General features: G+C 40.3%; 1 protein-coding gene across 1 annotated transcript; it reads left to right on the top strand.

The window, feature by feature from the left end:
• The first annotated feature begins 4,052 nt into the window (after positions 1–4,052).
• Positions 4,053–49,839, top strand: chrm4a (cholinergic receptor, muscarinic 4a). Its single transcript, XM_039792594.1, has 7 exons — positions 4,053–4,548; positions 35,029–35,627; positions 37,069–37,223; positions 40,253–40,454; positions 40,632–40,718; positions 42,947–43,216; positions 46,784–49,839. The coding sequence occupies exons 1-7, from the start codon at positions 4,494–4,496 to the stop codon at positions 47,027–47,029; spliced, it is 1,614 nt and encodes a 537-aa protein (XP_039648528.1). The 5' UTR covers positions 4,053–4,493; the 3' UTR covers positions 47,030–49,839.
• The last annotated feature ends 14,233 nt before the right edge of the window (positions 49,840–64,072 follow it).

Genomic DNA, 64,072 nt, shown 5'->3' with positions numbered 1-64,072 from the left:
TTGGCGAAAGCAAGGTAGAATCACTAGGTATTGCGTGGACTGGGGATGATTACCTAGCTTGGAGGTGGTGCTATAACAAAACGCCACTATAGTGCATAATGCCAGATGAGCTCCCTATTCATATGTCCCAGCCCAGGTAATGCTGGCAAAATTATTTTTATGTACATCTGGATGAATACAAACTGAATGACAATAACAAGAAAGGAATGCAGGCCACCCGAATCTTGATAAGCTTGACTCGCTTTCTGCAGTTGCTCCACTTGTCCCACGTATCATTTATTTAAATATCCATACTAGCAGGGTGCGATTTGTGGGGGAGTTATTTTTATTTTAATCATGCACAGCAAAACAAAACACATTATTTGCAAGAATGAAATCCCTCTTTCAATACCATGAATATAGTGCCACTCGGCCAGCCATGCCGGAACACAAAATCATCTCAGATTGAAATAGTAGAAAGTGGTTTCAACCTAAAATAATACACTTTTAAGACGGAGTGCGGAGTTCACTTTGCGACAAAAACAAAATACTTTCACCCAGGAAACACTCGTTCATTACTCTGTGGAGTGTTTTATTCCAGGCTAGTGTCTTTTTCCTAAACGTAACTAGTCGTTTTGGTGCCTAAACTTAAAGTGATGGTTCGGAGTAATTCACCCTAGGGTCCTTTGCACCATGATCTCGAGCCAAACACCCTCCCAGAAGCTTTTTTCACCTGGGTCTAACATTGGGAGAGTTAGCTAGAGTAGCGTTATCAGCTGAATAGCTTAGCGCAGGGGCTAATGGACCCACGTTTGTATCTTGTAAGTTACCCCACTAATAATGCCCGAAATGATACCAAACGTCTACAAGTAGTACAAATAGGTTATGCTCTCATAAAACGATGGATTGGAAAGTTTGTAAGTACACCAGAAGTTTATGAACACTTGCCTGCTCTCTTCAGCTCTCTGTTGCTGCTGCTGCTACCTGCAGTTAGACGAGTACTTAGGGCAGATAATACTACAAATACCAAAAGAGTTACAACAAAAATATTTATTAATTCAATGATTAAATAAGGTAATGTCTCCAAACTTACCTCAATTATTACTTGTCTCCTGCTAGTTATACTACAGCACAAAAAATTAAATTAATAAATATTTTTGTTGCATCTCTTTTCGGTGTTGTAATTTGTAGACGGCCCTAAGCACTCGTCTTACAGCAGCAACAACAACAGCAGAGAGCAGAAGCCAGCAGGCAAGTGTTATTTACATAACCTTCTGGTGTACTTACAAACTTTCCAATCCATCGTTTTATGAGAGCATAACCTATTTGTACTACTTGTAGACGTTTGGTATCATTTCGGGCATTATTAGTGGGGTAATTTACGAGATACAAACGTGGGTCCGTTAGCCCCTGCGCTAAGCTATTCAGCGGCTAACGCTACTCTACGCTAACTCTCCCAATGTTAGACCCAGGTGAAAAAAGCTTCTGGGGGGGTGTTTGGATCGAGGTCATGGTGCAAAGGACCCTAGGGTGAATTACTCCGAACCATCACTTTAACTGTCATCGCCGCATGACACTCACTTTTTTCTGGCTAAACTCAGCTACCACGGCCCCCGAAAGGACCGTCGTCTGGCGGTGCCTGTAGTCGGCTCACAGTCACCTATTGGCAGCTGAACAACTGCGGCTAATTACAACCAGCAACTGCCGTTTGGATTTATCGTTCTATGGCACTATAGACTGTTACTTTATACTTTACAGCAGCTATATACGCAAACACCGGTCTAAAAAGGGAATTAAAGGTGCCCTGCCACAGGTATTTCATTACTTTGTGGTAATGTCTGAAGTTCTACCATGGACTCTGTAACATTTTTGGTGGAAAAAATGCCTTGGTTACCTTGTTTCAAGCCATGGTAAAGAAAGCCTACAGGAAGACTCAGCTCAATTTCTGCCAGTTCTCGTTAATATTCAACGAGCTAAGCTGTTTGAATCTCATTGGCTAACAGTTAGCCAATGAGAGCCTGGCTGTCAGAATCCTTTACCCAGCCCAACTGGGCGAGCTAATGAATAGTAATGAGCTCCGGCAATATGATGTCAGACTGACCAGCTTTTGTAATTGGCCTGATTTCTCTGCTTATTTCTTTTCAGTGGCTAGAGCTGACAAAGGAGGTAGCAGCTCATTTTCACATTCACAACATAACACAAAGATATATTGACCTAACATATTTCAAAAAATGCAAGTAAAAAAACGTTTTGTATGGCAGCGCACCTTTAAGCTTGATTTATGGTTCTGCGGAAGCTCCACGCAGAACTTTCGCCGCAGCTTACGTAAGTGGCCTGATGTTTATACTTACGGTGTGCGTCGAGCCGGTATGTGTGTGTGTGGGGAGTGGGTGATAGAGCGAGGGAGAAACAACTTAAAACATGCAGATAAAAGCATGCCAAATAAAAAAAACGTAAAAAATGCAGATAAAAATATGCCAAATAAAACACATGATGTCGTCCAACACGTAATAAAACAAACGCCCTTTTGCCCTGTGACACAAACAAGAACAGGCACTCCAGGCTTCTTACCACGTTGCTCACCGTATCACAAAGGTCAAGAAACTCCATGCAATAGCAGAAGAGCTTATCTTATCTTCCGCCATGGACATGGTCGGAGGTTAGGGGAATGTAAAAAAGAACGTTAGGGGAACGTTCCATAAAGGTTACAACGTTAGGGGAAGGTTCTCTAAAGGTTGCAACCTTCAGGGAACGTTAGGGGAACGTTCCCTGAAGGTTGCAACGTTAGGGGAACGTTCCATAAAGGTTACAACGTTAGGGGAAGGTTCTCTAAAGGTTGCAACGTAAGGGGAACGTTAGGGGAACGTTCTCTAAGGGTTGCAACGTTCTGGGAACGTTCTGACAACGTTCGGAGAACGTTTGATGTAACCAAAAACGAACGTTCCCAGAACGTTCAACCAACTTTCCATAATAACGAAAGCACAACCAAAACATAACCAAACCTAACCTTCAGGGAACGTTCGCGCAACCAAAAACGAACGTTCCCAGAACGTTCTGGGAACCAAAAATTGTTAGCTGGGGGGGTGCTGGATCATAGAAAGACCAAACCACTGTTGAATGATAGCATAGACGGACGCATTAAAAAATGTCTGGAGACATAAAATAGGCGCTTACTGTGCCTTACAGATGGATGGATCTACAGTTATTGCCAACCTTGCAACTTTACTTGTTTATGTGAGACATTTGTCGGAGGGAGACTAGTCTCGCTTTGCCAGAAGAACCCTCCTCCAGAGCGCACTGGAATTCGTAACATTGCAAAGCAACGAAGAGAATCAACTGGTGGAGCTGTCATGTGATCTGACGCTGAGTATCCCTCCCTCGCCACTCGTGCGGTCAAAACGATCCTACCGTTCAGCACTACCTATTTGTGTGAAAGTGGCTTCTCTACTTTGGTTCAGCTCATAGCAGAGGAACAGGTTGGACACTGAGCATGATCTTTGAGTAGCTCTGTCTACCATCAACCCAGACGTTCAAACTCAGCCGTAAAGATCATCCCCAGCATTGTCTATTAATTGAAAGCAGCCCGTTTTGTAGGCCTTAGTTATTTTGCGTGTATACACAGTTATGCTGTTATGATGTCAATTTCATTCATAAGAATCTGCAGCACCACGTTTACACCATTTTACAATCCAACAGGTAAATATTAAACTTCCCACCACTCTTGAGGAGTGAATTCACGCAAGACATGGTATAAATTTAGAATACCAGCACTGTGAAAAAATGTTAAATGCCCTAAACAGCGATTCAGTCACTGAGGATTGGCTGAGGAAAATTACATCACAAGTCTCTCTCTCTCTCTCTCTCTCTCTCTCTCTCTCTCTCTCTCTCTCTCTCTCTCTCTCTCTCTCTTCTCTCTTTTTCTCTCTTTTTTTTTCTCTCTCTCTCTCTCTCTCTTCTCTCTCTCTCTCTCTCTCTCTTCTCTCGCTCTCTATCTCTCTCTCGCGCGCGCGTTCGCTTGCACGCTCTCGCTCTGCGTGAACGAAACGCTTTTTGGTGCGCAAGAAACCATGCGGGAGAAAGCTGAGCGGCCAGATTTTGATTTTCGGGAGAATCACTGAGTAATTTAGAAGTATAAGTGATTAGTTGGTGTTGATTTGTTATGTGTTATTAGTTTAGATCTCTATGACAACCCGGCTGATTGATACAGCATCTAACCCCAGAGAGGAAAACTGCCATATCCAAATTGGTTGATATCATACCAGAAAGACAAACCATAACAGAAGCAAAGGATACACAACACAGTGTAAACTAGTTATCCGGCGTAGGGCGGTAGAGTAGGAGAGGAGGATAAAATTAAGAAATAAAAGGATATTGATTTAAAGAAGGACTACGGAAGGAATTTCGGTGCGACAGCCGGTTGAAAACTTGAAGAGAGGAAAGTGGAGAAGACAGAAAGCGGAGAAATAAGGGAGAGAGGTCTCAGGTTGGCAGCTGTCGGTACTCCGCCATGCAACATGAGTGACGGCAGTAACGGAGTTGGGGGGCTTCCACCCCTCTGGAACTTCAATGGTAAGTGAATTAAGGCAACGCGCACAGTTGTTAAAGCTTTGGCCAAATAGCCGTTATAATGCAAGCAATGCTAAATAAAGGACGGCAGGTCAAATATAACCCCAGAGTATATAACAACCACATAAAGAAATTAAATAAGCGTAAAAAATATTTTTCTCATGCAACCCTGTCATGTAAAAATTATCTGTGATTGTCAAAGGGATTTATGGCATGGCATCCTAAAAAAAGGTGCTTAAAGTGAGTCCGACCCCTCACTAGGTGCTTACATTTGAAGCGTAATGATGCACTTTGGTAAAGTGAAGCACGATACGCAAAGACCCAACAATACATTTAATTTAATTTAATATACATAAGAAAATATGTAATAGTCAGTTTAAACGCAGATCGGTAATTAAGTAAATATTGATAAAGAAAAAGACATTTTTTTTCTGAATATATAACAACAACAAAAAAGGCAATTTCTTTCATTTCATAACACTGGGACGTTTTTTGTTACTTTATTAACGGAACATTTTAAACGAAAAAGAAAAAAACATAGTTTAACAGCCAATGGATATTGACAGGTTCAAGATAGTAGGGAGAGTAGACATGGTTTTGTGGCATTCTTTTGAGTTATAGTAAATCATTAAATGAGGGCTGCATTTCGACCATGAATATTCTTTATCATAATGACTTTGATATTTCCCTAACTTATTATTGACAAATATTAGTAGCTTGGATCAGCAGGTAAGGGATCATTTGATATTGACATCATCAATGATATCTCTCATGTTGAAAAGATCTGTCAGAACATATATATATATATATATATATATATATATATATATATATATATATATATATATATATATATATATATATATATATATAGAAGGGTGTATTGTTGTTTTTGGAGATCCATGTCCAAACAATGAGAGCAGCAGCTTATTATCAGGGCAGAGGAGGAAAAATGAAGATGATGAGAAAGGGGTGTAGGAAGACAGGAGGTGGTGAAGGAGGAGACAACAAAACAGGGACATGACGAATAGAATTAGGTTTCAGAGATTAAAAAGCCTGAATACACTCCTCCCCTCCTTCCTCTCTGCACTCTACTCCGCTCTTCTCTTTTACCATTTTCATCTCTTCTGCTTTTCCTCATCTTTGCCCTCCTCTTTTTATGTCATTACTGGAATATAAAACTGATAAGGCTTGAAAGGAGAGAATAATAAGAGAGGATTAGTCCAGAGTGTATAAATTGACTATACAACGTATACATATGACATTTCATGTGTATTGCATTCATGAGCACTGTGTGCGTGCGCTTGGCATGCGTGCATGTGTGTGTGTGTGTGTGTGTGTTGTGAGAGACACGCAGACCTAAAAAGGAAGGAGAGAAATGTTAAAAATGTAGTTAACCATTAGAAGACACTCAGTGACCAGACAGTGACACTTCTTGACATATCATTTTTTGCTGAGACCGCTATTTTAGTTGTATGGGGGATAACTCAGTTCTTTGTACAGGACTGAATGATACTAAAAGGTGTTTATACATTTTTATATGTTATACACTTCTAACTCATGTACATGTAGGTAACTGTATGGAGAAGCAAAATATCAGACACACCCTACAATATGTGCAGCTAAATGCAATAACACAAAAGCAACTAAAGAAAAACTCAGAGATACCTCACTGTCAAAAGTGATTCAAAGTTTAAGAGGTTACATTGATCGGCTAGTGTATTGATTGTATCACAGTGCACAGTGGTCCTGTCACTCAGTGTATATGATTTATAACATTAGAATAGCATTTAATTTGAAGGTCTTAATCATGTACATCCATTATGCTTATAAATTGCATGTACAAAAAAACAGGCTGAGAATGAATTAATACTTGGGTACGAAAATTGTTTCCCAGAAGGGAAAAGGCTGCAAGACTCTGTACGATAGAATGATTGACAGCGATGAGTTCCACATGAAACATCAGGGGGTTGATGGAACATTCCCCTTCTACTCCATTTTCTGTGATTCCTCCCCTGTCTCCTCCCCTTCATCAGCAGCTCTTCTGTTCTCCCCGTTTCCCTCCTCTCTTCTTTCTGCTCTCCTAATTCTATCCTATTTACATCCTTGCTCCCGCAGAGGATTGATCCCTTTGGTGTAAAGGCGTGTCTGTTAGTGTGTGTGTGTGCACATATATATATATATATATATATACGGTTATGTGTATGGATAAAGAATTTTGGATGTTGGTGTGTATACATGAGAACATGCATGGACTGTACTGGAAGGGAGAACATGTTTGTGTACTATAGCAAGCAGGAGTGTGTGGGAAGCATTCATTTCTTGTATGTATCTACTGTATTGTTTGGAATGTGTGATGTGTTTATGAAGTGAATGCATGTCTCTGTGTGTCTATTTGTCTTTGCAAAAAAATAAAAAATGTATAATGTACAAGTATTGTGGTTAAACCAACCAACTGACTAACTACTCTATGGGCAGTGATTATCATGGTGTTTCTTGATCATAATCTTATATAATATTATTTCAATCTTATTTAACGCTAATCTACTACTACTATATTTTTTTATATTTTGTTAAAAACTTAACTTGCTATTTACAGGAATTATATAACTTGCTATTTATATTATTTGCATGGAGATTTTTGGAGATTTTAATGTTAAATGAAATTATTTAATATTGTAAATCTGGATGCATCGATACAAAGATTTTTTATTTATTTATGGCTAATGTTGGTTTATTACATAAGATAATTTGCAGTCTTGCGACACAAATGATTTAATGGTTTGTAACAACCTGTAGCGCTGCCCCCACTACAGGGGCCTGTCATGTTCGTTTTCGTCAACACAGTTTAATCAATTTTGCTTTTTTTATAAAATTAAAAAACAAAGGATAGGTCTATTTGCGGTGACTGAGCTACGCTACACTGTATTTAGAACCAATAAAATAAAGTGTTGGCCAGCATTAAAGCTTGCATTAATACTATGTATTTGTTTCACATTTTTGATTTGGAATATGCTTTAGATTGTCTTATGGTGGTTCTAATTCGTATAGGCTTCGCCCTCTAAGAGCTGTTGCTATTGGGTTCGTCCCCCGCGCATGCGCAGTCGTGTAGATTTATTTCGCGCCCTTGTGCCCTGCATGAGCCTCTATTACGTCCGCAGCTACTGTATATCACAGCTGCGACACCAGAGATCTGCTCCAATTTTTTCTACAGCGACAAGCATTATGAAGACTTCAAAGTCCAGTGGTGTCCGCCCGTGTACCGGCTGCCAGACCGGCTACATCCTGCCGTCAGATCTCCACCCGAGCTGTGAGGTGTGCCCCGGCCTCGTCCATGCCGGGCTGGCCCTAACAGTCTGCCAGTTCTGCGCCCGCCTACCAAAGACTCCTTCTTGCCGCTTTCGGTTGAAGGTGACGGCGATGGCAGCTGGGCGGGCCGTCAGGATACCCAAATAAAATAAACCATTAGCAGCTCTTAGAGCACTATGCCTACACTGGATAATCTGGAGTTATTATGCGTAACTATCGTTACTTGTGGTGGTTTCTTAAAAAGCTTGATGAATCCTCTGAGTACACAGCGTTTGGCTGCTGGAAACAGTTGTTTGTCTTCTGTGGAATTTCTGTCACTGTAGCTGCTCGACACAAGATTTTAGGGTGTGGGCTACAATGTGGTATTTATTGCTGGTATGTGCAGGTAGCCTTCACGTGTCACCTACTTAACTTTGTCTACATGAGGTGTCAACCTGCGCGGAGCGCGAGGAGACGTATCCACTTTGTTTACTGCCCCCTGGCAGTCCTCCGGGAATTCACACAACCATAGCTTCATTCCTAACTTGGCGTTGTGGTTAGCTCCTTCACACAGAGTGGAGGCTGTGGTCATCTTGGAATTATGTTGGCTATTAGGGTTTTGGTTAGTGACAAGCAATTTTTCATGGTGTTGAAGAAGTAGCCAAACATTCAGAGTAACTTCTCTCTCTGCTTTTGATCCAGTAATAACATACTGTTTTTCACTGTAGTGGTAAGTTATTTTGATAAATTAAATCCAATAAAGAAAATGTTTTGTGTGAATATTATGCCCTATAGTATGTCTATTGGACAGCAACATACATGGAATTACTTCAGGAGCCAGATGTGTGAACAATGTGTACGCGCAAAAAACCTTTGCCTTGTCCTACACACAAACTGGTATTTACAAAAGACTAGAGAGTGTCCACCTCTCCTTCAGACCTTGCGTACACACGGTTTTAGCTGACATAGTGGCAGGTGATATGATAAGGACAAAATTGAATGTAAGTTAAGAGATGGGCAGCATTTTTTTTTTAGGTTGTTTGCCAATTTCACTGATTGTTAAACAGTATGGCATCAGATTTATGTGATATGTCACAAGCTCGATAAAACATGCGAACGAGCAAATTGTATTATTTCACGCGCGCAGATATTAACTGCCACTCGCACAATAGACGTCCTTGCGTACCAATTCAACAACCGAGAGCTGTACAGGCAGCTGCGAGCGAGAAACAAAACGTAGGGAGAGGCAAAGAATGGCACCTGCGTGTTTGAAACTAAGCAGCAAGTGCACAGAGCAGCGCTGGAGGGCACACATGCTCTCACAAGTAACTCTGCTCTCAAAGTTTATACGACACAGAATCAGGCATACAAGCTTTATAAGTCTGACGAAAAAAAAAAGCATATGCACATTGTGTCTCTGACACAATAAAAATGCAGTCATTAGATATACATACACATTGCAACAGTGGATTATACCTGAGACTAAAATCATATCCAGGCAGGGGTGCACATGTTTTCTTATTTCCAGGCTTTACCAGCTTTTGCTATAGGCTGCTCTGGGCAATGATGCCACTCTGGCTTTCTGCTTCTCATCAGACTTTCAGTCTAAATCCTCTCTGTTTCTGTCTGTGATCTGAGTCTGGTGTGCTTGCTCCCTTCTGACTGATTCTGCTGACAGCTGTCACATTCCAGAGGTCAGCACTGTTGAGTTGAATGTGTCTGTGGTCATCTCTGGCAGATGCATTCTGTTTGTCCTGTAGGTGTCTTCCCTGTTATGCAGTAGTGTTAACTAGCCAAGGGTTGCCAGGACTTTTCTCTTTTAATTCACAACGTTTCAGCTTCTTGCTGTAGTGTGAGGGAAGTCAGCAGCAAAATATTCCAACTAATAGGAATAGGAAGCGCTCGAAACACTGCTCTGCAGATGTGATTTGCATCACTGTCATCAGTAGGCAGGCTGCTGAATCACGGGCAGACGCCTCCATATTTAAACGGTATCTTGCTTACATGCAGCCTATTTGATACAGTGACACTTCTCCAGTTAGCTCTTTTTCTTAAAAAAAGAATAAAAACAATGGCACAAATCCATTGTATTTTGCAGTGTTTTGCTAACTATGTGACTATGTGATCAAAAGCTCAATCTTTAATGATATTATTGCATATTGCTGTTATCCTGTGTTGGAACATTACTTATGTGAAATAAAAACCTTTTTTTATTAATGTTTTTTACTAACAAAAACGTGACAGAAAACAAAAAAAATAAAAAATAAAGACAGAGCAAACATACACACAAAAAAAGACCAAAATACAAAATCAAACCTATACATCCTGATGAACACAGACACACAACATATGTCATCACACATATCAGCAGGCCTTACTACCTAAATAAGTAACAAAACACTAACTGATGTAAACAAGTAAAATCAATATCATTATTTTATAGGAAACTTGACAAGGTAATTACAAAAAAAAACCAAATATATCAAATTCTACAATGTTTTTTTAGTTCTTTACAAATGATTACCAGCCTTCAGCTTCCTTAACCCTTTCCCATCTCTACCATTGTTTTTTAACATGGTCATTTCTGTTATACTTTCAGAATAAAGTAACATTTAACAGCAGCTTTTAAAAGAAATCTTTTCCCTAACAAAATGATCAGATTAACTGTAACACCACCCAATATCACAGAAAATGGTTTCATGCACCATCCTTTACCTTCAGCTGGATACTTTTTACTTGATTCTGACCTTTTGATATATTTGCCTGATTGATTCTGATCCTTGCGTTTCTTTTGTCTTGGCTTTTACTTACAACTTTGTGAGCTTGTTCCAGATTCTGCAGTTGCCTGCTTCACTTTTCTTGGTTATGGTTTTTTAAACGTACAGTATGTGGTCTCCTGGCTCTGTTTACCCCCCATGAACACCTTGTAACATCTTTTTATTGATAAGGATGCAAATGTTATGTTTGTGTTACAGCTGGTGAATACAGACAACAAAGAAAGGAGCCAAACACAGACAAGGTTCAGCACAGGATCAGTTCAGTGGTTTAACGAATATTGTCTTACTGGCAGGTATTGGAATCATTAGGCGGGGTTTTGATGGAACATCCAGCTTATTAACTAACACTATCCTATAGCATCAACCCCACTAACCCAGGGAAATGTAGTGTTTGGTGGTTCTGATGGCCAGAGATAAGTTGCGCTGGAACAGTCACTGATTCTAGTCCAGAGCTCCCGTGGGTGTCCTCTGGCATTCTCGGGCCCGATCTGTCCCATGTAGCAATTCGTCTTCGTCTAAGCAATGGCTTTCTTGCTGCAACTCGACCTATCAAACCTGCAGCTCCAAGTCTTCTCTTTACAGTTGAAACTGAGACTTGCTTATTACGACCACTATTAAGCTGTGCTTGAAGCTGTTGTCCTGTGAGCTGCCTATCACGCAAGCTGTTGACTCTCAGAAACTTGTCTTCTGATACTGTTGTGGCTTTGGGTCTGCCAGACCTCTTCCTGTCAGAGTTTCCCCCAGTTTCTAAGTGCCTTTTGATGGTGAAGAATACTGTACTTACTGACACCTTGACTTTCTTCGCAATTTCTCTGTAGGAAAGACCACAATTCCTAAGTGTTATGATGGTCTGTCTCTCTTCCATTGTTAATTGCCTTTTTCCCGCCATTTTTATAGCAACACACTACTTTCTGCAGTACAATACTGTTCAAATAATGCTCACGAGGGTACGGTACCACAGTGTGTTCCAACAATACTTTTATACAAACAGAGGGGTTTGTAAGTAATCCAGACAAATTGGAACACCTGTGGGAATTGGTAGCACCAACTTTCAAGCTTGATCAACCTCCATTGCTGCAGAACAGCGTTACGTTGTAAACCCATTTCTTGTTCCCTGAAAAAGGCCTTTTTGTAAAATACTGAAATGTACATTCGGTTTTTTTATTAGTTTTGGGTAACCTTACTTTAACCTCAGGCAGTTCACCACTTACCTTTGTACCATTTCAAGCTATTCATTGGACTGAATTGCTAAAATTTCAATAAAAAACAAAAAAAATTGGGGTGTTCTAAAACTTTTGACTGGTAGTATACATATATATATATATATATATATATATATACATATATATATATATAACCCAATGAGCAGTTATTGTAGACAATAAACAAAGGGGCTGGAGACAGGGACAGAGCCACACAAAACAACCAATCGACTAGTTCTCATAATACATCTTACTTTTTAATAATGATTGATGTAACGGATGACATTTTGAAGGTGGAGGGTTTATATAAATTTTGTCTCAGTGCATTCAGTGGACAGTCTGGTCTGGGAAGTCATAGCTAGGTGCAGCCCAGGACGTGGAGGCTAGACTCAACAACAAAAGAGCAATGGCGGAGCCAGGAGATGGCCAGTGGTGGCCATTGGCATCCATAACCTAAAGTCCCTGGCAAGGGTGTCCACTGACCTGATTCATTTTCATCCAATTTCTTTCACTCAAATATATTAAAAAGAAATGCTAATTTTTTGAAAATGATTTGGTGATATGGTGGACGTGGACTGCGTGTTGAAAACTGTAGACCGAATCACTGTAGTTGCGCTAAAACAACAATCACTTCAGGGTAGACAAATGACATTTTATTGGAATTGCAGGGATATGTGAAACGGCAAACTTGTACTTGGCAACCATTTTCAGCCGCAATGGTATCGTTTAAAAATATTTAAACATGGAGGTCGGACCTGTATGACATGCCTGCTGTGCTTATTTGATGTAACGACTGTGTGGTTTTGCTAGTGTCTTTCATAACCAAATCTAGGGTTACGAACAGCAACATCTCGGACTGACTGCAGGTTTTGGGTGGTCTGTGGCCCAACAGATAATTTTGGTCTCCAATTCTAATGTTAAAGTGTTGAGATATGAAAGCACCAAACATGCATTTTAGATGAATGAGATGAGTTTATGCAGTTGTTCCTCGCCCCTGTTTGCCCAGCACCGTTAAATTGAGTTTTCTACCCGGAAATTATTAAAAAACAGATTTGATCATGCTAATGAAGCCTTTACAGTGCCACTAGCATCCTAGCATTCGCTGTCATCATCCACTCGGTTTCTACCCTGTGTGGCCTAGTTTTGGGGCATGCTGCAGTTGCCATGTTGCATTTACTGTGTTGCTGTGTGTTTGTATGTGAATGTGTGTCAGCCCCAGATGTTGTTACTGGCACATTCCCTGTGAGCTGGCATTAAAATGGGCACAGAGGGATGTAAAGTTGGAGAGCGAGGGTAGGATGCAGAGGGGCGATAGAGGAATTAGGGGGTAGGGGTTTGACAAGAGACAGATGAGGATTCATGCCAACTGTTCAATGCTAGAGAGGATAACTGGTAGGATTAGAACTGATTGTGCTAACATTGCTAACATTTCATTAATTAATTTACCCATTGTATATTTAAAAGTAATGTGGTTATAACTAGATAAAAAAAAAAAAAAAAATAAAAAAAAAAAAGACACCCCCCCACTGCCACTATTTAAACTTGGGCTTTATTTGACACAGGCTTTTATTAGAGACTAGCATTTATTTCTACTCTTTAATGTTTGATACACTGGAATGGAAACTTCTGATATGCTCCTGTTTTGATTTGCTGGATGGAAACTCTACACTTTCTCCATACCTGTTGTCTTGATTAATTCAGTGTACATTCCACAGCACTAGATCCATCAGTTCATCAAAATGTTGAGTATTGATGGTAATGTTACTGCAATGGAAATGAAAAGGGCTGGAAAACGGTATTTCTTTTCTTAGAGCAAAAGAGTGATAAGTATCACACAACTCTGTAATTGTAGTGCTGTAGAAATGCACATTGCATAACATGTTGTATTTGAATGCCATCTTAATTGAATAATTGAGAATGTATCCTATATACAATATGGTGCACTCTTCCTATATTGTAGAGATAATTTACATTATTTTATGATGTTGAATGATGTCTGAAACTTGATATAATACTGAATGTTATTGAGCTGCTGCGAAAGCTAACTCACTAGATTAAAAATGACTAATCTAAATGTAGGGGAACATTAGATGGTGCCTAATAACCTTTGCTGTACAATGCGCAGACAGAAATATGCACTAATGGAGACATAAAACTGAGTGTTTTTGAGGACACAGACATGTAATACCCAGGACTGTGCTGATGAAATCTAGATAAGTTGAGCTCCAGTGGAAGTGCAAATCTTAATGTGACATTGTGGTAATTTAGTGGAGGAGATAATGCAACAAAAGTTATCTAATTTTTTCCAATTAGAACTTATTTTGCTGGAATTGTTAGTACTGACATTAATCACAAAGCAACCCTTTATTAGCATTATGTGTATCCTGTTCCACATGGTTCTAGAGGATATAGGTATAAAACAGTGCGTGGTTAGTGGCTTTTTAAATATCGTAGTGCTTAATTACCCTAATTTAAAGTGACATTTCTTGTAAACAAGGTGTGGAAAGAGCTGGTGCGAAGGCGCAGGGTGTTGAGCCTGGGACTTCGTCTGCATTAAGCCAATTACATTTTAAAACCGTTTTGGAACAACTTGCGTCCACATTAGTGTTCCCATGTGTTTTTTGTAGAAACCCCTGTTCCCAGTGAAACACATGAACAACATAAACACAGCTAAATCTTTTATTTGGCCTCTTTTCATCCATCACCCAACATCTGGTAAGGAGTGGAACAGACAAATCATTATTTTCTCTTTCTGTTGTCAGAAAACTGAACGATGAATAAATAGTTTAGGTTATTATTATTTTAGTTATGTGTTTAGGCGTAGTTTATTTTGATAGATTTTGGTTCATGTACTCCTGTAATTCATTCAGATTAAGCTATTATTGTTCTTAGGTCAACAAGGGGTTTTGCCCTGTACATGATTTTTTTTCTAGCCTTGACATTAAGTGAATTTTGTTCAGACCAAAGAGAAAATCCTAATTATGAGAAAGTTGAAATAAAATTCATCACCTCCTGCCCTCAACTTCTAACGGTTTACCTTTAAACACAGGACTGATAGAAAGAGCATTAAGACCTGATTTATACTTAGACTGCTTTTCTCCTATAGGCCTTCACCAATTAACGCTAAAGATTTCTTCAGCTAAGCCATCGACCTGTCTCTTAGACTCCATCCCAACTAGGCTACTTAAAGAAGCGTTACCCTTGGTTAACACTTTGTTACTAGATCAATGATGATCAATATGTCTTTATTAACAGGTTATGTACCACAGTCATTTAAAGTAGATGTGATAAAACCTCTTTTTAAAAAACACACCCATATCCAGAGGTCTTAGCCAACTATAAACCTATATGTAATCTTCCCTTTCTCTCCAAGATCCTTGAGAAGGTAGTTGCTAATAATTGATGTGACTTTTTACATAACAACAGTTTATTTGAGGATTTTCAGTCAGGATTTAGAAAGTATTATAGCACAGAGACGGCACTGGTGAAAATTACAAATGACCTAACTGCTTCAGACAAAGGACTTGTCTCCTCCTGTATTAACTTCAATGCATTGACTTCTTGTAACATCCAGGATTGAATTTAAAATCCTTCTCCTGACCTACAAAGCTCTTAATGGTCAGGCACCATCATTTATTAATGAGCTCATAGTACCTTATTGTCCCACTAGAGCACTGCGCTCCCAGAATGCAGAGTTACATGTGGTTCCTAGAGTCTCTAAAAGTAGAATGGGAGCCAGAGCCTTTAGTGATCAGTTCGGGAGGCAGACACTGTCCCCACATTTAAGAGTAAACTTAAAACTCTCCTCTTATAAAACTTATAGTTAGGGAGTGAAGAGTTGCAGCATTCGCCTAGACAGGCGGTGAAGCTGCAGACACAGCACCCCTTCTCTTCTCTGCTTCTCTTCATAGTCGTCAAATTCATCTACCAACCCTTATAGAGCTGGCTCAGGTTTGCCTTGGAGCTCTTAGTTATGCTGTAATAGTTTTAGACTGGGGGACTTCCTTTGACACACTGAGCTCCTCTCTCTTTCCATCCGTGTGCACTCATGCCCCAGAAATGCTCTGAGGAGCTTATTCCCCGGAGTCCTTATGTTTTCTTGCCTCACAGTTTTCCTTGGATTAGTGTGGCACCCAAATCATGGTTGCAGCGTGGTCCTGCCGTGGTCCGGTTTACCAGGGCCATGCAGTGCCCTGCTAAACCCTGCTACACCCTGCAGTGCCCTGCTACGCCATGAACTACAGCAACCACTGTTTCTGGTCATAGTTCCATTATCTTTATTGTGACTATAATTACTACTGTTCATCGTACCCCCAACCGGCACCGTCAGACAACTGCCCACCAAAAGCCTGGGTCTTGCCTAAAAGGAAGGAAGGAAGGAAGTTTTTCCTCACCATTCGAGGTTTTTGCTCTTGTGGGAATTATTAGAATTGTTGGGTCTTTGTAAATTATAGAGTGTGGTCTAGACCTATTCTATCTGTGAAGTGTCTTGAGATAACTCTTGTTATGATTTTATACTATAAATAAAAATTGAATTGACTCGGTGAATGCAACAAATTCTATGAGATTCTATAGTCTGAATCTACTCCTAAATGAGTCGCTTAAGAACCAATCCGGTACGAGTGGTTCTTTCATGAGGCCCATTGTCTTGTGCTATGCAGGCCAGTGATGAAGTCCAGTGAGATGTGGGACCGTTGTCAATTAAAAACTGGGAAGGGTTGAAAGGGCTGGAGCATGAAGAAAAACCTTGTGCTTGGAACATACCTGGTATAGGCAGCCATGAAATTGAGTATCCGCCTCTGTTGTGGATCACCAGAATCACTGGAGAACTGAGGAGTGGAGGGCACAAGGCAGGTTGGTCCTGGTTAGCAGGACAGGCATCAGCAACATCAAACGTCATCAAACAAAGGCAAGCATTTGGCAAAGCTGCTGTAGAAGAAGAAAGCAGGAAAAGCCAAATGTGCTTCATAACCTTCACAGTGGCTGTATGTCGCTACAGCACATGATGACATTCCTGTGTTGAAACATGCTGGTTGCATGATGCACTGACTATTTCAATACGTCAGTAGGTGTTGCTGACATACTGGAAGTTGCAAAACATGCCATAGAAAAATAAAACAGACTTGGACTGTAAAAAAAATGGATTACATTGTGCGAGATGGACATCTAAAATACTCCAGAAACACTTTTGGTGATATGGATTGCCCTTTAGATTTGCTTTCAACTTGAAGTTGTGGTTATTAACTTCTTTACTCTACTATTTGCTATTAGATTAATGTTTAGCCACGCGTGTGTAGGTTGGTTGGTTGGTCCACCACTTTGGTGCAGACTGAAATATCTTAACAACTATTGGATGGTTTGCCATAGTGTGGCTGTAGATTGTTTGTTCTGTTTTCCAACAGAACCCAGTAGACGGAAGCCTATAAAAGATGTATTTTAGTCGGCAATTGGCCTATGAAATGAACTACATTCAAAACGTGTGTGTGTGTGTGTGTGTGTGTGTGTGTGTGTGTGTGTGTGTGTGTGTGTGTGTGTGTGTGTGTGTGTGTGTGTGTGTGTGTGTGTGTGTGTGGCAGTGATGGCTGTTTTCAAACTGAAGGTGGATAACATTTTGTCTCATGCCACCTTGTGGAACTAAGCCAAAATAAATCGGAAAGAAAGAAAAAAATGAAAATAAGGTATTATTAAGCAAGCTGTATAGAGCTGGAGATGCTAGAAAGGAAAATGCTAGAAAGGGAGAGAAGCTCCATTACAGAATGTGTCAAATAGAATAGCTAATGTTGCTAGCGCACACACACACACACACACACACACACACACACACACACACACACACATACAATATACAGTACACACACTTGCATGTACAACCATACTCATACAGAGCACTGTTGGCCTTGCACTGTGAAGTATGGATTGGCAACGCTATGATGTGCTTGGGGGGTATAAAACCCTCTCTCTCTCTCTCTCTCTCTCTCTCTCTCTTTCTCTCTCTCTCACACACATACACACACACACACACAGAGAACAAACAAGTGGAATGACCAAACACAAAAATGGGGGGGTGGCAAGAGAGAGGGAGATGTAGAGATGAAGGGGATTAAGGGAAAGGGAGGACAGAGTGTCTACAGACTGACAAAAAGAGAAAGAGAAATGGAGTGAGAGAGGGATATATAGAGATGGGCAAAGAAGGAGAAAGAGAAAGCAGATTCCTGATCACAGAATCACTTACCATATTTCCTCCGACCTCAATCTAATTTAATTAAATTTGATCGTTTTGTTTTATCGAATTATATATATAATTATTATATGAAATATATCATATTTGGTTTGCACAGTGCAATAAATCCTTTTGACAGAAAATGCTGTCAATAGGCCAATTTTAAGATGGAAAGGAGATAATCTTCTCATATCTTCCCCTGTCTTTAAAAAACAAATGTCCTAAGATAGAAGATTTAGTTTACCTTGTTGCCCGGAGCAACTATAAAGAGTTACAGAAACTAAAACTGTTTTTTTTTTTTATTTACATCATTGAATTGTTTCTTTAGTTATTGTATGTTTGCTTTTATTTATCTTTTAGTATTAGTCAATCCTTTTATTTTGGGCCTTGCTCGGGCTTGCGCTCCGGGTTGCGCATTAAATGAGCGGTCAGGTGAAGCGTTTCGATTAGTGCGAAAATGGATAGCCTACGTTAGTCATGAATAAATGATGTAAAAAAATTTATAAATGACTCATTTTTGACAAAAGGCAAAAGAGCTGTGTGCTTGTGCATATTTGAATATTATCGGGCTGTTTAAAAAGCTGTCAATCAAAATGTACTTGTCGGGCTCGGGATTAATTCTGTCGGGCTCGGGCCTTGTCGGGCCGTACTTTTAAGGCCCGATTACAGCTCTATCCCACGTTACCAAGTCTGCGTTGAACCCCGGTCTCCTGGGTGAAAGTCCTGGGTTGTATGACCCATCCACCACCCCAAAAAATTTTCGGTCTTTATTACTACTCGCTACCGTTGTCGCTCTTAATACTACGTCGTCTTACAGCGCCGCAGTCGAGCTGCTGCTATGCCCGGTGCGTCCCATACGGACGCTAAAAGGTGATTTGTTTGCCACTATCTGACGCTGAGAGTCACTGACCAAGCGTCAGTATTTAAAGAACTGGGAATGTGAACAGGTTGTCCATAACGTGCATGTAGAGGTACACAGTGGAGTTTTCTTGTAAACAAGCAAAAGTTGTGTTTACATTTGGTGTTACTTTAAATCCTGCATTGTTAACATCCTTGTTTAGCTTACTAGCTCTTCTTCTTTGTTGCCTTTGTTGGTGTGTTGCTGCATATCTTGGCACATTACCACCATATGTGTATAATAATAATAATAATAATAATAATAATAATAATAGCATAGGAGTAACAAACTCCCAAGATTGTAAGTTCAAACTCGGAACACTCCATATTGATAGACCTAGCCATTACAATGTAGAGAGCAACTTTCTGGCTAATCTTCGATTTACCTTACATGCACTAATTGCATGCACACAGTTTTCCTTATTACTGTTGTGTCATTATAGTATTCCAGTAAAATTTAGATAATCTGTTTGCTCGTGTTATTTGCGTCGGACTTTGTTGTTGCAATCCCAATTCTCAGCAGTTACTTTGGTACAATGAGTACAATATTATCTTAACCAATAAAGATCAAAGCTACATACACTACATAAAGCAAAGTTATAATAGGCTATGTGACTAAATACTTTCCATCTTGTTTCATTTATTTATTTATTTTTCCAACCATAGCAATGTACTTGGAATTAGTGGGAATGATTATATTAATTTTTTGTTTTCTGGTGCTCGCAGAAAAACAATTTGTTTGCGATCTTGGCATAACAAGCATAACTGGTCTTTAAGGCTTAGTGAGGCCTGCACATGAAAAAACCACAAAGCACCATTAATCAGGATGATGCTGTGGGCTGTGCAATGGGACCTGTGCGTCAGGGTTGGTTTGCTCTAGTCCACACTTACAACAAAACATCAAAAGTGGTCCAACCGGGGCTTATTTGCTGGATAACTGCTAGACCAGCTTTCTTCCCTAAGGACCATTTTGAATATCTCCCTTTTTTTCACTCTGCTCCAGCTTCAAAATTGAACATGTATATTTGGATTTCAGCATTGAGGTATGAGAAGAAGATCATCCCATTGCTCACCTCTTCCTTCTCTGGGTAGATCCTGGGGAGGAGATAAGGAAAAAGTGACAGGGAATAATTACAGAGCATAAGTATTCCCAACACCTCAAACCATATCCGAGCAAAGTCACACCAAGGCAATCTATAGTCTCAATCAATAATATATTGTACAGTTAAATCAACCTTGCTGTAACAGGATGTCAACAATCAAAAGGTTTACAGGATTCTTTAAATGCATCACAATGTTCATAGTTTTGCAATTTTAAACATTTTGAGAGCAGGTAGAATAGGTAAATGAGGAATGAAACAGGCGGACATCTATGGTTTTATAATTTAAAATTATTTTGATTTTAGATGAATATTTCAATGAAATGCTGTCTGCTAGTTGTCTGTTGACAATGCGGGTGTATGCCCATGTTAGAGAGATATAAATGTTGCAACAGCATGCTGACTAGAGCCTTGTTGCTGGAATGCTGTTCATGTATATATGAGTGTGTAAGACGATGGTGATGAAATCAATAGTAATGCCTCTCATCAGCCTGTGTTGTATATTTTATGGAGGATCTAAGACAAGTCTTCTGTGTATTTGAATTGAAATGCCTTTATAGAGCTCTTTTTTTGGCAAAAGGCCTTTTACACAGAAAAAAAGAAGATAAATATATATAAGAAAATGTAAGACATATTGCAGTCTATTAAGGAGATTTGTACTGGTTGGAAATTGGAATAACAAAAATGGCTTTTCATAGTTAAGGCACTATTGAAACTTAAGGAATTATTCTTTTTCCTTCGTCCGGCAAATTAATTGCCTTTTTGAGGGGTTTAACATACTCAAAAACTCACCGAAATTGATGGTCGCATCAATTCTGGTGAAAATATACGTATTTTAAGGGTTTCAGAAATAGGCGCCCAAAAATGGCCCCTACAAAATTAAAGAAATTGAGCCCCTACACTAAGTTTAACGTAGAGTCACGAAACTTGTGTTTCGTGAGTCTACGTTAAACATGTCAAGCATGTCAAGACGTACAAAAAACGTCATTGGAGCCGTACCCTAAACCCAACAGGAAGTCCGCCATTTTGAATTGAAAGTTCCAAATTAGTGCAATTTTGGCCATTTCCACGTCGTACTTTAACGAACTCCTCTTAGAGATTACATCCGATCACCTTCAAATTTGGTCTGTGCCATCTCAAGACCTTACAGATGAAAAGTTATTAAAAGAAAAACTTTTTGTCATAGGGCATGGCCGTGGCGGGGTGGCCATTTTGTGCGTTTCACCATCGAAACAGGAAGTGGGTGTAACTTGAGTGTACATTGTCCAGTTGGCTCGAAACTTTTCAGGATTCATAAGAGTCCAACCCTGAGGACATCTACAGGCCGATGTTGGCTCAAAGTCATAGGTAGTGGCAACAAGAAGTACACCTAAAACAAATTTAACAAACTCCTCCTAGAGATTTCATCTGATGGACTTCAAATTTTGTACCATCTCAACACTTTAAAGATGAAAAGTTCTTAAAAGAAAAACGTTTCGTCAAACGGTGGCATGGCGGTGTGGCATGGCGGCCATTTTGAGTGTTTAGCGATGAACGAGAAAGTGGCTGTAACTACAGTGTACATTGTCATATCTGCTTGAAATTTCCCACAATCAACAAGAGTCCAGGCCTGAGGACACCTACAGGCCAATATTTACTTTTGGTCATAGTGTCCCCCGCTGGCAACAGGAAATCAGCCTTATCATCTGATTTACATGAAACTTAGAATGTGTGGTCTACTTGTGATACTGAGCCGGCCCCTATACTTTAACCATGCCCATGTACTCAGGCCACGCCCCCTTCTATGGCTTTTGAGTCTTGTGTGAGTTATCATTGAACTCAGCAGAGTTTGTTTGTCATTGGTCATGGTTTGGCCACACCCCCTTTCATAACTGCTGACCCATTTAAGGTAGAGTATTGTGTGAGGTATCATTAAACTCAGCATAGAGTTCCCTTTTCATTGGTGATGATTTGCCCCATCCCATATGATTAAGCCACGCCCCCTTTAATAACTAATGACCCATTTCTTGTACACCATTGTGTGAGGTATCATTGAACTCAACAGAGAGTTCCTTATTAATTTGTGATGGATTGGCCCGCCCCCCTATGCTTAAGCCACGCCCCCTTTCATAACTGGTGACCAGTTTAAGGTAGAGTCTTATGTGAGGTATCTATCGATGAACTCAGCAGAGACTTCCTTTTTTATTGGTAAAGGTTTGCCCCGACCCTTATGCTTTGGCCATGCCCCCTTTCACAGCTAATTAACTGTATGATGTAGAGTCTTGTGTGAGGTATTATTGAACTCAGCAGAGAGATCCCTTTTCATTGGTGATGATTTGCAGTGTTTGAGAGCCGCGCAAATGCACGGTCGCAAGGAGCGGCGTCCGCCAGTAACCCCGACGTGCGCAGAGGCGCAAGGGCCCGTCCAACGCTGCTTGCAGCTTTAATTTTATTCTGTTTCTGTCGACTTTGAATGAAGTGTATTTTACGATGTTAAAATTACTGTATATTTACGTGGAGTCTGGTGGGTTTAGCGAACGCCATTTTGTGGATGATTTTATGTTTAAAAAAAGGATCTTACTCTTTATTAGAAAGGTCGTCCTCCTTAGAAATCCTTTCCATAATGTAATTATAATAATTGTCAGAATCTTAGAATATTAATCTGAGCCTGTCAGTGGCAAAACCAGCACTTTTGTTAAGGTAAATACAAGCTGGAAAATTGCCCTATAAATTTACATTATAGCTTGTTTCGCTGCTGCCGACTGGACCATTGTCAAAGATTGTTGTTCCCATTAGTCACTTAGACACAAAAACATGGGAAAATCGGGGTTGAAAAAGAACATAGTTACCCTTTAAGATCTCAGCTGGTACAACCTAAAGACAGGACCCCCCCCTGAGAGGAAGACTGTAGTAGTGTATGACTTGAGATTTGACCTTCAATCTAAACAAATACACATGAAAAAGTCATGGACAGCCATGACAGCCTGAGTCTTTGGTCTGTGTCCACAGACCAATTATAATCAAAGACAGGAGTTACCACCATCCCCTAACATGTTATCATGTGATCATATTCCTAACTACTAGGCCTCGTGATGACACCTGAGCAAACTCCATCTGCTGATGAAGACTGTAAGATGTGTTGAAAGCGAGTACGTTTGTTGTTTAATTGATTAAACAACAAACGTACTATCCATTTTGTTGTGTTTCTATGGTGACACTTTACAATAAGGTACACAAAAATGTAGGTAGTTACTGAGGAACAAGTTAATGAGAAGTTCTGTCTGTCGGTCATAAATGCTGAATCACAGTTACTCAGGAACTTCTCATTAACTTACTATTAGCTAACAATTAATAAAGTAACATTTAATACAGTAATGTACCATGAAATATGTAATTCATGGTACATGAATTATCAGGAATTCATGCATGAAAAAGCATTAATTCATTAATGTAGTAGCATACTTCATGAACTATCAGTAATATACAAGGATCAATAGTATCTTATACATGACTTAATGCAGGAACAATACGTTAATTCATGCATCAATTAAGGTATTTGAATCTTCATGATTTCTGATTTATTAATGATGTTCAGGTATTCTTCAAATCACAGCAGTGTACATATATTCGAAATAATTGTAGTGTTGTCACATAAGATATGATTAATGGTAGCATTAAATGTATTAAGAATTAAAGGAGTGGGTTGGCAAAATGATACTGACATTTACACAATACAGTATACTGCAGATGCATTTTTGTAGTTGCTTTATTCACAACAACATAAGGCACTTAAGCAGTAATGCCTTAAAAATTATGCTCACCCAAGTAGGATATTTATGAATTTTACTTTTTACTAACTTCTAAGTGTCTGAACAACAGAGATGTCTTGACTTTTTTATTATTAATTATTAATCACATGTTATTTATCAATGTTAAAGATGGACCAGGTCAGCACTTTATTTGAAGGGCCACAAACATGATGAAGTAATGAAGTCATTTAGTTAACAATAATTGCACATTAAAAACACTACAATTCAGTTTCTTTAGCCTCTCACTTTAACTACAGATTTACAGATGAAGAAGACATGAACATCATTAATATATCAGAACTCATGATGATTGAAATGCCTCAATTGATGCATTAATTAATGTATTATTCCTGCATTAATTCATGCAAGAGATACTATTAATCCTTGTACATTACTGATAGTTCATGAAGTACTACATGAGTGAATTCATGCCTTTTCATGCATAGTCAAGCATGATTTCATGATAATTAATAAAGTGTTACCAGTCTGTTTACCAGTAACTAATCAATAGTGCTTGAATCCCAGTCACGCAGGAACTTCTCATTAACTAACCAGTCATTCTTCATTCGTTACTTAGTAACTACCTACATTTTTGTGTACCTTATTGTTTTACTATTTCTATAAAATTAAAATCTTCCATAGATGATTTTACAGATTATTTATTGACTTTGTAAAAAACTCAAACTGAGTGTAGTGACTAGAGTATTACATAAACAAATGACACTGTATCCAAAATTAGCTCTACTTGGCCCACATGAATGATGCATAAAAACGGTAGATGGTTCCGAGTGGCTTTTAGAACATAACAGACCTAACGTTGCTCAATATCTTTCAAAGGCCACGTAATAACCCTAAAACATTTCTTAATTATTCTTTTTTTTTTACTTTTATTCTAGTAAAATGTAAAATAATGTCAGCAAAAATTAATATACATATAATGTATAACTATTTGATGTTTTACAGATTTTAATAAAATTGTATAAATGCAGGAAAAGTTATTTGCATCTCTCTAACACAAACAAAAATGTCCTCAATCCAGCAACACGTATATTTTTTTCAGGTTTAGCAAGTTAACATGTGAAGCTAAGATGGTAAACATTACTGTATGTCTGCTAAACATCAACATGTCAACATTGTCATTATGAGCATACTGATGTTAGCATTTTGCTCAAAGTACAATGGTGCCAAAGTACAGCCTCACAGAGCTGCTAGCATGGCTGTAGAGTCTTGTTTAAGTTATCATGATATCAAATCACTGTGGAATGACAGAAGAGTCCTAGTTATCTCTTAATTAAGCTTTTAATGAAATCCCTTTTGCAGCTTATTGTTTTGGTGAAACAGCTTGTTCATTTACTGTATGGTTCAGTTTCATGAACCTGGCACTTCCCATTCACCTGAATGCACTGTACCTTATTGAAGTAAGGCAAGGCAAGGCAAGGCAGCTTTATTTATATAGCACATTTCAGCAACAAGTTCATTGTGTGTTTACATAAAGAACTTTACAGTGTTTACATAAAAAAAACCATTAATGAGCAGTTAAAAACTATTTAAAACATTCATTTATTCAAGTCAAGAGTGTGAAGGACACATTACAAAAAAAAACATTTTCACACAAAAACGTACGTTTCACTTACATCCATGTAGTATTAACCCATGCAGACCAAACAGCAGACAGACAAAATCTCTCCCAGGACTTGGTGGAAACCAAACCAGATGGAGAGTGAACACTGGACTTCAAGGGCCCTATTTTAACGATCTAAGCGCACGGCATGAAGTGCATGGCCCAGGTGTATTAGTGTCTTCATTAATTCATAGGTTTGTTTTGGGCGTAACATGCAATAAACCAATCAGTGTCATCTCCCATTCCCTTTAAAAGCCAGGCGCACTTGTACCTTGGCTCATGCTATTATGATGGCGGATTTGCACCGCAATATTTTTATTTGTAATCTTTTGCATGTTTGTGTGCTGCTGCGCTTCCCTGTGTGTGTGTGTAACAAGCATAGTTTGCGCGCTGTGCATAAGCCAAAGCGCATTTTACTAATTTGCTGTTAAAATATCAATGAAATGTTGCGCTATTGACTTTAGACCAGGTTTTTGTTAGTCAATGGCGCGATCACTTCCCGCTGCCTCAAGATAGCAATTCGCCAAGAATTCACCTGAATGCACTTCCCTGTAAGACCAGCACGCCCATGGGCGCAAAGATGGGCACAGGTGTATTTGCTATTTAAATGGGAAATTGAGAACTGCGTCGGTCTTCAACTAGCAAAGACACAGTCGGGCTTTGCGCTGCGCCGCGCCGGGTGCAAGATGGCCCCAAATCTTAATCAGACACACAACACCATTGCAGTGTTAATATGTCAGGGCTCACAGTTCAGTTCTTCTATGACTGATGTTTTTATTACAATGTGTCTTGTCTGGATGTGATTTGATGTGTTTCAATGTACCCTTTTTAACAGCAGATTTTGCACAAATTCCTGCCTTTTGGCATGTGAAAATAATGTATTTTATATTAGTTATGATATTCTATAATTTCAGTTTTATTTGTCCAAGGTTTGAAATATCTGTTTCGGCCTCCACTCTAATACAATGGAGTTCAATGCAATTTTGTTTATGGTGCTCACAGGATTAGAAAATCACATTTACAATACACAGCAGCTTGTTTTTTGAGAAGCAAGTCCCAATTCATTTGGATATTCCACACAGCACACATATTCCACACACAACACATTTTTAGAATAAATAGAATATACTTTATTTAAAACATTTAAAAAAAACTATACTATATTTATAATTTCGAAACAAAGGAAGTTTGGTTTAGTTCAAATTTAATTTTAACTTTTTTGTGTCAAACCACAATTTTAATTTATTTCTGTCGTGACCACCGCCAAAATTTGCTGCAATCCCTAGAACAGAAACTTTTAGTGTCGTCCAACAAAACAAATTTCAGTATTGTTGATACTTTACATATGTCGTTTATATGTATGTAAAGGTTGCAATTACATTAACATATTGTGTGTATAAAGCGATTACAATCTGTTTAAAAATACCTCATTGTACCAGAGGCAATGCGAGGCAACAGAGCAACCTTTTGGGTATTTTTATATTTCACATAAAACTAAATCAATTAAAAATCAATGTGTATCCAAGATCCTATAGTTTAAAGGTGCAATATGTGATACTGGCAGCTGGTGTTTAAAATAGTTACTGCAGTACAAATTCAAAATACTGGAGAGAGTTGCCAGTGGAGGTTGCCAGGCTGAGACCGCAGCATCCACAACAATTTTACTAGCCGCTTGTCTAGTAGCTAGCGTTAGATGCTGGCTATATTGACAGTCATAAAAGTCAGGAGCTCTGTACCCAACTTTTCGTCTTAGAATTACGGTAGGAACCGCCGTCCTCGCCACCTGACGGACAAACACGCTTCCTCGGCTTAGAATTAGCTAACATTACTGTAGGAACCGCTAAAAATAAAATTAACGTTACCTTGCTGTCCTCTCCACCCGACTGAACGCACTTTATTTGCTTAGAATTACAGCAAAAATCACTAAACACTCTGTAAACTCACAGTCCTCCCGATTTACAGCCCCCCTCTCTTGGCTTAAAATAACTCACTGTTGTCGTCTCCGGCCGGTGAACAGGCTACACGTTGTAAACAGCCGTCGCCCGCTTGCCTGGTCCTCTGGTAACGTAAGCAGGGTTAGCATGGCGGCGTTAGCCAGGACCAGTTGAGATTACTTTACTGGCTGTGTCTCAATTGTTTTTGCAAGTAACCAACTCGGGTACTCTAGCTATATAATTCAATATGAGTACACGAATGTTGAAATTACATAAAATGCTTGTCCTTTGTAGCTGTGATAAATTAGCCTGAAGCTAATGTTTACCTGTTCAGGAGGAAATTAACCAACTCTGTGTGCCTTTGGGCCCTAAGCTGTCTCCATCCTTCAAATACATATCCAATATTTACCCGGGGTTTGGTCAACCCGTTTTTTTGTTTTTTTTTCGCACTGGTATCACATCGGTACTCCGTATCAGCCAATACGCAAGTTCAGGTATCAGAAAAGGAAAATATGGTATCTCTCATTTTTATTAAATATTCCATCTATTGAGAACATGGTGCATACAATTGAAAGCGGACCAAACCAATCAGCGTCCAGTAAGGAGCTGCTGGCAGCTACGAGCGAGGTTTAGGCATGTGTGACGGCCGCGACTGTCTGTTCAAAACAACAGTGGCGGATATGATAAAAAAAGATGGTTGATCCAATCACATGCTGCCCTTTTCCAAACAATTTCCAATGGCATCTTTTTAGATGGTTTTGTCTTAACAAACCATATGGCGCATCAGGTTACTACGAAAACATTTCTCTTTTCTGAAAATGTTCCTCCCTTTCACCATATAATCTTTTGTCTGTCTATTCTTGAATTTCTTTCCTTTATATTGTGAATAGTCTACTTGGATTGTCTCTGTTCTAAACAATAAACCTACCTACAGTACCTTCTTGGACATAAGCCAAGACATACAAGTAGATGTGGAAAAAATCTCCATGAAAACCCTTTGAGCATGTTGAGAAGCTGCTGGTGTACTCCATGGGTTCTGAAGTGTAGTCCGCAGCAACCTTTCTGGTAGGCAGGAACATGCACCTGTCAGCTGGTGAAGAGACTGTTGATTGGGCCTAGTTCAGAGGCTGGGGGCTTAAAGTAAACCCAACTGTCCAGTGTGAACATATTTGCTCTGTAAATGCACACAAATTCATTGATTTGTACCATAGCCTTTCAAATAGAGTGTGGCGGGGAGAGAAGGGACTCTAAATGATGACTTTAGAATCTCTAAGAAACAGCTTCTCTGCTGAAGCTCATTTTATAGCAAGTTAGCAAAGTTGAAATCATCTGCACAAACACATGACTCATGTCTAGGAACTTCAGTCAGGCTTATGCAGTGGTATAAACTGCAGCCATCGTCAGTGAACCACGTTCTCCCACATTATGTATTTTCTGAGTCATGTTACACTAAATCAAAAAATAATCTTTTTGGATTTCACTGTCTCATTTTTTAGCAGTTGCATTCAGTTTTTTCTCTGTGGCATGGTGCAGTACAGTTGTGCTGTATGCTACTTACTCACTTTTACCTCTTTCACACCAATTACCTGGGTATCTGACCCGTGTTCAACACTTTTTTGGTCCATTCCAAACAGGCCAGTCAACACAGGTTGATTCCTGGTCATTACAATTCAGATATGACCTGGAAGCGATGCATACCAATATCCTCACATGCTAGAAATGGGCGGGGGTTACACAACATATTTAGTGAACAGCTTTTTGTACCTGAATGCCTTATTGTACAGCAGGCTCGTTGCTGCGGGCTCGGCAAGAGAAGAGAGAGAGAGTGTTGCGGAGCTGTGAATGAGAGAAAAAATATATATTTTCTGATTGTTTTACAGCGATTATGTTCTAAAGCACAAATAAATAACCATCAAACAGATGATTTTGTGGAGACAGGCGCTCTTGTGTTTTCATTCTCCTCTGCATGTAATTCATTGCAAATCCAGCAATAAACAAGGAAGTAGTCTACTCTATTGATGGTGGAGGGCAGTGGTCTGTTATCATAGCAGATGAAGCTACACGAGCCAGTACACAATTTCAGATGTCCGCATGTTGAAGACCTTCGCACATTGTTTCCTGAAGATGAGGCTGCTGCGAAGTCAACAGAGGCCATTCTGCGAGCTGTGAGTGATTTACTTGACAAGACGTCGAAGTCCTCAAGTGAGCGTGGAATCAATCGCTGCCTACGAACTTTCTCTGGGTTCCAGCTGGAGAAGAGCAGTTCAACCATTGACTGGGTCAAGCATGGCTCATGGTGGAAGAGAGTGACTGCTCTCGCAAAGAGAAGAGGCGGAGACTGATGGAAAGTCTTAGAGCATATTCCTGATAGGTTAGTTGGGTGCCGCTAAAGGTTAATGGACAACCTGCACTTCTTTATTAGATAGTGGCTCTCAGGTGATGATCATTGTACTTGTCTGATATCCCCATTCAGCCAGTATCTGGTCTTTCCCTGTGGGGTTTAAGTGAGTCTGGAGCTAGCTACCCTTACCGTGGCTACGTGGTAGTTGATATGGAGAATCCAGCTGAGGTGTTAGGAACCAGCCAGACTGTGTCCTAGCTCTCATATGTCCTAACCCCAGGGCTGAAGATGACCCCAGGGCTGAAGATGAGACGTCTGTCATTGTGGGCACCAATGCGAGCCATGTTCAAAGCTTGGTGAATCAATGCAAAGACAATGGCATTGATGTCGCGGGGGCGAGCCGACACACACACACACACACACACACACACACACACACACACACACACACAAAAACTGGCGCACACACCAATTCAATTCAATTCAATTTTATTTATAGTATCAAATCATAACAGAGTTATCTTGAGACACTTTACAGATAGAGTAGGTCTAGACCACACTCTATAAATTCCAAAACCCCAACAATTACAGTAAGTCCCTCAAGAGCAAGCATTAGCAGTGGCTATTGCGACAGTGGCAAGGAAAAACTCCCTTTTAGGAAGAAACCTCAGCAGACCCAGAGCGGGGGCGGTTGGGGGTGTGATGAACAGTGGCAAATAATAGTCACATTAAAGATAATGGAACAGTGACTTCGAAGGTCACCGTGGAAGTTCATGTCATGTCGGATGCGGCGGACGCGGCAGAGAATTGCAGAGAATTGCAGAGAAGAAACATAAGGACTCCGGGGAGTAAACTCCCCAGAGCTAGGTTAGTAACAACCATTTCTGGGACAGGATGCATACAAAAGGAAACAAGTAGAGATGAGAGGGCAGCTCAGTGTGTCACAGGAAGGAAGGAACTTCCCCGGCAGTCTAGAATTATAATAGCATAACTAAGGCCGGTTACACACTGGAAGCGTCGCGCGAGCGTGTCAGCTGCATGGTGTGTCCGTTTATATTTCAGCTCCCATGTTAACAGGTTAGAGCTTACACACTGCTGAACGTGAGCGCAGCGTCTCGGCCGCGGCTCGAGCAGCGCCTGAGACGTGCTAGCTAGAAATAGAACCGACGCCTATTTTTTCACGCGAGCGACGTGTTTGGAAGCGGTTCCAGGCAAAATAGAATAGGAAAATATGTTTATATGTCATTTAGACACAAATACATATTAATAAATGACATATTGATGTTTGAAAGTCTAGGTTTTGACATCAATGTAGATATAAATGTAATACAAAATTTCAGAGAAAAGTTTTTCAAATATTGCACCTGTCATACAGAACGAAATATTCTGTAACGTATTTTGCAGTCAATACTGCCGACGTTGTCTTGCTTTAATCAAATCAGTAGGCTATATATAAATGGTAGGATAGGCTACGATAACAACGTAGTGTGTGTTCTGAGTGACGGTCCAACATCAGATAGGCTATATAGGCTCTTTACAGCTACACAACGTTGTTCAGACAGCCCACTTACCCATTTTTCAGAGTTTGAATCTGTCGGCACAATGTCCCGAGATCAGCCCTCCCTGTACCTAGCAGCAGGAGCAGCGCCGAGTCAGACACGCTTCTGGTATGTAGGACACAGAAAAATCCACGCAGCTGACACGCAGCTGAGACGCAACAGAAACGCCACGCTCGCGAGACGCGTGCAGTGTGTAACCGGCCTAAGAGAGGCAGGTTAAAGAGAGGTGCCTGGTCGGGCAAGAACTCTCCCCAGCCGGATCGGGCTGTACTGGCCTGCCTCCCTCTACTCTCGCTATATTATTGATTATATAATAAATAAAACTGATGACTACGAAGAGAAGCAGGTGGGCCGGTTAGGTGGACGCTGCAACTCCTCACTCCTTAACTATAAGCTTTATCAAAGAGGAGGGTTTTCAGTTTACTCTTAAATGTGGTGACGGTGTCTGCCCCTCGAACCCAAAGTGGGAGCTGGTTCCACAGGAGCGGAGCCTGGTAACTGAAGGCTCTGGCCCCCAGTCTACTTTTAGAGACTCTAGGAACCACAAGTAGCTCTGCTTTCTGGGAGCGTAGTGCTCTACTAGGACAATAAGGTACTAGGAGCTCTTCTAGGTATGATGGTGCTTGACCATTTAGAGCTTTGTAGGTCAGGAGGAGGATTTTAAATTTGATCCTAGATTTTACAGGAAGCCAGTGCAGAGAAGCCAATACAGGAGAAATATGATCTCTTCTCTTAGTTCTCGTAAACCACAGTGCTGCAGCATTCTGGATCAGCTGGAGAGTCTTAGGGACTTATTTGAGCAACCTGATAGTAAGGAATTGCAGTAGTCTAGTCTGCAAGTAACGAATGCATGGACTAGTTTTTCAGCATCGATTTGAGACAGGATATTCCTAATTTTGGCAATGTTACGAAGATGGAAAAAGATGGAAAAAAGCTTGTTTTAAGTGGGCATTGAAGGATATATCCTGATCAAAAATAACTCCTAAATTTCTGACAGTAGTGCTGGAGGCCAGGGCAATTCCATCCAGAGTAGCTATATCTTTAGACAATGAAGTTCGGAGGTGTGTTGGTCCCATCACAATAACTTCAGTTTTGTTTGAGTTTAACATCAGGAAATTGTGGGTCATCCAGGATTTTATATCTTTAATACACGCTTGAAGTTTAGCTAACTGCCCACTTTCGTCTGGCTTAATTGACAGATATAATTGGGTGATGCCAGACACCAGCCACCACGTCACTTCTGTTTACTGATTGTTTTATCTATTATTAACTATTGTTTACCTTTTTTTGTCAGCCAGCCTTCCAAAAGAAAGCACAATGAAATGAAATAATCATTAACCGTTGACCGACAAGCAGGTAACAGAGTCTCAGTTCACCGTCCGGGAGCCTCTAACACACTTTCCACACTACGTGTCCGCGGACATCTGTAGGCTTGTACCGGTGTTGATGATCTGTGCATTGTCGGACACATGCAGCCACTTTCCTGAAACCGCTTGCGGGACTGACACAAGTCCACAGCGGTGTGTATGTCTCCACCGCCTCCACCTGCAGGTTTTCAACTGTGTGCTTTGGAATGAAAGGGAGAAAACAGGACCATACATATCACACATATATGAGGATCACTCTTATATGTATGATTTTGTTTTTTACGACGACGGCAGGCGCATCTTGCTATCTTCAGCATAAGTGCTGCGGGAAACCCTGCGAGTGAAGTGAAAATAAATTAATAAATGGCGGCATGCGATTAATGCTGACAGCACTACTGAAGACGTTACAATCTGGCCTAGGGTTTTGCGGTTATTACTGCTGATTCATTCAGAACTATTCTGAACTCACAAAGGGATATGCTCCAACTCAGAAGAGAAAGAAGTATGCCCAAGATGTGAACAAAGTCTACTTGAAAGAATCAGAGCTTTTCGGGAAAGATGGGACAATAGGGCAATAGGGCATCGTGGCTAGCTTCCCTATCGACGTTATGAGTTTGATGTGTGGTATAGCCCAGGCCAACAGAACATTGATGCAGACCTGTTGTCAAGGAACATGCCAGAAGTGGATGACAATGGCTGTATGACTATACCTCAGTCTGGAGTGAAGACCACCTGCCATAGAGTCTGCATCCCAGAGTCTGCATGCAGTACACCAGTCTGTGTTGCTCAGCTTGGAGCATCTCCCCACTGTGTTCCTGACCTGTATGCGTTTCCAACACACATGGAGTATGATGAACGGTGGCAATTATAGTAACAATAAAGATAATGGAACTATGACTAGAAATAATAGTTGTAGCAGTTCAGGGCTTAGCAGGGTGCTGCAGGGCATAGCAGTGCATTTACACATGGGGGTTCCATATGCAATATACCGTCTTCCCCCCCCCCATCCTGCCAAAATCTCTTGACACCCTTTGCCACCCCATGTAAAATTTTCTAGATCCGCCATTGATTATTATCCTCCCTAAGTGGACTTCCTCACTCTTTAGTTGAAAGTCCAGTGCATCTTATACAGATGCCTTGTGCATAGGCATCAAAAATTGAGGGCCACCGCCCAAGCTGCCGCATTTGACAAGTTGGGAGTGAGAACGGGTTGAAATATCTGCTGTTTGGTTACTCTGTTTCTATTATGACTGTCATCTAACAGATATAAGCATCACTGATTATGATGGTTACTGTTCTACAAACATATTGGAACTGTTAGGGAGTTGGAGTTGTTTTAATGTGAAGGAGCTGCAACATTTACTGTTGCTATTAGAAGTGTTGCATTGGAAGAAGACCGCATGACTTTTATTGTGAAGCAGTCAAGGGAAATGCAATGTATTTGTTAATGGCATTAGCACCTATTGCCTGGTGAAAAGTATATACTCCTACATAACAAGACCTGAATATGTTGGCCACCTTTCGTAAGTGTTTCAGTTTTAATGATAGGAGGGAATGTTAAGAAACAGACACAGTGAGGCTGTTTTATAGTTTAATGGAAAACTAAAAATGATGTTGTGTGTGCAGCATGAGATCACATCTCAGTGCAGGTATGCCAGCCACATGAAAAGTCAGTCGTTTTTCTGTAGTTAGCATGCAAGCACCCATCTTCTCTAAACTATATCCATTTATGACAGAGTATAAACCATTTTCAATGAAATGTCTCTCTTGTAATTATTCTGCCAGAAGTGACTATTTCACGTCTGCAAAATTCAGCATTTTTCACCTCCCCTTACAGTGAGTGAGTTGAATGCAAAGTGGTTGGGGGAGGGCCAGTACAACCACATGGGTGTGCTGCTAGAAAGCATCCCCAGTTGAGCTGTGGCGGCAGTAGAGAACAAATTTTCAAACTCCAGATGTTTGAGCTTCTTAAAAAAATATAATCTCTGATGAACCATCTTTAAACCATTTCTACAGATTGCTTTACTAATTAAGGTTAGCAAATATTCGAGTGCCAAGAAATTCTAGGTTTTTCACATTCCTTTTTTCCTGGAAATTTCAAAAAGTAGTTTTGCACCCTCTGCTTACTCAAAGTCTATCATCATCTCTATGGTTTAAGGGTTATTATCACTGCAACAGCTCACAAGATTAGACCTCCTCCTATAGGTTAATTTGGTACCAACGCAACTACTACATCAGCAGAAATGTTTCTTGGATAAAAAAAAAAATTCAGTTATTCAGTTAAAAATCAGTTATTTCAAATTTAGAACTAAATTACAGGTCATCAGCCACTATGATGATAATGTACACCCCTTTGTGTGTCTTCTTATCTCTCTGTTTCTTCCTTCAGGGTCATCGATCGTCCAATCAGCTGACCTGTTCTCCAACACCTCCTGCAATACGTCCTCCAATGATTCAACATTCTGCTCTCCTGTGGACGAAGGAGTTGGGGCAGGAAGTCCATATAAAGCTCTGGAGATGTTTTTTATTGCCTTGGTTACAGGATCTCTGAGTTTTGTGACTGTCACAGGAAATATTTTAGTCATGCTGTCCATCAAAGTAAACCGCCACCTACAAACTGTCAATAACTATTTCTTATTTTCATTAGCATGCGCTGACTTGATAATCGGTGCTTTCAGCATGAATCTGTACACAGTCTACATTATCGTTGGCTACTGGCCGCTTGGGCCGGTGGTGTGTGACTTGTGGCTAGCTTTAGATTATGTTGTCTCAAATGCTTCAGTGATGAATTTATTGATCATCAGCTTTGATCGCTATTTCTGCGTGACAAAACCCCTCACATATCCGACAAGGAGGACAACGAAGATGGCAGGGTTAATGATCGCGGCAGCATGGATCCTGTCGTTCATCTTGTGGGCTCCCGCCATCTTGTTCTGGCAGTTCATCGTTGGACAGCGAACAGTGCCACCTGGAGAGTGTTATATTCAGGTACAGTAAATACAACTTAACTGATCCTTTTAACAGAGAGGGGTGGGGGGTTTGTAAATTATGCTGGCTGCAAAGGGGAAGTTTTTGTGGCGTGAGGTTTTGGTCCTGATGGACAGCAACCTCCTGCCAGAGGGGAGGGGTTCAAACTGTTTGTGTCTGGGGTGATAGGGATCTGCTAAAATCTTTCCTGCCCACTTCAGTGTCCTGGAGGCGTACAGGTCCTGGAGAGACGGCAGATTGCAGTCAAATACCTTTTCAGCAGAGCTGATGTTCAGCTCCCACTTGAAGTCCTGGGAGATGATAGAGTACAGGAAGCCGAAGGACTCCACAGTGTTGACTGTGGAGTCACCCAGCGTGATGGGGGTTGCGTCCTTCCGGAAATCCACAACCATCTCCACAGTCTTCAGAGCGTTAAGCTCCAAGTTTTACTGACTGCACCAGGTCAGCCGATGGTCAATCTCCCACCTGTAGGCAGACTCATCCCTGCCAGAGATGAGTTCAATTAGGCGGGGGGGATGAGTCTGCCTACATGTGGGAGATTGACCATCTGATATATTCCGGCGCCTTACTGCCCAAAACTGTTGATTGCTCTCGCTACACATCCGCCTCTTTGTCTCTCCTCTCTGCCTCATTGTCTGACTGAGGTCAGTGTTCATTTGCAGTATAACCTATTGTGTGGAAGTATGCACTCAACAGTTGTCCTCCTGTCTAATGTAATGTCATAAGCTACTTAAATAGAAATGTATGTATGTATGTATGTTTCTTTCAAAAGTCCAATAAGTGTGATGACGTTCAGAGACGAGGTTGAAATAAGGAGGGATTGATGCTATGGAGAATGAAGGACAAGCAAGTATAGATAGCATACCTGCCTGTTTTGGCACAATGTTTTTAGTGGTCTCGGCTGTCACTGCAAAATGACCGGTAATAGTAGACTAGATTATTATGGAAGTTTTATGACCCTATCTAATGCAACCACTGCACGGGGTAACTTGAATATACAAAACCTTTGCCTAAATAGCGACCTTTCCTAAGATACAGCTGGTTCTGTTGTGTTGGCACTTCAAATGTGATGCATGCAATGCACCATAGGAGCATCAATTGAGGAGCATTAATTGAGGAACGTCAATTGAAGCGCATCAAATGAGACGCGTCAGTTATTAATTTCAGTGCATTTGGGCCTTAATACTCTAATACCTGTAATGTGTATTTATGGATGTGCAAAATATTACATTTTTAATATACTGCAGCGCAATTCAATACCACCTCTAACTGGCGATTGATTTCAGGTATGTTGTATTGGATTGCATTAGACTGTACAAGTGTGTCTACAAAACTGTTAACTCACTGTATATATCAAATGCACATGTGTAGAAATTCTATGTAGATCATGGAAGGGTTTCTTTCTTTCTTTCTTTCTTTCTTTCTTTCTTTCTTTCTACAGTTCCTTTCAAACCCTGCAGCAACATTTGGGACGGCTATAGCAGCATTCTATCTTCCTGTCATTATTATGACAGTCCTGTACATCCACATTTCCCTTGCCTCCAGGAGCAGGGTGTCCAAACACAAACCAGAGAAGAAGGAGAAGAAGGGAATTAAGTAAGAGGATCAAAGGAATCAAATGAATGGCATTATAAAAGTTACAAATAACTTCATAAAAGGAAATACAAAACAAAGGACAAGTTAAAAAATAGAACCTTTTCTGAATTTGTAGTTATAATTCTAACTATAAATCTTCGTCACCGCGGACTTCACCTTAAATGAATGCCATCCTTCTACCTACCCTCGGAACTTTATGTCAACAAAGTCACGTGACTGACCTTAGAAGGCTTGGCTCTTTAAGAGCATCCAGCATGCAGTGAGTGACAAGAGATGGCGGTCATTGTTTGGCTTCAAAGATCCATAGTTCTAGTCATGACTTCTGATCTCTTTCAACCTCACTAAGACCATCATCAAGCTCTTCACCCTTGGATGACAAGTCACAGTTGCAAGAGTCCCCTCTATCTCTTCCCTGACAAGCAGCTGAGAGGACAGTAGAACCCAGTGGGGGAATAGTTTCGACCACCCAGCACTGTTAAGACAAAGAAAGCCAGAAAGGCTCTCTTTTCACTATAACCTATAAACAGCTGACTGTGACCATCTCAAGTACTGAGTGTGTGTAAAGTAAGTCCTGAACAACCTTAGTGGACACAATATTGTCAGTCTACTCCTCTTAGAGTCCTGCATGTCCACAGTTGCTATACACCTTTAATGAACTGAGACACAAAGGGATGTCTCCCAACTGAAAGTCCTCTCAATACCTTATGAATGCAAGAAATGGCAACATACACAGAAGCAACTGAAGGAAGCACTAAATCATGTGGGGAGAGCATGTGTCTGAGTCTAGCTACTTACTTTGACACCATTTAGAGAACATCCACCATTTCCGGTTATAGTTAGCATGTGTGGAAGGATCTCTAGCATTAACTGTGGTCTGCATGACAGCTTTGTCCAATTACAGAGGGAGTAGAGTTAATGGTTTGGGGTGCCAAATCAGACCACCTGCCTGTAAAAGGAGATCTGCTCTGACCAGCAAGAACCACATTTGTCAACTGTAGGACAACTGGAGGAGTGGTAGAAACCAATAGAATAGATGGAGAATCAAAAGCAGTGGTAGAAAAGCATACAACAAATCTTTCAGCCAATCTTGAAACAGAGCATCTGTGGGAGCCCCCTGAGTCCTCAGGGAAAAGCAGCTCTCACAAATATAAGTCCAAGCTCTGCCAAATCGGGACCACAGTAAAGCTACTACCTCCAGATGTAGCCTTCATTTGCATGGAAGGGAGCACATCCTGGACAGGAGATCTGTGGCCCGATTGTTCACCCCTGGAACATACACTACTTTGATGGACCCCAGATGGTAAAGGCCCACAACAAGAGCTTCCTGGCTACCTGGAGACAGCTAAAGGGATCTGGTTCCCCTCTGGTGATTTATGTGGTACACAGTGGAGTTGTCTGTTTTTACTAGGAAAATATACAGCAAAGAAACCATGTACAATCTTTAGGGACACAAGGCACCTGCAACAAATTGACGGATTGGTTATTGTGGAGACCCAAACACAGTTATGGTACTCACAGTCTCGGATGAGGTGAGTAAGGCAAAGAGACATATGGTGAGCCAAACCTGAGGTCAGTCACATGACTTTGTTGCTATGGATATCGAGGATAGAAAGATGGCATCATTCAAGGTGAAGACCATGGTGACTGAGTGACATTGACATACATCTGTTTTAGCTTCCATTTTCCATGTAATCTCACTGTTATCACTTTATCTTGGTTGACATTAAAATTAAATGATGTCTTGAATGATGAAATCTTTATACTGAATGGTTGTAAAAGGTTTATTGTCTCCACTAACAGGGAACAACAACTGTGCTGAGCTTGAATTTGATCAGTTACAAAGGATTCCAATAGGGCTGCAGCTATCAATTATTTTAGTAGTCGAATATTCTTAAAATGAATAACTAACACAATCAGCTAATCAGCTCTGTTTCCCAGCAGTGTGTGTGAGCTCCCTCATCCGCCAAGTTGGCGGTTGAGCTCTCATCACAACTAGCAATCATATTAATTTTACGTTAAATGATAAAGTTACCATGTGCCCGGACCGCTCTGTGGACTAGGTGGTAACGTTAGATTGGATGCTTTCTGCTTAGATGCTGCTGCATTGATGCAGGGCTTTTGTGGTAAGCTAGTTCAGTTTTACACAACAGGCAGAGTTTTCATTTAGTTTCAGCTTGAAATGAACCCAAACTTTCGACACTTTCTGTCGTTTTCTCTGACCTGTGTCTTCCTCACCCCTGCCATGCATTCACCATGTCACCTGTACACACAACACTGTAAGCACGTTGTGTGACAGTAATAATCATCCGTGCAAAAACACAGTGGACTGTGAATACATAGTTAAATGGATTATACGAAGCTTCGATGCCAAGAAATTTGCATCGGTGATTTTTAGTAATCAAATTACTATAGGAATCGTTTCAGCCCTGGATTCCAAACATTTTCAACCACTCAGATACCACACATATTATACTTCTCTGCTGTCCATCTAAATGCCCTGTATATTCCAAACAAACACCAGTTTACCAAACATATGGCTAAATGTGTGTATACTGTGTAATTCTAGGTCTACAGTATGTTGAGCACTATATTTGGCGATGTGTAGAGTTGTTTGAATTCAGATTCAATCATCACTTTCCTTGTAAATGGTTTTAATGTATAGGTGACATGAATTTTTTTCCACATTTTGTATATCTTTTGCAGTTTGCATCTATTATTATCCAAATAATTATATCTGCTTTTACTGTAGCTTAAACTTTGCAACTTCCAAAAAATTAGATTTCTGTGTTCAACCAAAAGAGTTAACAACTGGGTCAATAAATCACAAATTGGCACCAGATGCATGTCAACCAGGCTATTAACATTGATTAATCATGTACCCAATTTGCTGCAGAATGAATTACCATAATATCTTCACAATTAATGATTCATGTCCATTTGTGGATTTTTTAAATGTGCACATTTGATTATGCAGAGATGTTCTAATGATGTATACTTTGTGAGAAAATGCAATTCTAACTCTTTTCCAGAACTCCCAGCTTGATGAAGAGTCACCTGTTAAAGCAGAACAACAACAATGAGACCAGTCCTCAGGCCAGTCCCCGCTCTACGCCCAAAGTCAGTCTAGACTCAACTACCACTGCACTGGAGGCTGTGAAAAACGGCAGAGTGGAGGAACCAAAACCTGTTCAGCCACAGCCTCTAGCACAGCCCAGTCCAGGACTCACACAGGTACTGACTTGTACACAATTAACATCTCGGCTTTTGTACGCCTTCCAGATGTTAAGCAGTGTGACAGATTCATAGCTTCAATGTCCATGGGCAATTTACTGTGTGGTAGCTGTATCTAATCTTAAGCTTCATAGTTAACATATCTATCTCTCTATCTATCAATATCTATCTATCTAGGAAAAAGAGAGCTCCAACGATTCGTCCACAGCTTTTATTCCCCACACAGAACCAAAGGACAACACCAACAACGAGGTGATATCTGAGGTTGGTGTTCAAAAGTTGGATAACTTTCTTTTTTCCATTTTAGGCATTATTTCCAACACATAGCTTAAAAGTAAATTATCTTTGGGATTTAAACAACTTATGTAGCAGGGCATAGTAGGGCGTGGAGCAGGACCACGGCGACAGCTGCAACCATGATTTAGGTGCTTTATGACTTTATGACTCCGGGAAATAAACTCCCCAGAGCTAAGTTTGTAACAAGCATTTCTGGGACATGGATGCACACAACTTAAAATATCATCAAATCATATTTCAAACAGGTCTAAACCACAGAGGCTAAAACTACGTTTTACATAAGTAAACCTCTCATAACAGATGGAAGATGTTAAAGTAGACTGCATGTGTTAGTTTGGAGGGGACATGGACATAGAGAAAGAGACAGGAGGACATAAACAATATGGTGCTTTGACAACATCACATCAGAGACATGTATGGGAGGGTTGCACCATTCCAAAATGTTCGTGCATTTGAAGACCAATTATCTGATGAAATACTGTGACCAGATAGAGAGGGACATTCTCATAGATAAATAAATATGTCCCTGTGTACGTGAATGTGTTGTTTGAGCACTGCTCCGGTCTCGGACTGAAATGTTTTTCTATTGTCTCAGAATTGTCTTGGACTCGTTGGTATTTGCACTCGGACTTGGCCATTGGTCAGTTGGTCCAGCAATATGCTTTTTTTTCTATAGTAATTTCCGCCTTCAAAATAAAACCATTGATGAAGCTCGCTTGATCAGAAAACATCCAACTACAATGGACTTGACATTGATCGCCTGTTATATGCCTGGCTGGGTCATATGCCTCTGCCCATCACGCACACACAGAAGCATTGATCATTTTAATTTTAGCCACAGACACAATGTCGGCAAGCACTTAGTACTATGGATTCTTCAGCACAAGTAATAAGTTAAAGAATGGGAACATGCCATTTATTTTAGTGACACGTGTTGCTTGTTACAGTATTTGTTACATTCTGCACCACTGGCAGCCCAGAATGTTATTGTTACACCATAAAAAAGACTCAACATCTAAAATGTGAAGTTGCACTTCAGCTTTATGTGACTTAATTGAAATTGCTATACTTAAAGTAAATAATAGTAAATAGTAATAGTAAAATAGATAGTAAAGATAATGGAAAAATGACTAGAAATAGTAGCTGTTGTGTGGCCGGGTTAGCTCAGTTGGTAGAGCAGGCGCACATATATTGAGGTTTACTCCTTGACACAGCATCCACGGGTTCGACTCCGACCTGTGGCCCTTTGCTGCATGTCCCCCTCTCTCTCCCCTTTAATGTCTTCATCTGTCCTTTGGAATTAAAGGCCTAAGAAAATGCCCTGAAAAAAAAATAAGTAGTAGCACGGTGTAGCAGGGCATAGTAGGGTGCTGAGCAGGACCACGGCGACAGCTGCAACCATGATATAGGTATAGGTGCCACCTAAACTGCTGGGCGAAAAAACAAGAACTCAGGGAAATAAGCTCCCCCAAGCTAAGTTAGTAACAAGCATTTCTAGGACATGGATGCACACAGATGCAAAGAGAGTTTAGAGAGGAGCTCAGTGTGTCAAAGGAAGTCCCCCGGCAGTCTTAAACTATAACAGCATAATTAAGAGCTGGCGCTAAGCAAACCTGAGCCAGTTCTATAAGGGTTGGTAGATGAATCTGATGACTATGAAGAAAAGCAGAGAAGAGAAGGGGTGCTGTGTCTGAAGATATACACCCTCCCCCGCCGGTCTAGGTGAACGCTGCAACTCCTCACTCCCTAGCTATAAGCTTTATCAAAGAGGAGAGTTTTAAGTTTACTCTTAAATGTGGTGATGGTGTCTGCCTCCCGAACCAAGATTGAGAGCTGGTTCCACAGGAGAGGAGCCTGATAGCTGAAGGCTCTGGCTCCCATTCTACTTTTAGAGATTCTAGGAACCACAAGTAACTCTGCATTCTGGGAGCGCAGTGCTGTAGTGGGACAATAAACTCTAGTGCTACTCAACCGAACTAAATAAGGCAGGTGTGAAAGCCCCCTTAGTGTATTGAAAACTGCAACACTTTTTCAGAAAATGTAATTAAGCAACTGATACAAATCCAGATGTTTTACTACTCTTTCTGGATTAGCATTCTTGCACGTTTGTTGTGGTAGATAATGACTTCAAACACCTTCATCCATCCTTACTGGACATAAAAGTTTCTAACAAAACTGTCTTGGTTTTGTTACAGGCTGCAACAAATCCCAACCCAGAGGCCACATCAACAGCCAATCCTGCAGTATCCAAGATCACCTCCAACTCAAGGTGGTCCAAGATAAAGATTGTAACGAAGCAGGCCGGGGATGAATGCATCACCGCTTTAGAGATTGTCCCCCCCGTAGAGGGAGCCGAGAGGCATTCAATCCCAATCAGCCGTCCTAGGACTGTGGCAAGAAAGTTTGCAAGCATTGCTAGAAGCCAAGTGAAAAGGAAAAGACAGATGGCTGCCAGAGAAAAGAAAGTATGTTCATTTAAAACTGCATTAATATAATCTATTACAGGCATGAGACATAAATGAGTAAACAATACATGTTGTGCTGACATATAGGTGTACATTACATCAACGGCTCTTTGTTCGATTGGTAGTGGGAGAACACAAAGAGTGTTCTCCCTCTACAAATGAGTAGAATTAAGTTGTTTACCCTTAGATTATTGTAACGATGAAATAGTTTGCATTGCAATGGGTTTAATTATTGGTTTGCTCAATTGCACATCGTAATTACAAATTATTCAGCTTCATCCCTTTTCAGTGTCCCTAAATGTGTGAAAAAGCACAGTCTGAAGAGTAGGTGATACAAGCAAACTGTATCATGATGCAGGTTACATCTTCACTGATCATCCAGAGACAGAAAAGAGCAGTATAATTTATCATAACAACAAGCAAAGCTAAAACTATTGGTTTTGCTTGGCAACATACGGTATGCTGCTGGTTTACAGGTGGGACTATCCAGTTTACCTGCGTGTCAATGGGGTACGGAGCAGCTGTTGATGAGTTGCTGTTGAGCTGCAGTCACTTCACTTCATTAGTGTTCAAAATGACAGATGGCATTTGGAAATGTTCCTCTGAGCTTTTGAAGTGACAAAGCGTGCATCTTAAACAACTTTTTTTCCTGATTTTGGTCCAGCAGTCTTCAAAATCACCACAGAACATACTTGAATTTCAAAATATCAGGGGGTTCGCTGAGGAAAACTCAGAGGAGTGGCTCTTATCTAGGTAGTCAGCACTTTTGGAAGAGAACATTGTGGTCCCACAAGGGGAATAAACACACAGGATCACTGCTAAACACATTTCAAAAACGGTTATAGAGCGGAATCACTACTCGCCTTTGGGAGAAGCAGCCAAAGTATGTAAACAAACTACATCCCCCCAGTGACCTGTGAGGTCACGAAATGGTCAAGCCAATCACAGGCCACCCTACAGTCTGCACTACATGACCATAGACAGTAAAATAAATGGACACAGCAACGCCATATACTTCGACTAAGACCAGTGAAGTCATTTTTCTGGTGATGGCTGAGTGTTACTGCGCAGCCTCAAACTGAGCTTATGACGTAGATGTGACGTGAGCAACCTGTCTAAAAGTTGTAAGTCTTCTGGTAGCTGTGCCAAGAGAAATCTCAATCATTCCGAATCTTGCAGAGACGAAGAGCGTAGGTATATGTAAGGAGATAACATAGGCAAGGTAATTATTGCTAACTAAATTGTTAACTATTGTTAACTAAAATGCTAGTTAACATTAATAATTAAATTTAAACAGCTAATGAAAGTTTCAAACTTCTTGCAAGCTTCTCCTGACTATACGATAATTTCTCTACTGTGCGACAGAAAGTCGCGTGGTTATGACACAATCGTTAGCAAAAACGTAAATCGTTTTTACAAAAACGTCTGCTATGGCCATAACGTGAGATACAAGGTAATGGAGCCTTTTATACATTGTTGTGTTTCTTTAGAAATAAACAGTGGACAAATAGAGTCTTTAAACGCTTCAGATGTAAAGTTATTCGCTGTCAAAGTGACACCAAAATGAATGGGAGTAAATGGAATGCTAACGGAAGGTGATGGCTTGTTAGCCTAGAATCTCTCCATAGGAGGTACGCTTTCCGGATGCTCGCTTACCCCCTTGTCTGTGGTAGCTTCAATTTGTGAAACAACAGAAGCAACTGAACCCAAAACTAAAGATAAATCATTCCACAACAGGATCCCATGAATTACTAAAACTATCCGAGATGCCATAAACATACTCACTGCAGCCTACAAATTAAGAATGCAGTCTAGAAACAGACAATTATAAAGCAGCAGCCTACAGAGCAGTAAAACAGGCAAAAAACAGGACTACAGGAAGAAAGTGGAACTACAATACCAGATGGGTAACTCCAAAAGCATGTGACAAGGTATAATAAATATGACATATTACAAGACCATCTGCTTTCCTTGACAAGTGCTGATGTGTTCAGCAAGTGAGCTAAACACATCTTTTGTACATTATGAGGCCATAGGCAAGCAAAAACAGCTAAAGCAGATTAGGGCTGATGACTCCAGGTTGGTTAGTTGATTGGTTGGTCAATATGCTCTTCTACAGCCAACTTCTCATTGGTCAGATAAAAAAATGCTTTCATGGACAGGCGACCTTATGAAAGTAACACCAGTGATTGGTGTTACTTTCATAAGGTTGCCTGTCCATGAAAGCATAATGTAAGATTTTTCCCATCCTCACCGACCTTGTCATAAAACTCGTTTAAATGATCATACGACGCCTCCTTGCTGCTTCGTCGCCTACATGCTGCTTTTTGTTTTGATGACGCATGCGGAGGTGCGACACTGGTGGCTTGTGTTGCCAGATTGGGTGTTTTTTCCGCTACATAATAAGGCCTGTCTATGGTGTGTTTTAGCCGGGTTTTGGCCTGGAAGGCTCTATAGAAATCTGGCACCCTATTGAACGAAGTTAAACTGAGAGAACGTGCCGTTCACAGACACCAGAATGAACGGTTCACAGTAACGTTCATCAGGCAGTAATACAGTACGTTCAGTTCATGTTCGCCCAAAATATGAACGCGTTCAGGCACAACCCTGCTGGTTGCTATGATATGGAATATCCGCGTAAATAAAAATGTTGGTGGCACAGTGTACTTGCTCTGGATGCAGGGAAAGCTGAAACACGTAGGTAGAGAGGACAGATGTATATGGTCCAGCAGTAATAATTTCTCTTCCCTTGCTGATGTTCAACACTTGAACATGTAGGATGTGACGGGCAATGTGACAAGCTCAGCTTTTTACCCAAAGTTGAACATTCTTCAGCTCTTTGCGACCAGAAAGAAACAAAAAAACTCACAGCGCAGAATAGACGCTTAGCACTTCATCACGCTGCTGGTGTTTGTAGCATCCTGTAATTAAATGGCGCTCCCATTTTAAAGCAATAAAAACCTATAGTGGCCTCAGTAAAAAAACGTTTTGATGTACACAACACTACCAAGTAGAGTGCACTCTGGACGATTTAGTTGATATAGAGAAAAGGTGCAGGTGTTTTTTCCCCATGGACCAATCGATTTGTTGAAGAGTAGGTAGAATTTCTGAAATTCTGATTATCCCCTCTAATACTGAGCAATTTTACTCATGCATCATTGAGAGAGCATCCTGACGGAGAACATCACTGTCTGGTATGGAAACCACCAACAGGACCGCAAGGCTCTGCAAAGAGTGGTTTGTTCAACTAAACATGCCCTACCCTCCCTAAAGAATATTTACACAAGGCATGGCAAGAAAAAGACTAGAATTATCATTAAAGATCAAAACTACCTGTTGAGGATGGAAATAAGGTACCAGATACACCATGCTACAAAACAACAGAAACAATGTTATGTCTCATAGATTATCTCAAACTAGTTTTATTTCTCAGCAAATTGATTTTCATACCACAGAGAAATTAAAAAACAAAACAAATTGCTACCTGGGAAGTAGAGAAGATCATCAGTGGTCTTATTCTTTTGCTCAGTTAACTCTTCCTCTCTCTATTCTTCCCATTCTCTATAGGTGACCAAGACTATCTTTGCCATCCTGCTGGCTTTCATCATCACATGGACACCGTATAACGTCATGGTGTTGATCTCAACCTTCTGCCAGTCTTGTGTCCCTGACACTGTGTGGGCTATTGGCTACTGGCTGTGTTATGTCAACTCTACTATCAACCCAGCTTGTTACGCACTGTGCAACGCCACATTCAAAAAGACGTTCAAGAACCTGCTGCTGTGCCAGTATAAAAATATAGGTACAAGATGAGATGGAAGGAGAAGACTTAGGGTGGGATGGATGGGGAAGGGGTAAACAAAACAAGAAGGAGGGACAGTAGAAGGGAGAAAGGAAATATTGTTTATAAGGTGAGTAGAAGAGCCCTAAAGGGAGAGAGGAAATATTGTTGAAAGGTGAGTGGAAGAGGGCTGAAGGGAAATGGATGACACAACTTAGTTGAAGGGTTCCTTCTTAAGACTAGATACATATATAGGGGATGAGCAACTGTGGTTTATTCTGCAAATGAATGCCAGTCATCCCTATTGGTACACATAGATTCAGATCGAAATGTGACAGTGATTCTTTAACCTGCCCAGTTTAATGATATGACAGTTGTGTTTCCAATATACACTACAGGAGTTCAGGAATAGTTTCACCACCCATTAAAAATTATGTGTCACTGCCTTGTTAATTATAGCAGCAACTCAAGCCATGGCTGCTGTCATTATCACAGCTACATTCTGTCACAATCACAGCAAAGGCAGCAGCCAGTCAAAATGCAATATAGCTATGTTAACAAAAATAGTAACTAGCAAAGACTAGTTATCTAAAATTAGCTGTAATGATATAGACTTGCAGCTGAGCCATAGCTGAAAGTGTGCATACTCTCACTCAATTATAAATAAAACATAATACATAATAGTATTCCATATCATAATGTATCCATGCTGTATGCACGTTAGAACTCAGCCTTCCTCTGTGGATCAGAGGGAATGCATAAGGTATTGCAAGGTACAGTAGCTCAAAACCTATTGCAAAGGAACGCAAAAGTAGGTAAGAAAAAACAAAATTTTCCCTGTGAGCTTTTGGTGGTCATTTTCATTTAAGTGTAGGGCAGCTTCTTGGAAAGAAATCTTATCGTGGTGATCTTTTATGAATTTTATCTGATTTCATTATTGTATATAAATGTTTAAAACTCAGATTCTGATTGACAGCCCAAATTATGCAATTGCTTCTGATACCATAGATCATAGATGCCATAAAACTGAAAAAAATGAAATTAAAGTATGAATAAATGAGATCTACATATAGAGGAGAGGAGGGATGACCGGGAGACTTTGACTGTGACTGAGGACAAAGCAAAAGTGGAGGAGTAGGGTAAGTTGTTATGGTGGAGGATAGAGGAGAAGGTAGCAGCAGTATGAGGGAAAATACAAGTAGCATACCACACTGTGGCAGCCATGTTGTGAAGGTCTTTAACTTATGACTCATACTTATAACAATAGCAGCTAATTATGTTTCTAAAGAAACTTTAATTATTTACAACTTGACCACCTCATTAACTGTAGTACTTCTCCCTATTTAAGATGTAGTAGTGATTTTCTCCTATTACCCATGTGATCAGTTTGTGTTTTGGTCATTCCATTTCATACGCCATCAAATAACAATCTGGTTTGACAAATGTCAAGATCTTGCTCTCAATAAATTTGATTTGCATACTACTTGCATGTCATAGAACCACAGAAGTTACAAATAGTAGAAGAGCTTACTATACAAATAGGCTACTTTACATAGTCACCTGCAGTTTGTTAGCCAATAGTTGTCTGCTTCCGTGTTAATTAGCATATTCAAACATGATTAAAGGTATAGCCCCATTAGCAGTCCTTAGAAGTTGCAATGTTCAACCCCCAATCTGAAAGTTTTGAACTGCTGAGATAAGTGGAACTAAAATTGTCGTAAAAAATTCTGTTCTGTGGTACCCACCTTCATGAAGATTATCATCTTCTGATGTATGTACTTCGAGATATTTAATGAACTTTACAAATGCACTGTAATGCTTAAATCCAATATCAATTCTCCACACTGTTCCAGGAGTCCATAGCAGCCAGGTGGGGTGAGGTAGGGGTCGCTTGGTAGGGAATGCTTGGAGTTGGCTTAAATATAATATATGGTTTATGTAATTGTAATAATATAAAGAGTAATTTTTAAATGTGTGATGATCAGGAAGTTTTCTTCTTAGACCTAAATTTCACACTACTGCCCTTAGGCCTCGAACACTGTTGCTTGAGGCTTAAGCCCATCAGAAAGGAGCTGTATAGATTTTTATATATTTCTTTTGTCCAAATGAAATGTTTGCCCACATGGTAGCATTAAATTAAAGTGCAAGAGTTCTACATAAGTAGGGCTTTTCCTCTGATGATTTTGTCTTTAAATGTCAAAATGAATGGAGAGAAATTTGTTTATAATATTATAATAGTAGTATGTACAGATTTGGCATTATGGCCAGAGGAATTAGTCACCACGAAGCATCTAAAACACAGAGCTTTCATCAGCTGAGGACTATGGACGTCACTTCATTTTGTGGCAATCTGCCAGTTAGACTTTGATATTTGATTTACAAAGTTTCATGATAATCTGGCCAGTAGTTGTAAGTCTACAAACTAACTGCACAATAAAGATAAAAACAAAAGCACACAAATAACTAAGCGACCCTGTGATTTGGACCTGAAAATTGGACCAGTAGTTTTTCTGTAATTGTGCTGACAGACAAACGAACCAAACCTAAAACATAACCTCCTTTGCGAAGGTGATAATGTTACCGCAGTTACCTCAACTTATTAATGCTTAAACATTTCCTTATAGCAGCGGTGGTTATGTCAAGTGACTAATACGCCTGTTTGGAAATTAATATCTATGCTGCAGTGTTAATTTCGTTAACAATAATAATGAAATATGTTCCCCAATGACCCTTTTCCCATGACGAGCTGTGATATAGCTGTGAAAATAATATTAGTGATGTCCAAATGAAGCTTCATGAAGCTTTGTGAACAGCTTTCTTTATTTTCTCTGAGGCCACTAGAAGGTGCTCTTGGTTTAAAGAAAAGGCTCAAGGAATTAGCCTGGCTCTGCCCTCCTACGTACTTCCGCTCAATTTTAATTTTCCTTCAGTACTCCGTCTGGGTTTGCGGTATATTCGCAGGTTTTCTCTTGCCAATCTTTACCGGTCCAATCAGCGAACAGAGGGAGTGGCTGAGAACGATGATGTTGAGGTTGTGCGCTAGTTTGAGTTGTAGTTCTGTAATGGCGGCGGGAAAGATGCGAGTGAAGCCATTTGGTCTGTTGTGGCAACGCTGCCGAATATCCAGAAGCTAAAGCCCGAGCAAGAACAATCTTTGCTGAGTTTTGTTGGTGGCCATGATGTTGTGGCCCTCCTCCCCACAGGGTTAGGGAAAAGTTTGATTTTCCAGATCGCTCCGTTAGTGGTGAAGGAGTTGCTAAGGCGAACTCTAGCGATGCTAAGGTGACGTCACGACCAAACGTTAGCGATTGGTTATGGCAGATCCAGAGTGGCTCTGGGCAGATCCAATAGTTTTAAACTTCAACAGAGTACCCGCCTTCAAGGAAGTTAACACTTGTCAATGGAGAGTGGCCAGACTCTCTGGACAAATGAAATGTACGAGAGTCTGGTAGGACCAGGCTATCAAGGAATGGCATTTTAGTGTGCTTTCAACCCTTTGTTGAACAGAGAGCGCCATCTAGTGGGCTCAGAATATAAAGAAAATGGTTCATGAAGCTTCATTTGGCCATCGCTAATTAATCACCGGACCAGACCGGAATACCAAATTTTACCTCTAGGTGTTGCACTTGACGCAGAGAGCCCATAATGAGAGCGTAGATACTCCACTCCACTTGATAGCGGGGAATGCATCTTAAAGCCATGATTTTGTTCCGGTAATGTTAAAACTTTACCTTGTTTTAGTTTTAGTTTTCTTTCAGACAGACGCTTCCATACATCGTCTCATCAACCCAAAAAACAGTACTGTGAACTGTTCCCTCTTCCCACTGCTAGTTAAATGTGATCTCCTTTACGGCGCTGCTCGGCAGTAAATTGCGCTTAGCTGAAGATAAGTCTTGCATTGTCAGACCTTCCTCCACAGCGCTGCAAAGAAGGGTCTGGCAAGTCCACACAGCATTCCGGGATGGGAGAAAAACGTGCTTTGGCTTATTGGCATTTCTTTAAACCAATCACAATTGCCAGAAGGAGCAACAGTGCCTCTGCAAAATAGCCTCGGGAAGGAACTTGTTTTGGTATAACATGTTTACGTTCAAAAGTTGTTTTAGTCGTGCAACAGAAAACTCAGATTGGACAGATAATCTAGCTTGCTGTCTCAATTTACAGAGAGGCAGAGATCTGAGGAGCATAACCATAGTACTCATAAATCCACCGGAGTTTAAAATGCCAACACAAAGAAAGCAGAAGGTGATGGACATCCAGCCGAAATGAGGGACCAGCGGCCCCTGAACAATCCCGGGAATTAAAGGTTGTTGATATAGACTAAGCTGAAGATAATGTTGTCAGTAAGCACTAGGTCTGTCCCCGACTAAGAATTTACATAGTCGAATTAGAATCGGCAAGTCTTGCCTATCAATAAACTGATCGTCGAATCATGTGCCAACTAATCTAAATTAGGTAATGTTAGAATGTCGGGGTACAGTGAATTAAAATGTTAACATATTCAATATTTTTTTAAATATAAATATAAAAAATATATAGCTGCTAGCAGTTGCCTACCCTGCCTAATGGTAAAGTCTGCTCTTGATGTTTTCTTTTCTTCCTGTGAACCAGAGCGTATTTTACCGGTGTTTCTGACCGTTAGTAGCCACAACTTGGGTGTCTGACATAACTATGTCATATGAGGTGTATTGCTAAGAACCCAAGGAAGCGCATGGTAGAGAGTTGATTTGATGAGCCGTTGATGAGCCCGAGAATGCTGCAAGCAGCAATACCAGAGGCAAAGCAGTCAGCCCGTTACGAACAGGTACGCTTTGAATGGGCACTGCACTAGTGCCAGGTTACAGTAAATGCAGAAGATAAAAAGCTGCAGCTTGATTGTCGATTAGTCATACTCTAGTACACATCATTGTTTGTTGGGAAGTTAAAGCAAAAGTGCGTAGTTTCTGCCGCCCCCATGAGGAATTCTAAGTAATGACAACGAAACTGTCGGCGCGTCCACATGATACAAGCCTTCCGTGACCGTGCACCGCATCATGCTGCCAGTGTTGGGGTTCTCTCTATTTGGGTCTGTTCAGGTCCTTGGATTGGGTTTAGTTTATCTCTGGTCATGTTTCTTTTTTCACATCAGATTCGGTTTGCTTAAACCGATTCAGATTGGTTCCAACTGTGTTATAATGTTATAGAGTTATATGGTACAGTATTAAATGTTATTAGAGACTGCAAGCTAATATTTTACAGTAACCAAGTTGGTTTGTTTCGCATTGTAGCTGAAGCAATCATTTTCTCTTCTAATTAATTCCCGGCCCACTGGACAATCCACCTTGCAGCTTCTAATTTCAATTACGCGAATACAAGAGTTTTCTTTTGAAAATGTACTTGCTGTCACCAAATCCATCTGAACAGACATTGTTTTAGTAAATGATAAACTTTACTGAACTGTTAATGTTTCTTTCCTCACACCACACCTGTTTACGGCGTTATGTTATGAAGGACAGAGAAATAACAACATGCATGTTTAGAATGCAGTACAGTGTGTAGAGGGAAGGAATGAAACAAAGAAAAGATGTAAGAGGATGGCAGAGAGAAAATGGAGCACAGGTAGAGGGAGTGAGATGCTAAAGAGAAAACCTTTGGATGGGAGGAAATTACAGAGGGAGAGGGTAGAAAGAATGTGGAAGAGGGAATTGGGGAAAAGGAATGATGAGCCTGCTGAAAAAGAATTAGGGCACAATGGGAGGAGAATAGAGGAAGTACAGAAATTCTTCATTAAGGGCTCCCAACCCTAATGCTTATGCTGGAGATATAGTCAGAGAGACAATTATACAGATAGGAGGATTAAAATCCTGTACCATTTCATTATTATAAAGAAGTCTGCTGGTTTGGGCCCTTCTGTGTGGAGTTTGCATGTACTCGCCATGTTAACAGGGGTTTTCTCCTGGTTCTACGGCTTCTACCCACAGCCCTGTGATGAACTGGCGACTTGTCCAGGGTGTACCCCGCATCTCGCCCAATGTCAGCTGGGATAGGCTCCAACCTCCCGCGACCCTGAATAGGATAATGGATGGATGGAATATTAACTGTTGGCTTAGTCTGTCCTTCTGATATTTCAGACATGAATGTGAGGAATAGTGACAGCTGTTAGTTATTCAATCATTTGTATAAGGAATAATATAAGGGAATGTCGGGTCAGAATTTTGTGCAGGGCTTAAGTCAGACATTATTCGTGCCATACAAGGATTTGTACAAGGCCCATCAAATGCAGCAATCACATCTGAGAAGTGAAATGTCTACTAGTCAGCTGAAGTGCTAAAATATCCTTCATGGCACAGCAAGACTAGGGCTGGGTTTATGTCTGCTTAAATTGTGACTGTGTCAGCTTAGCATGGCTCAGGAGCCTGTCAAGACCTAGTCAAGCACCTATTGCACACATTGAAGAGAAAAAAGGATACTAAAAGTAAATTATGATGTCCTGTTCTTCCACCCTGGGACTAAGAAGGAGGGACTACAACATGGACAGGCTCGAACCTCACAAAGTCCTCAATGAGTGTATGAGTATGCTACTATAAGTAGTAGACTTGTACACAGACATGTATAAAGTACTAGAGACCCAGACTTGAGTAAAAGTACAAGTGCTCTATCAAAAAAGTGACTTGAGTAGAAGTTGAAGTGCTTCCACATAAGTGGAAGTACTAAAGTATTCAACATTTTTTGGACATATTTAAGTACTTAAGGACATTAAGACAATAAGATTAGAGAAGTCTCTTATCTTTCTGAAAATGTCTTATATCTAATGACTCATTTAGGCTAATTAGGAGATAATGCTGTGATGTTTCATCATGTATTGCTTATTACATACATTTGTCTTAACTTCTTCACTTTGATCTGAGGAAGACCATCTGTGGTTGAAACATTATATCAGTCACAAGCAGTATGCAACTTTTACTTTCTACTTTTCTGTCCCTCCTCACCAGGATTCACAAATGAGCATGACTAGTTAAATGCACATCGTTGGCTTGATTACGACAGAAAGCAGTAGCAGTAGTATTCATCTTGAAGCATGGTTTACGTTTCACTTCCGGGATTGCTCCTTTGCTGGCGGAAATTCTGCCGGAATTCACTCATGTTGCCTTGGGCTTCCTTTGTGTTGGCATTTTAAACTCCGGTCAGTTTATGAGAACTATGGTTAACCTTTTGAGTAGATCTCTGCAGGGTAAATCGAGACAGCTAGCAAGACTATCTGTCCAATCTGAGTTTTCTGTTGCACCAAAGCAAGTTCCTTCCCGAGGCTATTTTGCAGAGGCAACGTACGGCGCTTAGTGCCGCCCAAGACGATTGCGATTGGTTTGCAGAATTGCCAACACACCAGAGCACGTTTTTCTCCCATCCCGGAGTGCTGTGTGGACTCGCCAGACCCTCCTCCGCGGCGCTGTGGAGGTAGGTCTGGCAATGCGAGACTACCATTACTGTACCACAACAGCCACACTTACTGGTGTACGTACTTCACTGTACGCTGGTAATATGTCGGTAAATGTTATCTGCTAGCGCTATTTGAAAAAAGCCACAACGTTTAACGTTACGCCTGCTTTGGCATCAGCTGTGCTGCTTTGAACAGAGTCATGTGGAGACATGACTGCGGTAGATTAAACAAAGTGGCAACAGACCTGGGACCAGCTGACCACCTGCCTCTTGAAGCTACCAGTGCGTATTGTCTGTCTCCCCCATGAGGAATTCAAAGTAATGACAACATCCACACATCCACATGATACAAGCCTACTGTGAACGCGGACCACCCCCACCCCTCCTCCGCGCAGTTGCTAGTAGCCAAGGAGGACACGGAGGATTAAAAAAACATGATGAACTCTTCAGAAGAGGTAATTATCTTCACTCAAGTTTCTGCGCACGAAAGTCGCATGACACCATTTTCTAAACATAGCCATACCGAGAAATACAGATTGAGTTATGTGAAGCTGATAGTATTAGTTGGCTTTGTATCAACTCATTTGGCAATGGCTTGAATGTAACGGATGTTCATTAATATCAAAAAGTTACACACTAAAGCTTAAACAGATCACGAATGCATGAAATTATAAATAAAAGTAGTGCGATGCATCCAAAAGTAATAGATTCAAATTAAGTAGATAGTCTGCCAAAATCACATTTGATTGGATGGATATATCCATATACTACTGAGTTCAAGATGAGTTGCTATTATATATTTTGGAGAGAGATGACAATTACGTTCTTTTCCTTATTTTATTCCTTCACTTTTCAATTTAGGTCCAAAATGTGCATTGAAGGGGTCATTCGAATCAAATTTAGGCTGTGACCATAACTTTTCTCTCCCCTCATTTCCTGTCACCTCTCTGCTGTCTAGAGACTGTAGTCTATTAGTGATGGGTGGAAAATAACGAACAAATCTTTTTGAAATACTGTATTTTAGTGTCCTGTAAGTACCCGGTCGGCCTGTCAAAACCATTCGTAGGTACCAGTGCTCACGAATCAAAACTCTAAAGTTTCAAAAGGATTGATACAAAATGTATCAACTTGATGGAACCGATTCTGTGAAAAGAGCCATCCTTCACTATAGTCAAAGATCCTCTATACTAAAGACAGTGCATTTCAAGCAGCGCCAATGGTATGACACGGTACACAGTTCCTGTCTCGTGAAGGTGCGTGACCTCGTTTGAACGTGTAGTGAACGTTGTGTGGATGGATGAAAAGTTATATTTAAATAATTTATTAATATGTTCTTTTGCTGACGTTAGATGTTTACACAGCTAAAAGACATATTTAGCTTCAGGAACATTAATTTCGTTAGGGCGTTCACGAACGTGACGTTAGATTATCTGTGTTGCCAGATCTTGTGAGAGTTTGAAACCGGTCTCAAACAAAGTAAATTTTCTCATGTCTTAAAAGTGCTATTTTAGTCAGAATATTCTGGAGATTTGTGGCTTGTGAAAAATGGGTCCAATATATACTTTGGTGACTATGGGGCGAAATAATGTTCGTTCACTTCTCCCGTTGGAATCAATACACTCAGGACCTGCCGCTAGTCTCCTAAAGAGGCATGGCCGTGGCGGAGCCCACGTGACACAGATTCAGGAAACTTCTGAGTTGGGGCGTCTCGGTTCTAAACTGTCCCTGCTATAATCTATTGTAGGTGCTGTACTTCCTGAATTACCCAAAATGCAGCATGATTCCAAGTCCAAAGGACAGTTGTTATGGAGTCACTTTAAATTAAATTCCTTCATTCTGACTAAAATTTTAAGTTTTGCAACAACACCACTTTGCTCTGGTCTTCCACATCGTCATTCCATCAGCAGTTTTTGTACAAATACTGTATCTATCACAACATGTTTTGTTACTAAACACTGATCATTTCGAATGACTATAATTTAGAATATAATTGTATGACTGTCACACCATATAGAAACAGGGGAAGTGAATCCCAAAGAAACGTTGTGAAGTGAAAACATTTCCCTTTATTGTCAGTTTTTGTCCTCAGTGAGAGACACTGGAGACTCTGCAGGAACATTGCACAACTTCTGCTAATTCATTTTGTTGTCATCTCTGCAGTATCTCTTCATTTAGTAATTACTCTTCCACCCCGTCTCCCTTTCATTTTAACAGTGTTTCTCTCTCTTGCTGGGATTTATTTTAGTTATAGGTTTAGCTTTGAACATTATTATGGAGTATTTTAGAGCAAAATACAAGAAGATGAAATTATAAAATGTTATTACATTGCAGATTGGAATCATAATTCTCAAGAAGTACTTAAAAAAAAGTATAATAAGATCAGATAATACCATTTGCCCCCACACTGAATGTAACAAATTTTTCTTAATGTTAGCTCCACTGTCCTAGTTGCAATGAATTCAGGGTCATAGTGATCGTACATTTGCACAGTGTAAAACTGACTCTGTTAGCAGGTCTTTGTATTGGCCACTCTCCACTATGGGACGCCTCTTCAAATGTACACTCACATTTTTACTTTTCTGTATGATCTGCAACCCCCTGTCTTCTTCTTATTCAAGAGCCATCCATCACTATAGTCAAAGATCCTCTATACTAAAGATAGCGCATTTCAAGCAGCGCCAATGGTATGAAACGGTACACAGTTCCTGTCTCGTGAAGGGGCGTGACCTCGTTTGAACGTGTAGTGAATGTTGTGTGGATGGATGAAAAGTTATATTTAAATAATGTATTAATATGTTCTTTTGCTGACGTTAGATATTTACACAGCTAAAAGACATATTTAGCTTCAGGAACATTAGTTTTGTTAGGGCGTTCACGAATGTTAGCTGACGTTAGATTATCTGTGTTGCCAGATCTCGTGAGAGTTTGGTCCTGAGACAGAAACAGGGCTCAAACAAAGTTAATTTTCTCCTGATGAGTCTCTCTGAAAAGCGCTATTTTAGCGTTGGAATATTCTGGAGATTTGTGGCTTGTGAAAAATGGGTCCAATATATACTTGGGCGAAATAATCGGTCATATTCTGCGTTTACGTTCACTTCTCCCGTTGGAATCAATACACTCAGGACCTGCCGCTAGTCTCTAGTTTTTTCAAGCATTACTACCATTGAAACTTTATATCCAATCACAAAAAAACTGTTTGTGACATATTTTTTTTCTTAAACCTCTTACTTTGTTTTCTCACAATGAGAATAAAGCCTGTATTGAGATTCAAGCAACAACAACAACTTGAGAATGGCTGCCCAGTGTAAAATGTAAACAGAAGAGAAACAGAGTGTGTGGAAAGAAAAGAATAGAGAAATGAAGAGTGTGAAAGAGAAGGCAGGAACTGTAGAAAGACAAATATCACCAGACAAATATTGGCTAGCTGACATACTTAATTAACAAGATGTGTAGAATAAATGGATGCCAGCCGAGTTTAGGGAAATTGGACTGACTGCTCGACTTCTTTACTCACTGAAAGTATTAAATTACAGCTTCACCAGGCACGATATTCATGAGAAAGTCCATCTGCCTTAAACTGGGCTATAACACAGACATTCACCAAACTTGTGAAAAATAAAATGCTTGTACTCTCTGAAACTACTGGGAAACTGTTATTCTCAATTTTATGTTCAGTGCATTTTAGAAGTTAATTGAAACAAAGCCGCTTCAAACTAAACAAAATGTTTCTAATTGCCTTCACAAAGAACCCATAATAACCATTTCTGATCTGACACAGCTATCAGCAGGATGGCATTGTTTCATTAGTGCTTTCTTAAACCATTACAAATTACCTTTTAAAGATGATTAATATGACGGTTTTATTTTTTGCCACCATATCATTTGCCATAGTTAGGTGTTGCTAGGGAGGGATAATAGGAAGCGTCATCATCACAGTTAAAAAAAGACCTACTTGCTTATCATTGGGGAATTATCATGGTTAAAAAAAGAACTAAAAAACATTAGATTATCCTGGTTGTCTAGGGTTTTAAGACACAGACGAGCGAATAACATCCCTGTTTGAAACTTGGCAGCGGCCTTTGCTACATGTCATCCCCGCTTCTCTCTTCCCTCATTTCCTGTCAGATCCTATTGTCTGTGAGGCAGTGCTCCATTCAGAAACTTTTAAACATAAAGTTATTCCTGGTTTGCTGATGTAGTTTAGATTCTTATCAGGGGAGGTGTCTTCAGGTCAACGACTGTATTTTCCCTCTGAGCCCCGGGGAAGAGAGAGCAGAGGTGTGTGGTGGAGTAGTGAGGACAGATCTGAGCAGAGTCTGACCCACAGGGAGCATGAAGTGCTTTGAGTCTGTGGGCGTACAGTGGGTCTAACAAGTGAAGTTTCCTCACAGCCTATCAAGATAGGACAAATTGCCTCCCATCTCCAAAGACAACTTTCCAACTGTTGTTTTCCATTGTACATCTCTACCAGGAGTTATTGCTCATAGCTACGGCCGGGTATGGAACCTCAATCCTTTCTGAGTATTCATCAACTGAATTGCTACCACTGCACCAAAAAATTAAAACATTCATTGATCAGATATTAACAGACAAACCAGTTTGTTTTTTTCCTTTCATACTGTATTCTATGTCTGTGTAAAGACAACTTGGGTAGGAGGTCTTCTGCCTCCAACAGTCCATGGCACCTCTCTGTCTAACTTTGCTTTGTCTAAAAAACAAGTCATCCACGCAAAGTTAAAAAGTAGCAAACAATATATATCAGCTATGTGGACGCACTAGGAGGAGAACGTGTAATTTGAGAAGTAGCCACTGCTAATGTTTTCCTATGATGGCAGGATAAGCCATCCATAGAAATGTACATACAGAAGACCTTGTTTTCTACAAACATGCAGGTTAAAACATAAACCAAGTAAAGTACAGTATTGTCATAGCTGATAGAACCAATGGCCAGAGCCCAAAAAATAAAATATTGTAATAAATCAAAGGGCAATATTAAAAAAACTATAGGTAAAATTTTTTAGCTTTTTCCTGGCTACGTGGGTTTAATTACAGGGGAAATGACTGTTAGTAAGGGGCGCCACAGTCAAATAAACGAGCCTCTCTCTCCCATCCATCCTGGGGTACAAACATTGCACCCAAAGAGCAGCCCCACAGGATGGTCACTGTCCCTGGATGTCCTGAATATGCCTTAGCCCCACATGGCAGTGTGTGTACACAGTGTGTGTGTACATGCAGTTTGTCCTGCCTATACTATCAACATCATTGTTGCCACCACATCTGTAGAACCCCAGACAAATTTTTAAATGTGAAATAATTTAGTCAGCCGATGAAATGCAAATTGTGAATGCTTTGGCCAAAGGTTAAAAAAGATTTCCACTGTTATGTGCAGTGACTAAATAGCCAATACATGGCTCAGTGTAGTACCCCTGTATGCAATGTCTTTGATGATCAGATGTTGCTGGAGAACCACAAGAACACTCTTGTTAAATGGATTGTCTCACTAGACTGACTGTTTTTTATCTTTTAATCAGAAGATGTCACACAAAACGTATTTTCCCTGATAAAACAGAATATAACGAACAAATCCTGTGCCACGAGAGTTGAAAATCACATTTTCTGTATTATAATTCAGAATGAAGCCTGTACAACTACCAAACGAAAGCATTTGCCGAGATTTACCTTCATTAGGCTAAACAACTTGACGTTTTGTTTCATTTGGTAGTTCACTGTAAAACACTGTCTAAAGATATGTAAAAGTCAATGTAATGTATCATTCAAAGGTAGTAACTAGTAATAAGTTTAAAATACACCACTGTATGTTCAAATGTCAATTTGACGCTCATTGCTGTAAATACACAAGATAATACGTCTGAATATTTGAGCTCAATATATCACATACTGAATCATTCCAAAGAGAGGAGACATGGTCCTTGTGTTCTTTATATGAAATATATTTACCTCCCAATGTACAGAGCATGAATGTTATAGTGATCTAAATACATTGTGAATTGTAATCTTATATTCTGTCAGAGTATTTCTATTAAAACTTCAGCTCAATGGCATCAGTTAAGTGACATCAAAACATGTTCACCATATGGAAGAGCAACTGATCATTATTTTTTATGTCAAAAGTACATCCCTGCATTAAGATGACATATGACATCTGTAATATAAATGCCAAGCTAAAGGAAACACCCACATATAATGTGTATGTAATGTTTTGCTCTGTTGATAACCATTTGTTTATGTATTGTATATGCTTTAAATTGAATCTGTTACTCACCCACAGCTGGGTTCCCAACAGCACACAAGATGCTAACGGAACAACTCTTTAAAGGGTAAAGCAACATTAAATGTAGCAGGTGTCTTGGCTTTGGAATTGGATTCTGGAATTGGGGTGCACAACACTGAATATTTCCACCCTTCAGCTCACAAGGACTCTTTAGCCCTATTCACAAGGGATTAGAATTACCTGGTGACCTCCAGTCATTTGTAATAATTACGGACGTTGTCTGTTCCAGGTACTCAGCGTTGTCGCCATATGGTGTCCACTTTTCAGTGACATATATTTAAAAACGTTGTGGTTTGAAAACAAAATTGTGGAAAACATGGCAGAACCTAGAACATGGACCTTACTTGTTCTTACAAGTTCAGCTAAAACTTGCAACTGTAATTAGCCAGCTTTTGCACCTCAAAAGCACAGCACAGTCTCACATCCTTGTGGAGTTAAAACACTTGGGTCCTACAGGACTTTTGTCAAACTGGCCTGTTTGACAAGTCTCTTGCAGTCAACCAAACTGAAGCAAAGATCAAAGAACACAGCTTTCTGTTGATGCCTGCCATAGGGCCTTTTTTTCACATTCATGCTTGTGCTTTTTTGAACGAAGAATTCGGGTGATGTATTTACAAATGCAGCAATGTGATTAAGTCTCACTTAATGACAGTTCGGTGTGGTCAGAAAGTGTGCCGTTTGCCTGCAAGTCACCAACTGAGATGTCACAGTGAACTGACACCCTAGAGTACATGTCTACATCGCTGCCGCAATGTGAGAAGTTAAATCACTGGACATCCACAAAAACAAGACTTTCTGCTGCAGTTATGTACCACTGTTAGAACAATACTTAATCTGCAAATTAACTCAGGATCCATGTAGTGGAGTAAATAGTAAAGTAGTAAGAAAGTAGGTAATTTATGTAATTCTCTATAAAACTCTTGATGTAGTGGTAGTGTAGGTAGTAGTAGAAAATCTTCACAATTATAGTACTCTAGTGATGTAACAGTACCTCAAACATGTACTTAAGAAAAGTATAAGGATTACATATAGCAGTGAAACAGCAGTTTGCTGCCCTTTATGAATCACAGTTGATTTACTCTTTAAATGAGTGCCATTGTAGTCAGTTCCTTTTGTTACTTTGGCTCCCAGTGGTGGCTTTTAGGGAAACCCATCTGGTGATTATTTTTGTCCGTATAATGCTTTATGTCTATTTGTACTTTATCTTATACATTTTAAAGTAAAACACTATATGAATAGACGCATCATTTTCAAAGCAACATAGAACATCGCCTGGCACAATACACAGCTAGCATACATTTTTAAAATTAAATGTATTGAAGATATATTAGAAGCAACTTGTGTTTATACAAAACTGTAATGCTAATAAACACCTGCTGTTTAAAGTGTATAATGTGTGTTGTCTCAAACTATATTCAATGCACTGAACTTAAAATGACACAGCATTTGCACTATTTACAAACCTTACTATTCATTTTAATTAACTATTCCAGACATGTTTTAAGACATAAATTCATAAAAATCATTTGTGTCTAGAATGTTCTTTCCACAGAAAGTTCAATCACCTTGAAAGTACATCTACTCTTTCTTCTACCTCAGTCTCAGTGTCAGTGGTTCCCAAACTGGGGGCTGTGCTAAATATAAATAAATGATGCATGGTGCTAATGCTAGCAAAGCATGGACAATACAAGGGGGTTTGGGAACCACTTTTCTACGTGAACTGAAGGCTTAAAGTTTCCACACCAGACTTGTGTTTTATTTACCAGAGTTAGCTTACAGCTAGAAGTTTTTTCTAAACAAGTGGAGTATGATTTATACACACATGCATGCCCAAATTAGCCAACCTGTAGGCTGATATTTGACCTGGGTGGCAAAATAAGCACTCCTACATTTGTTATTAGAGTAGTTACTAGAGTTGTTTTTTTCAAATCATTGTGCTTGGTTACATTGCTTGAGTAAATGGACTGCATTTATATAACACTTTTTATAGCCATTCACACACACTGGTGCTCATCAGATAAACATTCACACACATTGGTGCAGCATTGTGAGCATTTCGGGGTTCAGTGTCTTGCCCAAGGACACTTCGACATGGGACTGCAGGGCCAGGGATCAAACTACCAACTTTCTGATTGGTAGGCGCTTGCTCTACCACCTGAGCCACAGCCGCTGCTAAAGACAGCGCTCACAGCTCTGGCTACCTACCTGAAGAGGCACACTACAGAAGTAGAAGCCAAAAATAATAAACTACTTAAATAAATAAATATAAGAACAGGCCACAACAACTTCCCAGAACAAGACCCAGTAACCATCACAATGGCAGACATCCAAGAGCAAGTCTCTCACACGAACAGTTGGATGACACCAGGGCCTGATATGATCCACACCTTCTGGCTAAAGAAACTGACTGCACCCTAACCCTGGCAACTGAACCAGGTGCTGAGAAATGGGACCCTCCCAGAGTGGTTAACCCAAGGCCGGACAGTCCTGATCATGAAAGACCCCCAGAAGGGAGCAATTCCTTCCAACTACCAGCGAGTAGCCTGCCTCTGCAAAACATGGAAGCTCCTATAAGGCATCATTGCAGCGAAGATGAGTAGGCACATGGCTCAATAGATAAGCTGGGCCCGGAAAGGAATTGACAAAGAAACCAGGGGAGCCAAACAAGCTAGTGGTCGAAAGCCACTCGAGACTGTAAGAACAGACACACTAACCTGTGCACTGCCTGGATCGACTACAGAAAGCCTACAACTCGTTGTCGCACTCATGGATACTGGAATGCTTGGAACTGTATAACATCAACAGGACACCAACTCAAAGCCAATCGCACAAGTCAACATATACCAAGGAAATGCTCTGTCCCCGCTGCCATTCTGCATCAGTCAGATCATCACTAAGAGTGGCTACGGAAACAGGTTCCGAAGTGGAGTAACCATTAGCCACCTCCTCTACATGGATGACATCAAGCTGGAGTGAGCGTGACATTGACTCACTGATCCACATCACAAGGATCTACAGCAATGACATTTGAAAACCAGTAAAAACATTGCTATCCAGGCACCATAAATACTTTAGCTGGAGCTGACTATTGTAAGCTATTGTAAGTTTGAGATATACAGATACAGAGAGTCCAGATTTGAGTTAGACAATAAATAAATAAAGACTTCTGATGGTCAAGTGTCCACCAAGAAGTCCTCTCGGTTTCAACTTTGCATGGTTGACAGTTTGAAAGGCTTTAGATAGCCTCTGCTTCCTCACCAGTTCTGACATAAGTGTAAGTTGCATAGGACCACAATTAGCTCCAAACTAGTCGGGATGTCACAAATCCTGTGGGTAGGCCATGAGTTAAACTGAGATTTAATGTGAGCAC

The sequence above is a fragment of the Perca fluviatilis genome, chromosome 24 (assembly GCF_010015445.1).
Source record: "Perca fluviatilis chromosome 24, GENO_Pfluv_1.0, whole genome shotgun sequence".
In the NCBI taxonomy this organism is placed as follows: Eukaryota; Metazoa; Chordata; class Actinopteri; order Perciformes; family Percidae; genus Perca; species Perca fluviatilis.
Note: the sequence above shows the minus strand (reverse complement) of the source record. Positions and strands in the feature narration are given on the sequence as shown.

Bases quoted from the DNA above. Each gene is read 5' to 3' on its own strand.
- chrm4a (XM_039792594.1), top strand. From the start codon at position 4,494: ATGAGTGACGGCAGTAACGGAGTTGGGGGGCTTCCACCCCTCTGGAAC. The intron at 35,628-37,068 runs GTACAGTAAATA...TTCTTTCTACAG, and splicing joins CTGGAGAGTGTTATATTCAG to TTCCTTTCAAACCCTGCAGC. The intron at 43,217-46,783 runs GTATGTTCATTT...CATTCTCTATAG, and splicing joins TGGCTGCCAGAGAAAAGAAA to GTGACCAAGACTATCTTTGC.